The sequence below is a fragment of the Nicotiana attenuata genome, chromosome 7 (genome assembly GCF_001879085.1).
Source record: "Nicotiana attenuata strain UT chromosome 7, NIATTr2, whole genome shotgun sequence".
Taxonomy (NCBI): domain Eukaryota; kingdom Viridiplantae; phylum Streptophyta; class Magnoliopsida; order Solanales; family Solanaceae; genus Nicotiana; species Nicotiana attenuata.
The window spans coordinates 42,984,847-43,056,935 of record NC_031995.1 but is presented as its reverse complement, the minus strand read 5'-3'; the positions used below and the strand labels follow the sequence as shown (position 1 = coordinate 43,056,935).

General features: G+C 39.2%; 2 protein-coding genes across 9 annotated transcripts; one reads left to right on the top strand and one right to left on the bottom strand.

Moving 5' to 3' along the window:
* On the top strand, positions 52,568–55,685 carry LOC109228984 (leucine-rich repeat receptor-like protein kinase PXC1). The gene is made up of 2 exons (XM_019394269.1): positions 52,568–54,152; positions 54,728–55,685. The coding sequence occupies exons 1-2, from the start codon at positions 52,799–52,801 to the stop codon at positions 55,405–55,407; spliced, it is 2,034 nt and encodes a 677-aa protein (XP_019249814.1). The 5' UTR covers positions 52,568–52,798; the 3' UTR covers positions 55,408–55,685.
* Positions 59,761–65,358, bottom strand: LOC109228982 (probable DNA-3-methyladenine glycosylase 2). Of its 8 annotated transcripts, none has more exons than XR_002068487.1 (4): positions 63,939–65,358; positions 63,706–63,799; positions 60,237–60,368; positions 59,761–60,150 (listed from the first exon to the last, which is right to left on the bottom strand). XR_002068487.1 is itself a non-coding variant. In XM_019394263.1 (4 exons), the coding sequence occupies exons 1-3, from the start codon at positions 64,976–64,978 to the stop codon at positions 60,321–60,323; spliced, it is 1,182 nt and encodes a 393-aa protein (XP_019249808.1). In that variant the 5' UTR covers positions 64,979–65,358; the 3' UTR covers positions 60,064–60,150; positions 60,283–60,320. The 8 variants fall into 8 exon arrangements, 6 of the variants coding, with proteins under 6 accessions (XP_019249807.1, XP_019249809.1, XP_019249813.1 ...); XM_019394263.1 differs by having other exon boundaries at positions 60,064–60,150; positions 60,283–60,368; XR_002068488.1 differs by lacking the exon at positions 63,706–63,799 and having other exon boundaries at positions 63,939–65,353.

Genomic DNA, 72,089 nt, shown 5'->3' with positions numbered 1-72,089 from the left:
AATTCATTCCGTATAACTTTTTCTCAATTGTTTATCATGTCTTCCCCTCATGTTAGAAAAGATAACTTTCTTCCTCAATTTTGGAAACTCACCTTTGTGTGTTATGGTGTTAATCAAAATATACACCGCACATCAATAATAATAAGATGAAATTATTTGGTTCCTCGCCCTGAACCACTTGTGAGGGGAGAATGTAATATACTTTCGTATATATCCTATATCAAACTGATATAGATAACTTTGTTCTCATAAGCAATTGTAATTAAGTGGAGGCACTCAATAAATCATTTTGATAAACCAACTGTGATGTAAACCAACTTATCAAGACGAACTATCTTGAATAAAAAAAATTAGAAATTTTGCTCGAAATTAAATTATTGAGCAAGTTACCTCGCAAAATACCATGTTGCGGGTTAATAATAATTGCACATGTAACCATCTCATAGATGCTTCTTATGTGGTATACATGACATGTGAATGTGCCCATATTCACCTTTGATATTTCCAGCATTCAGGGGATTCAATCCCAATTTTAGCTGGTCAATTAATTAATGAGAACAAGCAATATAAGAGAATTCGTAAAGAACTTTCTAGTTCTTTAATATTTACCAATGTGAATTTTCTTTTATTTTTGCACATCATACTTGAATTGACATGGCTAAATCAATTATGCCAACTGATAAATTATCAATAAACTCCAAGTTTATTATGATATGGGTTTTTATATCAATAAACATCCACTTTAGTGTAGTATTCTTTTATTTGTGTAGTACAAACTGGAGAATAAAGCGGGTAGCTTTTCACATACATATTATCACGCTACAAGTTGTAGTAATAGAAGATATTAATTCTTTCCTTTATTTATAGTCTCAATATAATCAACCGCTTTCGCGCATACTTTGAAAACTGAATAAGTTTCTTTGAGACTTACTACAACACAATACCTTATTGGTAATCAATTGTGTTTCTCCAAAATAGTATAATTGGCTCTTGCAGAGTTCTCAATTAATTTTGTACCACATATTCATCAACATCCATATGGTGAATATCTCTTTTAAAGAGAAAGTTATACCATTATGGTTATGGTCAAAATTATATGCAAGATTTGTTTCTTGCATTACCGTTGTCTTTTAATAATCACAATGCCAAAATATTTTGGCGTACAATAGGTATGTGACCAATGACCATTCATGTCATAATAATGATATTATTTTCTTATTTTCCCTCAAACCTCATTCTAGAGGTGAGTGTGGTATATTCATTACCACTAGCACGTTCATATTCTTCCAAGAATGAATATGTATTCATAAATCACATGTTGTCATATTCACATCATGAATGGACTATAATCATCTATATGTGCTTTACAAAATCTCATGTCAAATCAATGATAAATATTACTTTCACAAAGTGGGGGATTATTTTGAGAATCCTTATTATTCTCACTACCACAATGAAGACGATTGTAATTTCGTCTATTACCACGTCCACATCCATTGACACATTCATGGTAATAATTTTGTCTTCTTTCAGACGTATCACATACTGCTATCACATTCTCTTATGGGAATGAGAATGAAGCAAATTCAATGGACGGGTTTCCACTTCTTGTGCTCATAATCATATATGAATTTGATCATGGCAAGATATAGAAATTTTACCACTTTGGGTGCTTATAATTTATTTCATTAGAGTTACAATAAAAATTTATTGTCTTTGCTTGTATTTAAAATCAAATTATAGAATTTCAAGAATTTAAAAGAGAAAAATAAAGTAAAATACCTACCTTAAATCCAGAATTTAATCATGAAGGAAGTTCATGGAATAATTGACAATCATTATGCTCAATCCCAAAGCTTCTACTCAATTGTTTAGAGTCTCGTGCTGATAATGTGTTATAAAACAATAAAGAAGAATATTGCAAAGAAAGAGAGAGAATTCTTATTGATTTGGATGTATTACAATGGAATATGACCCCCTCTATTTATAGCCACCAAGTAAAATCCCTAAAATCTCTCTAAAATGTAGACATTCACCATAAATAACATTCTATTTATAACATATAGTTTATTAAAATTTAGTTATTAATCAAGCAATAGATTAAACTAAATATATTATTCTCTTGTGAAAATTTTAACTATAAAATAAAACTCATAATTCTAATTTGAAAATAAAAGGATAAATAAATAATTTTGTTTTACGTATAATACTAAACAACAACTATTAAAAGTGTTGGTAGATCTTTTAGCGAAATAGTAAAAGGCTTCTCTTTTTTTTTTTACTTTAAATGAATTCAAAAATCATAATTTTCTAATAAATATTAAATTATTTTAATTACATTGAAAAGTAATAAATATTAAAGTATTTATATCAAAATACTTAAACCAAATAATGAAAAGAAATAAAAAATAAAAAAGAAAATAGGAAAACAAATAATGTTGCTAGAAGGAATCAAACCTTGGACCTCAAGGACAAAACAAACTTTATACCTAGCCTTTAACCATTGCACCATCTAGCACTCTAGTCCTCTTTCGGTACATTAAATTCTATTTATCTGCTTTTCCAGCGCCATGTGTATAAAAGGCTTTATATATATAACGCCCTTTTAAAGGGCACTATACCTTAACGGGCAAACGGCCATTAAGGTATAGCGCACTTTAAAAGGGCGTTATATATATTTTGGTCACCATATTTTTTTTCACACATTTCGGTCGTTTGAGTCCAAAAGAACCACATTTTGGTTCCAGACTCCAAAGTTACCCCCCCCCCCCTCCATTAATCGTTATATGGCATTTTAAGGCCATAAAACTTAAATTCCGCCAAATTCTCAGATTTTTGTATGCTATAGCTCATGCCTTTTTTCTTGGGCCCAGGCCACCGGACCCGGATCTCTTAAATTTGGCCGGTCCATAAAAAACGACCTAAGGAACAATAGTCACTGCATCACCATGACCGTTACTCCTTTTTGGAGTTTTAGGGCCATTAAACTGGAATTCCGCGCGATTCTCAAATTTTCATGTGTTATAACCCACACCATCTACATGGGCCTGAGCTACCGGACCCAGATCACTTAAAATTTTGTCATCCCATCAAAAATTAGCTAAGGAACAATAGTCATCACCTTGCCATGATCGTTCCTCATTTTCTGGCGTTTTAGGGCGATAGAAGTATTCTCCCATTTCCTAGATTTACGTGTGTTATAGCTCACGCCGTCTATATGGGCCCGGGCCACCGAATCTGGATTGGCTAAAAAATTCTGACCCATCAAAAATGACCTAAGGAATATTAACTATCGCATCGCCATGACTATTACTCGTTTATGGCGTTTTGGAGCAGTAAACTTGAATTCCGCCCAATTTCTAGATTTTCCTGTGCTATAGCCCACGCCTTCTGCATGGGCCCAGGCTACTGGACTCGGATCGCTTAAAAGTTTTTCGACCATCAGAAACGAATTAAGGAACAATAGTCACCGTCTCGCATATGACCAATACTCGTTATCTCGAATTTTAAGGCCATAAAACTGGAATTCCGCGCGATTCCGAGATATTCGTATGCTATAGCCCACGCCTTCTGCATGGTCCCGGGCCATGGGACCCTGATCGCCTAAAAATTTTCTGACCCATCAAAAACTACCTAAGGAACAATAGTTACCCCCTTCCCTCCACCCTTGTCGCTATGACCATTACTCGTTATCTGGCATTTTAAGGCCATAAAACTTAAATTCCACCAAGTTCTCAAATTTTTGTGTGGTGTAGCCCACACCTTCTGCTTGGGCCCAAGCCACCGGATCCGGATCTATTAATTTGGCCGGTCTATCAAAAGTGACCTAAGGAACAATTGTCTATGCATCACCATGACCATTACCCCTTTTTTGGCAGTTTAGGGCCATTAAACTAGAATTCCGTGCGATTCTCAGATTTTCATGTGCTATAGCTGCGCCATCTGCATGGGCCTGAGCCACCGGATCACCTAAAATTTTGTCGGTCCATCAAAACGAGCTAAGGAACAAAAGTCATCACCTCGACATGACCGTTCTTCATTTTCTGGAGTTTTAGGGCCATAAAAGTAAAATTCTGCCCGATTCCTAGATTTACGTGTGTTATAGCCCACTCCTACTACATGGGCCCGAGCCACCGGACCTGGATTGCCTAACAAATTTCCGTCCCATCAAAAACGACCTAAGGAATAATAATTATCGCTTCGCCATTACTGTTACTCGTTATCTGGCGTTTTGGGGCCATAAAACTTGAATTCTGTCAAATTTCCAAATTTTCCTATGCTATAGCCCACGTCTTCTGCATGGGCCCGGGCCACTAGACTTGGATCGTTTAAAAATTTTTTGACAATCAAAAACGACCTAAGAAATAATAGTCACAAGTCTCGCCATGACCGATAATCGTTATCTAGAATTTTAAGGCTATAAAACTGGAATTCTTCGCGATTGCCAGATTTTCGTGTGCTATAGACCACGCCATTTGCATGGTCCCAGGCCAGCAGACCCATATCGCCTACAATTTTATCGGCACATCAAAAATGACCTAAGGAACAGTAGTCACCGCTTCGCCATGATTGTTACTCGTTTTCTGGCAATTTAGGGTCATAAAACTGGAATTCCGCCCGATTTAGAGATTTTTGTGTGCTATAGCCCACGTCTTTTGCCTGGACCAAGCCGCCAGACCCGGATCGCCGAAAATTTTGCAACCCAACAAAAACGACCTAGGAAACAATAGTCACCACCTTGCTTTGACCGTTACTCGTTATTTCGCATTCTAAGGCCATAACCTGATTTCTAGATTTTCGTGTGCTATGTCCACGCCTTCTGCATGGGCCCGTGCCTCGGACCTAGATCGCCTGAATTTTTTTCGATCCATCAAAAATGACCTAAGGAACAATAGTCATCGTCTTGCCCATGACTGTTAATCCTTTTCTGTGGTTTTAGGAAAACAAAGTAAAATTCCGCCCGATTCATAGATTTCTGTGTGCTATAGCCCACGCCTTCTGCATGGGCCCGGGCCACCGAATTCGGATCGCCTAAAAATTTTCCAACCCATCAAAAACGACTTAAAGAACAATAGTCATCGCCTCGCCATGTCTATTACTCATTATCTGGCGTTTTAGGGCCACAAAACAGGAATTTTGCCCGTTTTCCAGATTTTCGTGTGCTATAGCCCACACCTTCTGCATGGGCCTGGGCCACCGGACCCGTATCGCCTAAATTTTTTTCGACCCATCAAAAATGACCTAAGGAACAGTAGCAACGCCTTGCCATGATTGTTACTCCTTTTTTGGCATATTAGGGATATAAAAGTAGAATTCCGTCCAATTCCCAGATTTTCGTGCGCTCTAACCCATGCAATCTGAATGGGCCCGGGTCACCGGATTCGGATTTCCTAAAAAAAATTTAACCCATCAAAAATGACTTAAGGCACAATAGTCATTGCCTTTTTATGATTGTTACTCGTTATATGGCGCTTAGGCATATAAAACTAGATTTCCGCCCAATTTCCAGATTTTTCGGTGCTATAGTCCACGCCTTCTGCATAGACCCAGTCCACAGGACCTGGATCGCCTAAAAAAATTTCGACCCATCAAAAATGACCTAAAATTTCGCCAGACTCCCATATTGTCGTGTGTTATAGACGGTGACTATTGTTACTCCTTCCTAGTTTTATCGGCCCATTAAAAATGACCTTAGGAACAATAGTCATCGCCTCGCAATTATAGTTACTCATTTTCTTGCATTTTAGGGCCATAAAACTAGAATTCCGCCCTATTCAGAGATTTTCGTGTGCTATAATCCACGCCCTCTGTATGGCCCAAGCCACCAGATCCGGATTGCCTAAAATTTTACCGACCCATCAAAAATGACCTAAGGAACAGTACTCATTGCATCGCCATGACTGTTACTTGTTATCCGGCATTTTTAGGTTCATAAAATAGGAATTTCGCCCGATTTCTAAATTTTCGTGCGCTATTACCCACGCCTTTTGCATGGGCCTGGGCCGCCCGACCCGGGTTGCTGAAATTTTTCCAACCCATCAAAAATGACATAAGGAACAATAGTCACATCTCGCCATGACCTTTACCCATTATCTGGAATTTTAAGGACATCAAACTAGAATTTCGCGCGATTCCCAGATTTTCGTGTTTTATAGTCCACGCCTTTTTCATGGTCCTGGGCCACTAGACCTAGATAGCCTAAAATATTCTCGGCCATCAAAAATGACCCGAGGAACATTAATCACCGCCTCGCCATGATTATTACTCGTTTTATGGAATTTTAGGGCCATAAAACTGGAATTTCGCCCGACTTAGAGATTTTCGTGCGCTATAGCACACGCCTTCTGCTTGAGCCCAGGCCACCGGACCTGGATCTCCAAAATTTTGCCGGCCATCAAAAACGACCCAAGGAGCAATAGTCGCCACCTTGCCATGATCGTTGCTCGCTTTTTGGCGTTTTAGGGCCATAAAACTGGAACTCCGCCCGATTGCAAGATTTTCGTGTGCTGCCTTTTGCATGGGCCTGAGCCACCGGACCCGGATCGCCTAAATTTTTACCAACCCATCAAAAATGATCTAAGGAACAATATTCAGCGCCTTGCCATGACTGTTACTCCTTTTCTGGTGTTTTAAGGACATAAAAGTAGAATTCTGCCCGATTCCCAAATTTTCGTGTGCTATAGCCCACGCCTTCTGCATGGGCCCGGGCCACCGGATCCGGATCACCTAAAAAATTTTCGACCCATAAAAAACGACCTAAGGAACGGTAGTCACTATCTCGCCATGACCGTTACTCGTTATCTGGCATTTTAAGGCCATAAAATTGGAATTCTGTGCGATTCCCATATTTTCGCACACCATCTGCATGGGCTTGGACCACAAGACCTAGATCGCCATAAATTTTTAGGCCCATAAAAAAAATCTAAGGAACAATAGTCACCGTCGCGCCATGACAATTACTCGTTTTATGGCGTTTTAGGGCCATAAAATGAGAATCACCCCCGATTATCAGATTTTCGTGTGCACGCCATCTGCATGGGCCTGTGCCACTGGACCCGGATTGACTAAATATTCTTCCGGCCCATCAAAAATGACCTAGGAACAATGGTCATCGTCTTTCCATGAATGTTCCTCATTTTTTAGTGTTTTTGGGCCATTAAACTGGAATTCCGCCCGATTTTCAGATTTTCATGTGCTGCAGCCCACACTATCTACATGGGCCCAAGCCACCAGAATCGGATTGCCTAAAATTTTGCCGGCCCACCAAAAAATGACCTAAGGAACAATAGTCACTGCCACGCCATGACCGTTATTCGTTATCTGGCATTTTAAGGCCATAAAATTGAAATTCCACCAGATTCCCAGATTTTCGTGTGCTATAGCCCACGCCTTCTATGAGCCCGAGCCATAGGGACCGAATAGCGTAAAAGGTTTTCGGCCCATCAAAAATGAGCTAAGGACAATAGTCACCGCCTCGCCGTGACTGTCACTCGTTTTCTAGCTTTTTAGGGCTATAAACTAGAATTCAGCCCGATTCTCATATATTCGTGAGCTATAGCCCGCACCTTCTGCATAGGCCCGGGCCAAGGGACCCGGATCGCCTAAAATTTTTCTGACCCATCAAAAACTACCTAAGGAACAATAGTCACCACCTCGCTATGACCATTACTCATTATCTAGCATTTTAAGGCCATAAAACTGAAATTCCACCCAATTATTAGATTTTTGTGTGGTATAGCCCATGTCTTCTGCTTGAGCCCAGGCCACCTGACCCGGATCTCTTAAATTTGGATGGTCCATCAAAAACGACCTAAGGAACAACAGTCACTGCATCACCATGACTGTTACTCTTTTTTTGGCATTTTAGGGAAATAAAACTGGAATTCTGCGCGATTCTCAGATTTTTGTGTGCTATATCCCACACCATCTGCATGGGCCATAAAACTGGAATTTCACCCGATTCAGAGATTTTCATGTGCTATAGCCCACGCCTTCTACATAGCCCTGGCCACCAGACTTGGTTTGCTTAAAATTTTAGCGACCCATCAAAAATGAGTTAAGGAACAATAGTCACTGCCTCGCCAAGACTCTTACTCGTTACTGGGCCACCGGACCCGGATCATAAGATTGGAATTCCGCTCTAAAACTGGAACTCCGCCCGGACCACCGGGTTCTGATCGCCTACAATTTTGTCGGCCCATCAAATATGACCTAAGGAATAATAGTCATTGCCTCGCTATGAATGTTACTCGTTATTCTGCGTTTTAGGGCCATAAAACATGAATTATGCCTGATTCCCATATTTTCGAGTGCTATAGCCCACGCCTTCTGCATGGGCCAGAGCAACAAGGCCCGGATCTACCAAAATATTGCCGGCCCATAAAAAATAACCTAAGGAACAATAGTGACATCCTCGCCATGACCGTTACTCATTTTTTGTCGTTTTAGGGTCATAAAACTGGAATTCTAACCGATTCTCAAATTTTCATATGTTAGCCTACGCCTTCCGCATGGGCCCGGGCCACAGGACCCGGATCGCCTAATATTTATGGCCCATCAAAAATGACTTAAGGACCAATAGTCACGGCCTCACCTTGACCGTTACACATTTTTTGGCGTTTTAGGGCCACAAAACTGGAATTTCGCCTGATTCCTAGATTTTCGTGTGTAATAGACCACGCCTTCGGCATGGCCCAAGCAACCGAACCTGAATTTCCTAGATTTTGCCGGCCTATCAAAAATTATCTAAGAATAATACACATCGCCTCGCCATGAAGGTTACTCATTTTCTGCGTTTTAGGGCAATAAAGTTGGAATTCAGCCGGATTCCCAGATATTCATATGCTTTAGCCCACGCCTTCTTCATGGGCCCGGGCCAAGGGATCCGGATCACCTAAGAGAAATTTGACCCATCAAAAAATGACCTAAGGAACAATAGTCACCGCCTCGCTATTACCGTTACTCGTTATCTGGCATTTTAAGGGCATAAAAATAAAACTCTGCCCGATTCTTAGATTTTAGGATGCTATAGCCCACGCTTCTACTTGGGCCCAGGCCACCGGACTCTGATCTCCTGAATTTTGCCGGCCTATCAAAAAAGACCTGAGTAATAATAGTCACCGCCTCGCCATGATCGTTGCTCGTTATCTGGAATTTTAAGGCCATAAAACTGGAATTTTGCACGATTCCCATATTTTCGTGAGTCATAGCTCACGCCTTCTACATGGACCCGGGCCACCCGAACCCAGAACGCCTAAAATATTGTCGGGCTATCAAAAATAACCTAAGGAACAGTAGTCACTATCTCGCCATGAACGTTACGCGTTATCTGGAATTTTAAGGCCAAACAACAAGAACTCCGCTTGATTTAGAGATTTTCATGTGCTATAGCCCACGCCTTCTGCATGGCATGGGCCACCAGACCCGGATCGCCTAAACATTTTTTCGGCCCATAAAAAATGACCTAAGGAACAGTAGTCACCGCATCACCATGTCCGTTACTCATTAACTGGCATTTTAAGGCCATAAAATTAAAATTCCACTTGATTCCTAAATTTTCATGTGCTGTAGCCCACGCCTTCTGCATGGGCACCGACCACTGGGTATGGATCGCCTAAAATTTTGTGTCCCCATCAAAAATGACCTAAGGCACAATATTCACCGCCTCGCTATGACTGTTACTCATTTTTTGGCGTTTTAGGGCCATAAAACAGGAATTCCTCCCGATTCCTAGATTTTCGTATGCTATAGCCCACGCATTCTACATGGGCCAAAACCACCAGACCCGGATCTACTAAAATTTTGGCTGCACATAAAAAATTATCTAAGGAACAATAATGACGGCCTCGCCACAACCTTTACTAGTTTTTTAGCATTTTAGGGTCATAAAGCTAGAATTCCGCTCAATTCCCAAAATTTTGTGTGTTATAGCCCACACCTTCTGCATAGGCCCGGGACACTTGACTCGGATCACCTAATATTTTTCTAGCCTATCAAAAATGGCTTAAGGAATAATAGTCACGGCCTCGCCTTGACTGTTACTCATTTTTTGGCGTTTTAGGGCCACAAAACTGGAATTTCGCCCCAAACTCAGATTTTTGTGTGCAATAGCCTACGCCTTCAGCATGGGGCCGGGCCACCGGACCCGAATTTCCTAGATTTTTGTCGGCCCATCAAAAATGATCTAAGGAGCAATACTCATCGCCATGCAATGACTGTTACTCATTTTGTGCGTTTTAGGGCAATAAAACTGGAATTCAGCCCGATTCCTAAATATTCGTGTGCTATAGCCCATGCCTTATGCATGGGCCCGGACCAAAGGGACCTGCATCGCCTAAAATTTTCCTGACCCATCAAAAACGACCTAAGAAACAATTGTCAGCGCCTCGCTATGACCGTTACTCGTTATCTGGCATTTTAAGGCCTTAAAATTAAAATTCCGCTCGATTCTCACATTTTTGTGCGCTATAGCCCATGCCTTCTTCTTGGGCCCAGGCTACCGGATCTCCTAAAGTTTGTCGGCCCATCAAAAATGACCTATGGAACAATAGTCACCGTCTCGCCATGATCGTTGCTCGCTTTTCTCTAAAGGTTCTTTCTTGATCTAGCTAAAGGATGGGGCAGCATGGAATGCATTGTAGGTCCATAAAACTAGAATTCTGCGCGATCCCCCGATTTTAGTACGCTAAACCCACGTCTTCTGTATGGGTCCGAGCCACCAGACACGGATAGGCTAATACTTTTTTTAAGCCATAAAAAATGACCCAAGGAACAATAGTCACAGTCTCGCCATGACTGCTATTTTTGTTATCTGGCATTTTAAGGCCATAAAACTAGAATTCCGCTTGATTCCTAAATTTTCGTGTGCTACCCACGCCATATGCATGGTCCTGAGCCACTGGACTCGGATCGCCTAAAATTTTGTCGGCCCACCAAAAACGAGCTAAGGAATAATATTCATCGCCTCGGCATGACCGTTTCTCTTTTTTGGCATTTTAGGACCATAAAACTGGAACGTCACCCGATTCCCAAACTTTTGTGCGCTATAGCCCAAGCCATCTGCATGGGCCCTGCTACCGAACCCGGATCTCCTACATTTGTCGGCCCATAAAAAATGACCTAAGCAACAATATTCATTGCCATGCCATAAATTTTACTCCTTTTTTGGCATTTTAGGGCCATAAAAGTAGAATTCCGCTCGATCCCCAGATTTTTGTGTGCTATAGCCCATGCCTTCTTCATGGGCCCTGAACACCGAATTCGGATCGCCTAAAATATTTTTGACCCACCAAAAATGACCTAAGGAACAATATTCACCGTCTCGCCATGCTGTTACTTATTATCGAAATTTTAAGTCCATAAAACTGAAATTCCACGCGATTCCCAAATATTCGTGTGATATAGCTCACGCCTTCTGCATGGTCACGGGCCACCAAACCCAAATCGCCTAAAATTTTATCGGCCCATCAAAAATGACCTAAGGAACAATAGTCACCATCTCGCAATGATTGTTACTCGTTTTCTGACATTTTAGGGCCATAAAACTGGAATTCCGCCTGATTCAGAGATTTTCGTGTGCTATAGCTCACGCCTTCTGCATGGCCCGGGCCACCAGATCTGGATTGATCCGGATCTCCTAAAATTTTTCCAACCCAACAAAAATGACCTAAGGAACAATAGTCATCGCCTCGCCATGACTATTACTCGTTATCTGGCATTTTAGTGCCATAAAACTAGAATTCCGCCTTATTTATGTATTTTCGTGAGCTATAGGCCACGCATTTTGCATGGGCCCGAGCCACCGGACACGGATCGCCTAAATTTTTTCCGACCCATCAAAGACGACCTAAGGAACAATAGTCACCATCTCGCCATGACCGCTATATGTTATTTGGAATTTTAAGGCCATCAAACTTAAATTTCCTGTGATACCCAGATTTTCATATGCTATAGCCCATGCCTTTTGAATGGTCCCGAGCCACCTGACCTAGATCGCCTAAAATTTCCTCGGCCCATCAAAAACGATCTAAGAAATTGTAGTCACCACCTCGCCATTATTATTACTAATTTTCTGGCATGTAGGGCCATAAAACTGAAATTTTGCCCGACTCGGAGATTTTCGTGTGCTTTAGACCACGCCTACTGTGTGGCCTAAACCACCAGACCCGAATTGCCTAAAAATTTACCAACCCATCAAAAATGACCTAAGAAAAAGCAGTCAACGCCTCTCCATGATCGTTACTCGTTATCTGGCATTCTAAGGCCATAAAACTGGAAATCCACTTGATTCCTAGCCAACTCATTCTGCATGGTCCCAGACCACTGGGTCCGGATCACCTAAATTTTTGTCGGCCCATCAAAAATGACATAAGGAACAATATTTACCGACTCTCTATGACTATTACTCGTTTTTTGGCGTTTTAGGGCCATAAAACAGGAATTCTGCCCGATTCCCAAATTTTTTGGGTGCTATAGCCCACGCCTTCTATATGGGCCAGAGCTACCGGACCGGATCTGCTAAAATTTTGTCGGCTCATCAAATATGACCTAAGGAACAATAGTGACGGTCTCGCCATGACCCTTAGGGTCATAACAGTGGATTCCGCCCGATTCTCAAATTTTCATGTGCGATAGCCCAGCCTTCCGAATAGGCCCAAGCCACCGGACCCGGATTGCCTAAAAATTTTCTGAGCCATCAAAAAGACCTAAGGAAACAATAGTCACCGTTTCGCCATGACCATTACTCATTATCTAGAATTTTAAGGCCCTAAAACATGAATTCCGCGTGATTCCTAAATTTTCTTGTGCTATAGCCCACGCCTTCTGCATGGTCCTAGGCCACCAGTCCCAGATCGCCTAAAATTTTATATGCCCATCATAAACGACCTAAGGAATAATAGTTAACGCCTCGCAATGATTGTTACTCATTTTCTGGCATTTTAGAGCCATAAAAATGGAATCCCGCCCAGTTCAGAGATTTTTCTATGCTATAGCCCACGCCATCTGCATGGCCAGGGCCACCAGATCCGCATCGCCTAAAATTTTGCCGACCCATCAAAATCAACCTAAGGAACAATAGTCATCGCCTCGCCATGACTGTTACTCATTATCTGGCGTTTTATGGTCATAAAACTAGAATTCTGCCTAATTCCCAGATTTTTGGGTGCTATAATCCACTCCTTCTGCATTGGCCCGGACAACCGGGTCATGATCGCCTAAAATTTTGTCAGCCCATAAAAAATGACCTAAGAAACAATAGTCACCGCCTCACCAGGACCTTTACTAGTTTTTCTGCTTTCTAGGGCCATAAAACAGGAAGTACGCACGATTCCCATATTTTTGAGTGATATAGCTCACACCTTATGCATGGGCCAGAGCCACAAGACCCGGATCTACTAAAATTTTGCCGTCCCATAAAAAAAGACCTAAGGATTAATAGTGAAAACCTCGCCATGACCGTTACTCTTTTTTTGGTGTTTTAGGGTCATAATATAATTGGAATTCCGCCTGATTCCCAGATTTTCTTTTGTTATACCCCACGCCTTCCGCATGGGCCCAGGCCACCGGATACGGATCGCTTAATATTTTTCTGGCCCATCAAAAACGAATTAAGGAATAATATTCACGGCATCGCCTTGACCATTAATCGTTTTTGGAGTTTTAGGGCCACAAAACTAGAATTTTGCCTGATACCCACATTTTTGTGTGTAATAGCCTATGCCTTCGGCATGGGCCCGGGCCACCAACCCGGATCTCCTAGATTTTTTCGGCCATCAAAAACGATATAAGGTATAATAGTCATTGCATCGCCATGACTGTTACTCGTTTTCTGTGTTTTAGGGTAATAACATTGGAATTCAGCCTGATTCCTAGATATTCATGTGCTATAGCCCACGCTTTCTGCATGGGCCCGGGCCAAGGGACCCAGATCGCCTAAAACTTATCCAACCTTTCAAAAATGACCTAAGGAACAATACTCACCGCCTCCCGTTGACCGTTACTCGCTTTTTGGCATTTTAGGGCCATAAAACAAGAATTCCTCTCGATTCTCAGATTTTCGTGCGTTACAGCCCACGCCTTTTGCATGGACCCTAGCCACCGGACCCCGATCACCTAAAATTTTACCGGCGCATCAAAAATGACCTAAGGATTAGTAGTCACCGCCTCACCATGATTGTTACTCGTTTTCTGGCATTTTAGGGCCATAAAACTAGAATTCCACCCGATTTAGAGGTTTTCATGTGTTATCGCCCACACCTTCTTCATGACCCAGGCCACCAGACCTGTATCGCCTGAAATTTTTCTGACCCATCAAAAATGACCGAAGGAACAATAGTTACCGCATCGCCATGACTATTACTCGTTATCAGGCATTTTGAGGCCAAAAAACTATAATTTCGTGTAATTCAAAGATTTTCGTGTGATATAACCCACGCCATCTGCATGGGCCTGGGCCAACGGAGCCGAATCGCATATAATTTTGTCGGCCCATCAAAAACGAGCTAAGGAACAATAGTCATCGCCTCGCAATGATCGTTCCTTATTTTTTGGCATTTTAGGCCATAAAACTGGAATTCCGTCCGATTTTTAGATTTTTGTGCGCTATAGCCCACACCATCTGCATGTGCCTGGGCCTCCAGACCCGGATCTCCTACATTTTGCCGGCCAATCAAAAATGACCTAAGGAACATTACTCATCGCCTTGCCTTGACTGCCACTCCTTTTCTGGCGTTTTAGGGACATAAAAGTAGAATTCTGTCTGATTCCCAGATTTTCTTGTGCTATAGCCCACGCCTTCGTCATGGGTGTGAGCACGTGATTTTTGCCCTATATAAATTACTCCCATAAATTCAAGAAAAATAAATTTTCCCCATTGTTTGCAATTTCGTAGATTTTTGTAGCATTTTTTGTTAATTGCTTGCATTTGCCTGCGCATGTTAATTTTGTTTAATTCATAAAAAATACAAAAATATGTTGCATTTGCATTTAGGACTTAGTTCTACATTTTAGGATTAATTAGCAAATTAGTTGTTTTATGAAAAGGGGAAAATCACAAAAATAACTTATTTTGCACCTTTTAATTTTAGTTTTTGATTTTTGATAGTTGCTCCTTGAATTTGATTTTTAATTATTTGTGATAATTATTATTTAGAATTAATTATTATTTTGATAGGCTAATTTGGTTTTATGATTTAATTTAGAATTTTATTTTTAATTTTGAAAAAAGGAATTAAAAAGAGAAATAAGAAGAAAAAGGAAAAGAATGAGAAAGAGGTCTGATTTTGGGCTCTTACAATTAATTCCACAAGCCCAAATTATTTGTCCCCAAAATTCACACCAGTACCCGTCAATTCCGGCCCAGCTCCACCCCAAATACCCGGTCCAAGCCCCAGCCCTTGAGACCCCTGAAACGACGTAGTATGGGGAAAATACTACGTCGTTTTGAGTTCGTTAGTGATAAGTCAATCCTGGCCATCCATTTTATCTCATCTAACGGCTCTAATCACTTCCCCCTCTTTTAATAAAAGTGTCCGAACCCCCCCCCCCCCCCCAATTAACCTAGTACCATGGTCGTTTCATTCCCCACTTCAATTCATCTCCCTCATCTCAAAGAACCCTAATCCGCCGCCCTGAATTCTCCATTCGCCGACCAGCGGCGCCATCTCAGACCAGCCTCAAAATCACAACATAGAACCCCCTCAACCTCCCCTTCCTCAATCCCTGATTGGTTTCCCTCGAATCTTCACCAGACCCGTCGAATTTGGGTTTGAAGATACGAACCCTAAAATCCCAAAAAATCCAAATCGAGATTCTGTGGAAGATTTAGGTCTAATGTGACTTTATTCATGTGTTCTTCATAAGAACACACGATTAATGTCAGATTTGGCCGAAAATCCGAGGATTTGAAGACTCAGGCTCCCTTCTTCATTTTTCGCTTTATTAGGTATTTTCTTTTCTTTCTTCGGTGTAATCTTTTCTTCATTTTTTCTTTTTCTGTTTTTCTGCTTCTTCTCTTCTTCTTGATTCTTTTTATTTTTTCCAGAGTCGTTTGTTTATGCATGAGTAGTCCTGAATTTCTTTCTTAATTAGTGTATCTAGTCCGTTAATCAATTTAGTTTAGATTTCTCAGTTAGGTTAATTCTAGTTAGTAAGTCAATTAGTATAGATCTTAATTGTTGAAACCATTTCAGCATGTGTGTTATTTTGTGCTTACAATTTGATAATTAGATAAGTGTTGGTTTGGGCTTTGGGCTATCTCTGAGTCACTAGGCAAAGAGCAGCCCGTCTAAATGGTTTGGGTCATTGGGTCAATTGTGACCCATTGTTGGTCTGGAATATTCTGAGGGTAATAAACAGGGGTGTGAAGGGTATTCTAGGTAATTGGTATAGAGAATATTTCAGTAACTAACCTAGGAAGCTTCTAGGAAGCTGGGGAGGGGGACTATTTTGAAGTTCTAAAAATTAAATTAAGGGCACCTAGGCTAAAATGAAAATATCAAAAGGTGTAAAGTGCAAAACTAGTGCCATTTCTGCAGCCCTAAATGCCTTGCCTATAAAGTCACCTTAACTTGATATTCAAGGAGAGATTTTGAAAGGGATAAAAAACTGAAAAACTGGGACGGCTGAGTTTCTTTGGAAAATTCCGAGTTCTATTGCTGAAAATTACTAAATTCTGTCTTGGGTTTGGATTTCTGAGTCTTCTGTTAACTAGAACCTTTTGAAGAATTTCTTAATTATATTGCTGGGGGTTGAAAACTGGTTTGGATCTGGTCCGAAATGGGGTTTTGGATCTGCTGGTTATCACTGTTCGTTTAAGCTAGGATTTGCTGGATTTTTGGCACTGTTCCATTTTTGGGCTTAAGTTGTGCTGCTACTGCTGGTTTATTGATCTTTTTTGCTTTCCTTTTATTCCCAAGTACATTTTTTCTGAACTCTGCCCAATGTGAGGTCTAATTTGAAGATGGAAATGAAAACAAAGTTGAAAGAATGGCAATAGTTTTATTTGCAGTATTTCTACATGATGTTTGCCTTTGTTATCTGATTCATCCTGTATTCTAAGTTAGTTTCTATTCTGAATAGTCGAATTCTTTTAGTTGTATTTGGTTTGGGGACTGTTGGAACGTCATGTAAAGGACTCAGTCAAGTTTAATATGTCTCAAATGGCTTTAGCCTTGATGAAGTAAGTAATAGTGCATTGATAATAATCTCATGTGTGAACTGCTCTTAAAGATGCTAAGGGCAAAAAATAATGTTGTTTGATGTGCTGTCGAAGGGCATGTGAATGGTTTAAATTTAGAAATGGTGCGGAAATTAGGATGCTTAGTCAGTCGACTTAAGTGTGAATATTTACAAAATGAAGCATGATTATCTAGTTAGTGTTTCAGTGGTTGTCAATTTATGTTGTTTCAATGATTATCATGTGAATGTGTTTGAACTTAACAATGGTTTGGAATACTTGTCAGTTTAATTCTAATCAGTATTTCAATAGCAGTAATTGTTAGTTTAATTTTGTGGCTACTCAATGTCAAGTTTACGGATCTGCTGATATTTAAATCCCCTTGTCGTCACTTCTAAAATCTGATTGCCTTCTGTTATTGTATGGGTTCGATACGTGAATCCCTTGGTCTCCAGCTGGTGCGTGCTTCATAAAAGATTGGTTTCTCTGCTTGGGCTCGAATGGTTTGTTGTGGAGCCTACAAACTTGCAGCCTGGTGACTTTATTGGGCCATTGGGCCTCACGTCAGGCCAAGCCCAAGTTTTAAAATGGAAATAGAGTAGACTTCACTTAGTCTTAGCCTTTAGATTCACAATTTGAATTCAGTTGTGGTTTAAAAGTAACTATGATTCCTTTAGCCTTATTTAATTAGTAGATCCTTGTAGTTGAATCGAGGCGTGCCATGCCAAATAAAATCTTTAAATCCATGACCCTCATTTAATTGATTTTTAAATCCTTAGAATTCGAGGCGTGCCATTTAGCGAATTTTCCATGGCCCTCGCAAAGTTGAAAATGCGTAGTTGCTTTAGGCGCGTAATTTAAAATTACCTTCCTAAACTCGGGTGTGCATTTCATGTGACCCAAATCCAAATCTTAACAACGTTAAATAAAATGTGTCTCGGACTGCGGGTGCATTTCATGTGGCGTGGTCCAAAGACGTGTTTTAGATAACGTTGAAATCTTCCTTAAAATTATTAAAAGCGGTTTTAAAGTTAAAATGCACATAGGTTTAAAAGTGTTTTAAAATCAGATAATTAGGCCAATAATAACAGTTGAGCGACCGTGCTAGAACCACGAAACTCGGGAATGCCTAACACCTTCTCCCGGGTTAACAGAATTCTTTACCCGGATTTCTGTGTTCGCGGACTGTAAAACAGAGTCAATCTTTCCTCGATTCAGGATTTGAACCGGTGACTTGGGACGCCATAAAATTATCCCAAGTGGCGACTCTGAATCTTTCAATAAATAATCCCGTCTCGATTGTCACTTTAAGTTGGAAACAAACTCCCTTATACCCCTTTCCGGGGGTGTAGGAAAAAGGAGGTGTGACAGCTCTGGCGACTCTGCTGGGGAAAAGAACCCAGAATCTCTGGTTCAGGGTTCAGAATTCAAGCTTGGAATAATTGTTGTAATTGGCTTTGTTTATTATCTGATTTTTACGTGTTTGGGCCTAATGTGCTAAATGCTGCTTTTTACCGCTTTGATATTATCTGAATTTTATATAAACTATTACGAAACCCTTCTCTTCTCATCTTCGGGGATGTGCACGCTGGCGTGACTCCCTATTCTGTTAGTGTCATACCTTGAAATAAGAAAGAGGCTCAGACAAGTTACTAAGCCAGATGGCCTTTTGGTTCCCGGTACGTAGCACCCTCCTCGGCTCGAGTTGTCCGCTCGGGTACACAAGTCTAGAGTAATATACCCAGGTTTTGAACCTAGAATAACTCAGCCTCATGCCGGATCCCTAGTAGGAACGTTTGTTTGCATCATGTGCATTTGACTTTGGAGACTCAACACAGGGGTTGGGTCTGTCTAGGACAGGTGTACCCGAAATGAAAAGATCATCCTGATGCATCCTACTTGCTACTTGTGCATTCATTTGCTTCGGATTTGCATGTTGACCTGCTTATCGAATAATAGGGGAAAATTTGAGAAGAGGAAAGTCAATGTGAGGGCTGAGAGAGATAATCGCCTGTTTTTGAAAAACCAATGTCCAAAATATACTGAAACTCTGCCGAAATTTTGAAAAAAAAAAAAGAAGAAATTTTTGTTTTTTTAAGGAAAAAGATAATCGGTTTTTGTTTTATCGAAATTGCCCGAACTACGCCAGTTTGATTCTCACCGGATGTGGGATACGTAGGCAACCCCCATCGGGTCCAACTTCCCTTTTTGCAAAAATAGCACAAAAAGAACCAAAAAAATTTCATTGCTTTGTTGTAAATAAGTAAGGTGATGTCAAAAATAGCCGAATCTCCCCAAAAGGACGCCGGAAGGCTGTTTTTGCAAGAACAGCCACCTTTGATCTCTTTTTCGAATTTTTGGCCGGTTAGCAAGCACACCCTTAAAATCTTCTCCCCGGAAGTGCTGAAAGGCCGTATTTGCAAAGCCGGTTTTATTTTTGAAATGAAAATTTGACAAAAAAATGTTAACTTTTCTTGAGTCAAATGAGTCATGATCTTGCTTAATCACCCTAATAAATGTGCAGAATGAGCACGAGTCAAAATTTGCCAATAACAGTCATGAACAAGATCCCTTTGGAGCTGTGTATGTGGTGGGAAGATCTGGGTAAATCAGGGCAAGATAAGGTCAATCTATATTTGGGAGGTCTCACCGGGTTGTTGAAGATCAGGCCTAGAGGAGACATCATAAAGGCGTTGGTTACGTTCTGTGACCCGGCCCATAACGTGTTTCATTTCTCAGATTTTGAACTCACCCCAACTTTGGAAGTAGTAGCCGGATATATTGGGAGCACTGAGGTTCCTCTGAGACACAAGTATCTGATTGCTCCAAGGGTCGTCGCTGTGCACAGGTTCCTAGATTCCTTAAATATAAGTAGGGGGTCCACAACCCAGATTTGGTAGCTGGTTTTTCCACTCCGCAGTTTATATATCAGCGATACGGACACATAGGGGGGTTTAACAATCCAGAAAACAAAATTTGCAGCAAAGGGAGTCGCCTCAAATGGGAAGAGCACAGGTGTTTTGCTTTTATGGTGGTATTCTTGGGTCTTCTGGTGTTTCCTAGGAAAGATGGAAATATCGATATACGGATAGCTGGGGTCGTCAGCACTTTGCTTACTCAGGCCAAAAGTACCCTCGCACCCATGATAGTGTCTGAAATCTTCCACGCTCTTACAGCCTGCAAAGCCAGAGGAGACTTTTTTGAGGGATGCAACTTGTTGCTATAGATGTGGATGATTGAACATCTATGTCATCGTCCTCAATACATAAGCTACGGGTCGACAGAGAAGAGCTGCATTTTAGGGCCATAAAACTGGATTTCCACCTGATTCCCAGATTTTTATGTGCTATAGTCCATGCCTTCTACATGGACCCGAATACCTGACCCGTATTACCTAAAATCTTGTAGGCCTATCAAAAATTACCGAAGTAATAATAGTCGCCGCCTCACCATGATCGTTACTCGTTTTTTCGTATTTTAGGACCATAAAGCTAGAATTTCGCCCGATTTTTAGATTTTCGTGCGTTATAGCCCTCGCCTTCTACATGGCCGAGGCCACAGGAACTGGATCTACTAAAATTTTGTCGGCCCTAAAAAACAAACTCGTTATAGCCCACGTCTCACCATAGCCGTTCCTCATTTTTTGGCATTTTAGGCCCATAAAACTAGAATTCCGCCAGATTCCCAAATTTTTGTTTACTATCGCCCTTGCTTCTGCATGGGCTCGAGCCACAGGACCCTGATCTCCTAAATTTTTCGTCCCATCAAAAATGACCTAAGTAATAATATCCATCGCCTCACCATGACTGTTACTCATTTTCCGATATATTAGGGCCAAAAACCTGGAATTCCGCCCGATTCTCAAATTTTCGTGTGCTATAGCCCATGCCTTCTGCATAAGCCCGGGCCATCGGACCCGGATCGCCTAAAATATTTTCCACCCATCAAAAATGATCTAAGAAACAATAGTTACCGCCTCGCCATGGCTATTCCTCGTTATCTGGCATTTTAAGGCCATAAAACTGGAATTCCGTGCGATTCCCAAGTTTTCGGGTGCTATAGCCCACGCCTTCTACATTGGCCCAGGCCACCAGACTCAGAGCACCTAAAATTTTATCAGCCCATAAAAAATGACCTAAGGAACAGTAGCCACCATCTCTCCATGATTGCTACTCGTTTTCTGGCATTTTAGAGCCATGAAATTGGAATTCCGCGTGACTCCCAAATTTTCGTGCTATAGCCCAGTCCTTCTACATGGCCCAGGCCACCAAACCCGGATTGCCTTAAATTTTTCCGTCCTATCAAAAATGACCTAAAGAACAATAGTCACCGCCTCACCATAATCGATACTCATTATCTGGCATTTTAAGGCCGTAAAACTAGAATTCCGCCCGATTCATAGATTTGCCGGCCCATCAAAAATGATCTAAGAACAATATTCACCGTCTCGCTTTGATCGTTACTCATTTTTTATAATTTTAGGGCCATAAATATGGAATTACTCTCTATTACCATATTTTCGTGTGATATAGCCCACACCTTCTACATGGGCCAAAGCCACCTGACCCAGATCTACTAAAATTTTGCCGGCCAATCAAAAATGACCTAAGGAACAATAGTCACGGCTTCGCCATGAACAATAAAACTAGAATTTCGCCCGACTCCCAGGTTTTCTTATGTTACCTTCCGCATGGGCCAAGGCCACCACACTAGGATCGCCTAATATTTTTTTGTCCTATCAAAAACAACCTAAGTTATAATAGTCACGACCTCGCCATGGCCGTTACTCATTTTTTGGTGTTTTAGGAACATAAAGCTTGAATTCCGCCCAATTCTCAGATTTTCGTGTGCTCCTTCCGCATGGGCTTAGGCCACCAGACCCGGATCGCCTAAAACTTTTTCGGCCGATCAAAAATGATCTAAGGAACAATAGTCACGAATCGCCATGACTGTTACTCATTTTTTGGCGTTTTAGGGTCATAAAACTAGAATTTCGCCCGATTTCCAGATTTACGGGTGCTATAGCCGCCATCTGCATGGGCCCGGTCATCAGACCCGGATCGCCTAAAATTTCTTTGGCCCATCAAAATCAACCGAAGGAACAGTAGTCATCGTCTCTCCATGACCGTTCCTCATTTTTGACGTTTTAGGGCCTTAAACTGTAATTGTGCCCGATTCGTAGAATTTCGTGTGCTATAACACACGCCTTCTGCATGGACCTAGACATCCGGACCCGGATCGCCTAAATTTTTACGGCCCATAAATAATAACCTAAGGAACAATAGTCACCGCCTTACCATGATTTTTACTCGTTTTCTGGCATTTTAGGGCCTCGCCATGATTGCTACAGCCCACGCCTTCTGCATGGGCCCGGGCCGCCTAACCCGGATCGCCCAAAATTTTGTCGAACCATCAATAACAACCTAAGGAACAATAGTCACCGCCTCCCCATGATCGTTATTCATTATATGGCATTTTAATGCCATAAAGTTAGAATTCCGCCTGATTCCAAGATTTTTGTGTATTATAGCCCACGCCTTCTATATGGGCCCGAGCCACCGGACCCGTATGGCCTAAAACTTTGTCAGCCCATCAAAAATGACGTAAGGAACAATACCACCGCCTTGCCATGACTGTTACTTGTTTTTTGGCATTTCAGGGCCATAAACATGAATTTCGCCCGATTTCTAGATTTTCGTGTGTTATAGCCCACGCCGTCGACATAGGCTTGGGCCACCCTACCCTAATCTACTAAAATTTTGTCAGCCCATCAAAAATGACCTAAGGAACAATAGTCACGGTCTCGTCATGACCGTTACTCATTTTTTAGTGTTTTAGGGCCATAAAACTGGATTTTTCGCCTGATTCTCATATTTTTGTGTATTGTAGCGCACGCCTTCCACATGGGCTCAGGACACTGGACCCGGATCGCCTAAAAAATTTTCGGCCCATATATAACGACCTAAGGAACAATAATCACCGACATCGCCATGGTTGTTACTCATTATTTGGTGTTTTAGGTCCATAAAACTGGAATTCCGCTTGATTTCCAGATTTTCGCCTATTAGAGCCCACGCCTTCTGCATGGCCGGGGCCACCAGACCCAGATCGCCTAAAAACATTTTTTCCCATCAAAAATAACTTAAGGAATAATATTCACCGTCTCGCCATGAGCGTTACTCGTTATCTGTCATTTTAAGGTCATAAAATTGGAATTCCACTTGATTCTTAGATTTTCTTGTGTTATATCCCACGCCTTCTACATGGGCCCGAGCCACAGGACCCGGATCGCCTGATAGATTTTCGGCCCATAAAAAATGAGCTAAGGAACAATAGTCATCGCCTCGTCATGACCGTTCCTCATTTTTTGGCGTTTTAGGGCCAACAACTAGAATTCCGCTCAATTCCTAGATTTTCGTGTGCTTACAGCCCACACCATCTGCATGCCCTAAGCCACAGGACCCGAATCTCCAAAAAAAATTTGGCCCATCAAAAATGACCTAATGAACAATAGTCATTGCCTCGTCATGACTGTTACTCTTTTTCTAGCATTTTAGGGAGATAAAACTGGAATTTCGCCCGACTCCTAGATTTTCGTGTGTTATATCCAACGCCTTCTACATGGGACAGGGCCACCGAATCGGACTCGCCAAAAATTATTCTAACCTATCAAAAATGACGTAAGGAACAATATTCACCGCCTCGCAATGACTGTTACTCGTTATGTGGCATTTTAAGGCCATAAAACAAGAATTCCACTCGATTCCCAGATTTTCGTATACTATAGCCCACGCCTTCTGCATTGGCCCGGGCCAATATACCCGAATCACCTAAATTTTTGCTCGTCCATCAAATATGACCGAACAAACAATAGTCACCACCTCGCCATGATTGTTGCTCATTTTCTAGCGTTTTAAGGCCATAAAAATGGAATTCTGCCCGATTCCTAGGTTTTCGTGTGCTATAGCCCACGCCTTCTGCATGGGCCTAGGCCACCAGACACGGATCGCCTAAATTTTGCCGGCCTATCAATAATGACCTAAGGATCAACAGTCACCGCCTCGCCATGATTGTTACTCGTTTTCTAGCATTTTAGGGCAATAAAACTAGAATTTCACCGATTCCAAAATTTTAGGGTGTTATAGCCCTCGCCTTCTACATGTGCTCGAGCCATCGGACCCGGATAGCCTAAAAAATTTTCGACCCATCAAAAATACCTAAGGAACTATAGTCACTGCCTCGCCATGACTCTTATTCGTTATCTAGCATTTTAAGGCCATAAAACTGGAATTCCGCCTGATTCCCAGGTATTCGTTTGCTATAGCGCACGCCTTCTACATGGACCCGGCCACCGGACCCGTATTGCCTAAAAAAAATTCGGCCTATCAAAATCGACATAACTAACAATAGTCACTGCATCGCCATAGGTGTTACATATATTTTTCTGGCGTTTTAGGGACATAAAACAGAAATTCGGCCACATTCCCAAATTTTCGTGCCCACGCCTTCTACATGGATCCGGGCCACCGGACCCGGGTCACCTAAATTTTGTAGGCCCATCAATAACGACCTAAGGAACAATAGTCATAGCCTCGCCATGATTGCTACTTGTTTTCTAGAATTTTAGGGCCATAAAACTGCCCACGGCTTCAGTATGGGCCCGGCTTACTGGACCCAAATCGCCTAAAATTTTGCCGACCCATCAAAAACGACCTAAGAAACAATAGTCACCGCCTCGCCATGACTGTTATTCGTTATCTGGCATTTTAAGGCCAAAAAACTGGAATTCTGCCTGATTCCTAGATTTTCGTGTGTTATAGCCCACGCCTTCTACATGGGCCCGGGCCAACGGAACCGTATTGCCTAAAATTATTCACCGCCTCGCCATGTCTGTTACTTATTGTTTTGCATTTAGGGCCATAAAACTTGAATTCCACCTAATTCTTTGATTTTCGTGTGCTTATAGCCCACGCCTTCTTTATGGGTCGGGGCCACTGAACCAGGATCTACCAAAATTTTGTTGGCCCCTCAAAAATGACCTAAGGAAGTCACGACTCTCCATGACCGTTACTCGTTTTGTTGAAGTTTTAGGGCCATAAAATTGGAATTCAGCCCGATTCCCTTATTTTCATGTGCTCCTTCTACATGGTCCGAGCCACCGGACCCGGATCGCCTAAAATTTTGCCAACCCATCAAAAACGACCTAACGAACAATAGTCACCGCCTCGCCATGACTGTTACTCTTTATTGGCATTTTAAGGCCATAAAACTTGAATTTCGCGTGATTTCCAAATTTTCAAGTGCTATAGCCCACGCCATCTGCATGGGCCCGGGCTATTGGACCCGGATTGCCTAAAATATCTTCGGCCCATAAAAAAATTCTAAGGAATAAAAGTCATCGTCTCTATGACCATTCGTTTTTTTGCGTTTTAAGGCCATAAAACTAGAATTCCGCACAATTCCCGGATTTTTGTGTGCTATAACCCACCCCATTTGCATGGGACCGGGCCACCAATAGCCCGCGCCATATTCATGGGCCCGGGCCACCTAAGGAACAATAGTCATTACCTCGCCATCACCATTCCATATTTTTTGGCGTTATAGGGACATAAAACTGGAATTTCAGATTTACTACAGCCCACGCCATCTGCATGGGCCCGGGCCACCGGACCCGAATTGCCTAAAAAAATTTCATCCTATCAAAAATGGCCTAAGGAACAATAGTCATCACCTTGCCATGAATGTTCCTCGCATTTTAGCGTATTAGGGCCATAAAACTGGAATTTCGCCCGATTTCCAGATTTTTGTGTCCTTATAGCCCACACCATCTGCATGGGCCTAAGCCACAGGACCCGGATCATATAAAAAAAATTTTGGCCCTTCAAAAACGACTTAAGGAACAATATTCATCACCTCGCCATGACCTTTACGCGTTTTTGGCATTTATGGGCCATAAAACTGGAATTCCGCTCGATTCTCAGATTTTCGTATGCATAGGCCCACGCCATCTGCATGGGTCCAAGCCACCAGACCCATATCGCCTATAATATTTTCGGCCAATAATAAATGACCTAAGGAAAAATAGTCACTGCCTCCCCATGGTTGTTACTCATTGTCTAGCGTTTTAAGGCCATAAAACTTGAATTTCACCCGATTTTTAGATTTTTGTGTGCAATAGCCCACGCCTTCTGCATGGCCCGGGCCACCGAACCCGGATCGCTAAAATTTTGGCGACCCATCAAAAACTACCTAAATAGTCACCCCCTCGCCATGACCGTTACTCGTTATTTTGCATTTTAAGGCCATAAAACTGGATTTCCACCCGGTTCCTAGATTTTCATGTGCTATAGCCTACACCTTCTGCATGGACCCAGGCCACCGGACTCGAATAGCCTAAAATTTTATCGGCCCATCACAAATGTCCTAAGGAACAATAGTCACCGTCCCTTGATGACCATTATTCATGTTTTGACATTTTAGGGTCGTAAAACTAGAATTACGCCCGATTCTCATATTTTTGTATGCTATGGCCCACGCCTTCTGCAAGGGACCAGGCCAACGAACCTAGATCTACTAAAATTTTGCCGGCCCATAAAAAATGAACTAAAAAACAATAGTCACGACCTCTCCATGACCGTTACTCAATTTTTATCGTTTTAGGGCCATAAACTAGAATTTCGCCCGATTCTCAGATTTTCGTGTGCTATAGCCCAAGCCTTCAACATGGGCCTGGGCTACCAGACCCGGATTGCCTAATATTTTTCTAGACCATCAAGAACGATCTAATAAATAGTAGTCACGGCCTCGCCATGACCGTTACTCATTTTTGGTGTTTTAGGGCCATAAAATCGGAATTTCGCCCACTTCCCAAGTTTTACTATAGCCAACGCCATCTGCATGTGCCCGGGCCACCGGATCCGGATTGCCTAAAAAATTTTCGGACCATCAAAAATGAAGTAAAGAACAATAGTCATCACCTTTCCATGAACGTTCCTCGTGTTTTAGCGTTTTAGGGTCATAAAACTAGAATTTCGCCTGATTCCTAGATTTTTGTGTGCTTACAGCCCACACCATCTGCATGGGCCTAAGCCATAGGACCTGGATCATATAAAAGTTTTTTGGCCCATAAAAAATGACCTAAGGAACAATAGTCATCACCTCGTCATGACTGTTACTCGTTTTCTAGCATTTTATGACCATAAAACTGGAATTCCGCCCGACTCCCAGATTTTCGTGTGTTATATCCAACGCCTTCTAAATGGGACACGGCCACCAAATCGCACTTGCCAAAAATTATTTCCACCCATCAAAAATGACGTAAGGAACAATCGTCACCGTCTCGTAATGACCGTTACTCGTTATCTGGCATTTTAAGGCCATAAAACTAGAATTCCGCTCAATTCCTAGATTTTTGTGTGCTATAGCCCACGCCTTCTGTATTGGCCCGGGCCAATAGACCCGGATCGCCTAAATTTTTTCCCGTCCATCAAATACGACCTAACGAACAATAGTCACCGCCTCGCCATGATTGTTGCTCATTTTCTGGCATTTTAGGGTCATAAAACTGGAATTCTGCCTGATTCTCAGGATTTTTTGTGCTATAGCCCACGCCTTCTGCATGGGCCCGGGCCACCAGACACGAATCGCCTAAATTTTGTCAGCCCATCAATAACAACCTAAGAAACAACAGTCACCGCCTCGCCATGATTGTTACTCGTTTTCTAGCATTTTAGGGCAGTAAAACTAGAATTCCACCCGATTCCAAAATTTTAGGGTGTTATAGCCCACGCCTTCTACATAGGCTCGAGCCACCGAACCCGGATTGCCTAAAAAATTTTCGATCCATCAAAAATGACCTAAGAAACAATAGTCACCGCCTCGCCATGACTCTTATTCGTTATCTGGCATTTTAAGGCCATAAAACTGGAATTCCGCCTGATTCCCAAGTATTCGTGTGCTATAGCGCACGCTTTCTAGATGGGCCACCGGACCCGTATTGCCTAAAAAAAATTTGGCATATCAAAAATGACCTAAGAAAAAATAGTCACCGGATCGCCATAGGTGTTACATATATTTTCTGGCGTTTTAGGGCCATAAAACTGAAATTCGGCCACATTCCCAAATTTTCATGTTCTATAGCCCACGCCTTCTACATGGGTCCGGGGCAACGAACCCCGATCGCCTAAATTTTGTAGGCCCATCAATAACGACCTATGGAACAATAGTCACAGCCTCGCCATGATTGTTACTCGTTTTCAAGAATTTTAGGGCCATAAAACTAGAATTCCACACGATTCTCACATTTTCGTGCGCTATAGCCTACACCTTCTGCATGTCCGGCCTCACCGGACCCGGATCGCCTAAAATTTTGCCGACCCATCAAAAATTACCTAAGGAACAATTGTCACCGCCTCGCCATGACTCTTCATTTTTTTGGCATTTTAGAGACATAAAACTGGAATTCCGCCACATTTTCAGATTTTTGTGCGTTATAGCCCACATAATCTGCATGGGCCCGGGCCACCGGACCCGAATCGCATATAATTTTATCGGCTATCAAAAATGACCTAAGAAACAATAGTCACCGCCTCTATAACCGTTAATCATTATTTGGCGTCTTAGGGCCATAAAATTAGAATTCCGCCCGATCCTCAGATTTTCGTGTCCTATATAACCCACGCCTTTTGCGGATCTACTAAAATTTTGTCGGCCCATCAAAACTGACCTAAGGAACAATAGTCACGGAATCTCCATGATCGTTACTCAATTTTTGGCATTTTAGGACCATAAAACTAGAATTTCACCCGATTCCTAGATTTTCTTGTCCTATAGCCCACGCCTTCCGCATGGGCTCGGATAACCGGACCCGAATCGTCTAATATTTTTCTAGTCCATCAAAAGCGACCTATGAAAAAATAGTCACATCCTCACCATGACCGTTACTCCTTTTTTGGCATTTTAGGGCCATAAAACTGAAATTCCGCCCGATTCTCAGATTTTCGTGTGTTATAACTCACGCCATCTACATGGGTCCGGACCACCAGACTCGGATCGCCTAAAATTTTCTTGCCCCATCAAAAATAACCTAAGGAACAATATCCATCGCATCGCTATGATCGTTCCTTATTTTTTGGTGTTGTAGGACAATAAAACTTAAATTCCGCCTAATTCCCAGATTTTGCTATAGCCCACGCCACCTGCATGGGCCCGAGCCATCAAATCCGGATTGCCTAAAAATTTTCTGTCCCAAAAAAAACGACCTAAGGAATAATAGTCATCACCTCGCCATGAACGTTCCTCGTCTTTTGGCGTTTTAGGATCATCAAACTGGAACTCCACCCGATTCCCAGATTTTCGTTTGTTTACAGCCAACGCCATCAACATGGGCCCGGGCCATTGGACCTGTTTCGCCTAAAATTTTGTCGGCCTGTCAAAAACGACCTAAGGAAGAATTGTCATCGCCTCGCCATGACCGTTCCTTATTTTTTGGCGTTTTGGGGCCATAAAGCTGGAATTTCTTTCGATTCTTGAATTTTGCTATTGCCCACGCCATCTGCATGGGCCTGGGCCACCGGACCCGGATCGCCTAAAATTTTGTCGGCCCATCAATATCGACTTATGGAACAATAGTCATCGCCTCGCCATGATTGTTCCTTGCTTTTTGGCGTTATAGGGCCATAAAACTGAAATTCTGTCCTATTCTCAGATTTTGCTATAGCCCATGCCATCTGCATAGGGCCTCGGCTATCGGACCCGGATCGCCTAAAATTTCTCCAGCCCATCAAAAATAACCACAGGAACAATAGTCATCGTCTCCCATGACCGTTCCTCATTTTTTGGTGTTTTAGGGCCATAAAATTGAAATTTCGCCCGATTCCTAGATTTTTGTGTGCTATAGCCCACGCCATCTGCATGGGCCCGAGCCCCCAGACCCGGATCGCCTAAAATTTTGTCGGCACATAAAAAATGACCTAAGGAACAATAGTCATCCTCGCCATGATTGTTTCTCGTTTTTTGGTTTGGGATATAAAACTGGAATTCCGCCAAAATTCCCATATTTTCGTGTGCTATAGCCCATGTCATCTGCGTGGGCCTGGGTCACCGGACTCGGATCGCCTAAAATTTTGTTGGCCCATAAAAACGACCTAAGGAATAATAGTTATCGCTTCGCCATGACCGTTCCTCATTTTTTGTTGTTTTAGGGCCATAAAACTGGAATTTCGCCCGATTCCCAGGTTTTTGTGCGCTATAGCCCACGCCATTTGCATGTGCCCCAGTCACCGGACCCGGATCGCCTAAAATTTATCCCGATCATCCGAATTTCTGATGGTCCCATAAAATTGTAGGCCATTCGAGGCCGGTTGCCCGAATTCATGCAGATGGCATGGACTATATAGCACACGAAAATCTAGAAATCATTTTGAATTCCTGTTTTATTGCCCTAAAACGCCAAAATGAGGAACGGTCATGGAAAAGTAATTACTATTGTTCATTAGGTAATTTTTGATGGACGCACAAAAATTTGGCAATTTAGAGCCCGCACCCGAATTCATGAAGATGGTGTAGACATTAGCTCACGAAAAATTTAAAATCGTCTTGAATTCCTATTTTATGGTCTTAATATGTCAAAAAAGAGGAACAGTCACGGTGAAGCAATGACTATTGTTCATTAGATCATTTTTGACGAGCTTACAAAAATTTTGGCGAATCAGAGCTCGTCGCTAGAATTCATGAAGATGTTCATTAGGTCCTAAGCGCCAAAAAAATGAGAACAGTCATGGCGAAGCAATGACTATTGTTCATTAGGTCGTTTGTGATAGGCCAACAAAATTTTAGGCTATTCGGAACCCGTTACCTGAATTTATGAAGATGGCGTGGATATCAGCATATGAAAAATTGAAAATCATCCTGAATTCTTGTTGTGTGGCCCTAAAACGCCAAAAAATGATGAATAGACATGGATAAGCGATGATTATTATTCATCAGATCGTTTCTGATGGGCCCACAAATTTTTAGACGATTCGGAGCCCGTTGCTCGAATTAATGAAGATGGCGTGGACATAAGCACAGGAAAAACCAAAAATCATCCTGAAGTTCTGTTTTATGGCCCTAAAACGTTGAAAAACGAAGAACAATCATAACAAAATAATGACTATTGTTCATTAGGTCGTTTCTGATAAGCAATTATTGCAATCATTTCGTTTGGTGCATAAATAAGTTTGAACTATTTGGCTCATGATTGATCATTATCATATTCCATTCTGTTAAAATGTCACTTAATTGTCGTCTTAAATAAAGTTGTAGGGTTTAAAGTTTCTAAAGTTAAAAGTTGTGGAAATTGTTATGGCGATTAGACTCATCACCTGATGTATCATTTTGCCCTTGTTCCTTCTTTAACAATAAAAAAAAAAAGAATATAGTGATTTTCTTCAAGTCAACTCTCCAAAAAGATATCATTTGTCATAGATCAAATGATTCAATATATACACATATCTTCTTATTTCCTGAAATAATTGATGGTAAATAAACCAAAATCCGACATAAAATTCGTGAAACTTCTTTGTCATCTTCCCTCAAGTCCAATTTCTTTAGAAAAACTCTCTCCGAGGAAAGATATACATGTCAAATGAATTCACATTAAATAATTATCAATGCGATTGGAAAATATTTGCAAAAAATAAAAAATAAAAATACTCACCTCCCTCTTTTGAGATAGCTACATTTTTTAATTGTTTTTTTTTTTTTTTTTTGGTTTCTTAAGTCGATATTGACCTGCATATAAATCAGATAATCGAGCATGGTGCCTTCAATTAGTAATATTTTTGTTTAACTGTTTTCTTATTTCCTTTTCTTTCTCAAAAATGATAAAGCTTTATTTTATAGGAAAACCTAGTGATTCCAACATATCTAAAGACCCTGTTTGTTTAACCAGAAAACTGAATATTTGGTTAAAGCTAGAATTTAATAGAGAAATCGGGTTACTGATAATCAAGAAATAAGAGATTTTGTGAACAACAATAAAGCAATGAATAAGAGTATATTTCAGTATAATCGGAATGATATTTCGTGTCTTACAAATGTTGTGACTTTCTCCTTTTATAGTCAATTCTAAGAGAAAGTGTAATATCTTTGTCTTAATGAGGCAATTACGAGCAGTAAATGACATTAAAAGAAACGTTATTCAATCATTCTTATTAAATACAAATTCTCTAACGTATTTGGCATTTAATGTTGAATTTGGACTCTTTTACGCTATCAGATTCATATCTTCAATTCCTTCTGATCTTCGAGCTTTAAATGGCTCGAACAGGTACGAGTCTCGTTTCATCTGGATAGTAGCTCGTATCTTCTCTTCCGCATCTATTGTTGCTCGTGTCTTCTAACTGTTTGTCATGCTTTGACTATTTGACCGGTCCACGTGTCATGACATGTCATCTTCAATATTTAAATTCAGTTTTTTCCCAATACAGATAGTCCCCCCACTTTCCATTTATTTATCAATTAAATATTTGGGAAGTGGATCTTCATTAAAAAGGGGATTTTTGCCATAATTAATGCTATGACAGTACTAACGCTTCAGTTGTCTTTTCTATTTAATGCATCGCACACGTGTCTCCTTCTCATTAGCTCTATAATTCTGCAGCCTTTTCTCAAGGCTTCTTCTAGTAAAGCCGAGAAGGACAAGGAGCGCCTCGAGTGTTCCTTTTCAGAGCAATTATGAAAGTCAAGTGAAGAAATCAGAGAACTTAAACCACTCTTGAACAAGAAAGAAGAATATGCAGGAGAGTTAGTACAAAACTTGACTCAAGCTCAAGCTGATTTGAAGATCTCTTCTGATAAGGTTCATGCATTGGAGAGTTCTCATGCCTCCCTTGAAGCCACCCTTGATTCCACTTTAGCTGAAAATCAAGTGTTAAAGAATGATCTTGCTATGTGGGAAAGGGATTATGAGCTTCTTGAGGAGAATTTTAATATAGAAGTGAGTTGGGCTTTTCTAAACTCTCGTCGTGATGCATTAACTGAGGCCAGACAAGAAAACTTTGATTTAGAATCGGAATTGGCCAAGGTTTTGAAAACCATTGAGATGACCCAACAACCACTTGACTTTCCTTCTCCGGCAGATGAAGCTCCCGTGACTGAAGAACCTTTAAATGAAGAAGCTGCTGCTGTGACAATTGAAGTTGAAAATGTTGCTATTCCAGCTCCCGAGGGTGAAACTTCTATGAATCGGTTTGAGGAAGCTGACGCTTCCGTGGCTCTTGCTCCCCTCGAAGAATCTACCATTTCAATCCCAGCTGAAACCGCTTCTGTTGCTGTTTCTTCAGAAGTTACCGTTCCTGAAAGTGAAGCTGATATCACAACTTCTGATGCTCCAGCTCCTCAGTGACCAGTTTATGTTTTAAAACTTTATTTTTATTTGCTTTGTTGATTGGTGGAAAAAGTCCCCAGTTATTATAATGGGGCACTTGTTGACTAAGTTTTTACTTAGTCTTTTTAACTATATAAAGAAGTTTATTAGTACTTCAAAATGTTCTATTCTTACCTTTTTCTTATCTATTTAGGACTTATAGAATAGTTTAGCATTGTTTAAACTTTGAAAATGCTTTATGATCCTTCTCATGACTTGTTAACATGAGGCTTATAAAAGAGGGCCCTTTTATATATATCGACACTTAATGAAGAAGACGTCTCAACTTCATAATGGTGTTACAATACGATGAAAGAAATAGGAACACACACGTTTCGCTTGGAACCACTTTGACAAGTTTTTATTCACGAACTTTGACAAGCTTTTGAATATTACATGTATTAAAATACATCTATAACTTTCTCGTAACTGTTTTTCTTGTAACAGATTTTTGCAAAATAAATATAATTCTAACAAGGTTTTTTCTTACAACCCGTTTCAGTATATCGTCATGACCCTATCTTCATGTACTAGGAAGGGTTTGAGAGGTGAATCCATTGTTCCCATGAGTTCGAGCACTATGATGAATGTTTTATATCCTCATTTGTTTTGATGGGAAAGAACACAATGATAAATGTTGAGGTTCCGTAGCTCCTGCTCGACACTTGTCTCTTTGTTTTTCAACTTTCATCTACATATCTGTTTTCCCGCACGTATATGTGTACAATATGTAGTCCCCCAAGTGTTTGAGCGGTGAAGTATGAAGCCTCGAGCACTTGGTAATCTTCTTCACCTGGTCCTTTTCCTGAAAAGGAAATATATACGGGACTCGAGGGTGCGATTATAGATGAAGACTGCTTAACCCGTGTATACTTCTATCAGAATAATTGTAACCCTGGGCTAGGAATTTTAGTTTATTCCCTTTTGCCTTACAGGCCGTGACTCATCATTTAGTACGGGTTAGCGTTTTGCGTATCATCTAAAATCGTTAGTAAAATTTTAACAATTCAAAAAATAAATAATTTAACGTGGTGATACCTGACCGTGGGTTTTTCCTTAGAAGTAGTATCTCTTCAAATGAATTGCATTCCAATATGAGGGAAGCACCTTCCCGTCCATTGTTTCTAATTCGTATGCTCCTTTTCCTGCAATGTCCCGAACTCTGTAGGGTCCCTCCCAGGTTGGACTTAGTTTACCCGCGTTGGCTGCCTTTGTAGATTGAAAAACCCTTTTAAGCACGAAGTCCCCAGTTTTGAAATATCGCAATCGTGCTTTCCTGTTGTAATATCGTTCGATCACTTGCTTTTGTGCTGCCATCCTTATTAATGCGGCTTCTCTTCTTCCTTCGAGCAAATCAAGGTTTACCCGCATTTCTTCACCATTTGATTCTTCCGTTGCCTGAGCATATCGTGTGCTCGGTTCTCCTATTTCAACTGGGATTAAGGCTTCTGCACCATAAACCATTGAAAATGGTGTTTCTCCCGTGCTTGTTTTTGTCGTTGTACGATAAGCCCATAATACTCCAGGTAATACCTCAGGCCAATTACCTTTTGAATCTTGTAACCTTTTCTTCAAGTTGTTAATAATGACCTTGTTCGTTGATTCTTCTTGCCCATTGCCTACTGGGTGATAAGGTGTAGATGTGATTCTTTTAATTTGCCAGCTCTCAAAAAACTCAGTGACTTGAGCTCCGATAAATTGAGGGCCATTGTCGCAAACAATCTCCTTTGGCACACCAAATCGACATATGATATTACGCCAAATGAAGTCTTTGACCTCCTTTTCTCGTACCTGTTTAAATGCTCCCGCTTCTACCCGTTTAGTGAAATAATCAGTAAGTACAAGTAGAAACTTCACCTGACCTTTTGCTTGCGGTAATGGACCTACGATATCCATCCCCCATTTCATAAAGGGCCACGGAGCTATGACAGGATGCAGTAACTCAGCTGGTCTATGCATATTATTCCCGTACCTTTGACATTTATAACATTTAGACACGAAACTATTTGCTTCCTCTTCCATCTTAGGCCAATAATACCCAGCTCGAATCAATGTTTTTACCAACGACCTTCCTCCCGCATGATTTCCACAATGTCCTTCATGTATTTCTCTCATTACATATTCTGTTTGGGAAGGTCCAAGACACCTTGCTAATGGTCCACCGAACATCTTTCGATAAAGGTTTCCTTGATATAAACAGTAACGAGCAGCCTTTTTACGAAGCGCGTGTGCCTTCCTTTTGTCATCAGGTACGGTTCCATACTGCAGAAAAGCAACAATCTCGTTTCTCCAATCCCAGGTCAAATTATTAAAATTTACCTCATTCTTATCAGGCTCGAGAATAGAATGGAATAAATGTACAACTGAAGCATTTGCATCTTTTTCCACGTCTGCTGCAGATGCGAGATTGGCTAAAGCATCTGCCTCTAAATTCTCATCTCTTGGTATCTGCACAACTTTCCACGTCTGAAACTGCTTTATTAATTCACCTACTTTTCCTAAGTATTCTTGCATTCGTGATTCCCTGGCCGCATAAGTCCCCAGCATCTGGTTAACAACAAGTTGTGAATCACTCTTGATTATAATCTGGGTTATGCCAAGTTCCCGAGCCAATTCCAAACCTGCACTGACAGCTTCATATTCTGCTTCATTGTTAGTTATCGAATGACACTTTATAGCTTGTCTAATAGTTTCACCCGTGGGTGGTACGAGAACTATTCCTAAACCTGCGCCTTTTACGTTAGATGAACCGTCAGTGAATAAAACCCAAGTCCCCGGGTTTGCACCGTTAAAAACTTGTAATTCTTTTTCAGCTTCTAATTGCATCCCCTGACTGAAATCAGCTACGAAATCAGCTAATACCTGAGATTTTATAGCAGTTCTAGGTTGATAAGTGATGTCGTACTCACTTAATTCTATAGCCCATTTCGCTAATCTACCTNTCGAGATTTCAGGCATTTTGAATTTTTTAGGGATTGGAAGGGGAGCAGCACTTGGTTTCCAAGGTTGTTGCGAATACTTATCCACATCCACTCCTTTGATCACAGGAGGAACACCAGGGATTTGCTCGATGCGCTCATTTTGTTCCTTAAGCTGTTTTTGCAAAGTTAGTACTAAATTTTGCAAATGAGAATTACTTGAATTACCTGGTTCTCCTTCCTGTGGCTCACTGGGGGTTCCTTCAATTCCAGAATTGATAAGGCCAGAACGAGGATTCTCCAGTGTGTTGTTATTAGGCGTAGGTGTGGGCGGTGCAACAGGTAATCGACTAACAAGAGTTTGAAGAGCTTTGTTAACCCGTGCATCAATTACTTTCTGTAAAGCGTCATCCGCTCCTTCAAAATATTCAGATTGCTCTTGTCCAACAGCCCGGGATTCAGGAGTAGGAGTGCTTTCACGAGATTGACGTGGTGAATTTTGAGGGGGAGGAACCACGTTAATGTTTTGTAAATCACCTTGATTTTGATGGACTTGATGTTCATGGTTTCCCAAGGTATTCTCACTGTTATTGTTGTTGTTGTTGTTGTTCGACATGATGATAATAACAGATAAAATGTAACTTAAAGAGAATAGATTATCAGATTCCCGGTAACGGAACCAATTTGTTTAACCAGAAAACTGAATATTTGGTTAAAGCTAGAATTTAATAGAGAAATCGGGTTACTGATAATCAAGAAATAAGAGATTTTGTGAACAACAATAAAGGAATGAATAAGAGTATATTTCAGTATAATCTGAATGATATTTCGTGTCTTACAAATGTTGTGACTTTCTCCTTTTATAGTCAATTCTAAGAGAAAGTGTAATATCTTTGTCTTAATGAGGCAATTACGAGCAGTAAATGACATTAAAAGAAACGTTATTCAATCATTATTATTAAATACAAATTCTCTAACGTATTTGGCATTTAATGTTGAATTTGGACTCTTTTACGCTATCAGATTCATATCTTCAATTCCTTCTGATCTTCGAGCTTTAAATGGCTCGAACAGGTACGAGTCTCGTTTCATCTGGATAGTAGCTCGTATCTTCTCTTCCGCATATATTGTTGCTCGTGTCTTCTAACTGTTTGTCATGCTTTGACTATTTGACCGGTCCACGTGTCATGACATGTCATCTTCAATATTTAAATTCAGTTTTTTCTCAATACACTGTTATCTTGAGTTCCAACAGGAATATTTGATTACTTCGGGTTATGAAAACTATTGCAAACTGAATATATCATGTATAAAATAAAAAAATTACTCATTCTGTTCACAAAAAAAATGATATTATCTTTTTATAAGTAAATAATTTAACTTGAACTTCTTATGTACCTCGAATGATGAGCTTTTATCGGGGGCGATGGGGCCAATTTATAGAACAAATCATGGGGCACATGAACCGTGGTCTCTCCGTCAAACTAGGTATTTTATTTATGTTGTTTCTAGAATTGGTCTAATATTATTCGTTGGCATCCATGCTCCAAAAAAGACTGAATGGTGCACTTGATTGAATACTGGGTTATTTATCCATAGGAATAGGGATTATTCCTAATTCATATTTTTTTTCTACTTTTTTAGTGGTGCGAGTAAGTTCAAAAAATTTTAGATCCGCCTCTGAATTATATAACCATAGAAAATGTTATGATTGTTGGACTTTAAGCATTGGGCTTTAAAGACTTTAAGCATTGGGCTTTAAAAGTCTAGAGTGTGAATTGGAAATGGTGGGAAATAAAATGGAGGAAAATAAAAAATTTGAATAAAGTGAGCTTTTGTCTTGAACTTTGTCCCTCATTGGTGAGGGACAACTACATTTTTGTGTATATATATAGGATCACTTCTTAGAGCTCTTAAAAGGAGTTGAAGAGAATGAACCCTCGCCGTCGTCGTCGCTCGCTCGGCTTCGGATTCGGCTTCGGCTTTGTCAAACGATCGATAAGATTATTTTTTGGACAAAATTTATTTAATTAATTATTTAATAATTAATTAAAAGCCAGTCAGTTAATTAACGAAATTAACTGAAATCTGAAATCCAAAAACGCTTAACGTTAATTTTTCCCTTCTGAACAGACACTTTTCCTGAACAGACATCACACCTCTTCCGATAATTGCCTATAAATTCTGAGGCATGGCTGCATTTTCGACACACTGAAAAATTACAGAACTTCCTTCCTTTCTAAAAATCCTGCATTTTATTTCGCAGAATCTCTTCTAAATTCGTAAGTGTGATTTTTCTCCGTTCTTTGAGTTCGTTGGTATCCTGCAGTTTGTTTTGCCACTGTTGCAGGAAGGTTTATTCTGTTTCATCCTGGGAGGATTTAATCCATTACCTTAGCAACGTGTGAGGGGGTTAAAATTCTTTAAGGACGCACAAGCAAATTGTGGACTCGGAATATCTTTTATACTTTATTGTTTTCCCAGTTTTTTCTTCTAACAGTCTTTCTGATTTTGTGTTTTAACACAGTAGCGATTGCAAGCTTAAGGAATTTTAACTAACGTTTCTATGTTGAAATATATATTAAACTGTTATCTATATTTTGTATACTGGTTTGGAGACTAAAGCCTTCGTGCTTTCTATTCCAATAATTGTTCTGTCCGGTTTAAAGTATATCAAAACTTTACCGGAATAATAAACACACGGGTTTGAAGTATATAAAAACTTCACCATTGTTACGTGTTGTATGTTTGGTTTGGTATTCAGTTTGAAGATATCAAAACTTCACTGATTTAACAAAGTTCTGTTTTGTTTCCAACTCTACAGAAAAATGACGAATGAAAACCAAACTAATGGAAATGTTGCGGGAACAGGTGCTACTGTTACGAGTGTTGCTGCCTCGTCAAGCCGTTCAACTCCTGCTCATGCTATGGCACGAGCAGAAAAACCCGAAAAGTTTTTCGGTATTGACTTCAAACGTTGGCAAATGAAGATGCTCTTCTATCTTACTACGTTGAGTTTGCAGCGATTTATCAAGGAGGATCCTCCGGTCCTGGCTGAAGGCACTCCGGATGACGAACGATTTGTTGTAACTGAAGCATGGAAACATTCTGATTTCTTATGCAAAAACTACATTTTGAGTTGTTTGGAAGATAGCTTGTACAATGTCTATAGTGTCATGGAAACTTCAAAAGCGTTATGGAATGCGCTTGAGAAAAAGTACAAGACTGAGGATGCCGGACTTAAGAAGTTCGTGGCTGCAAGGTTTTTGGATTTCGAGATGATTGACACTAGGTCGGTCATAACTCAAGTCCAAGAATTACAAGTCATTGTGCATGACCTCCTTGCTGAAGGTATGACCCGAATCAATAATTTTATTAATAAGATTTATCTTGTTATTAATTATGAATTTATTATTGAAGGTATGGTCATAAATGAGGCCTTTCAAGTCGCCGCTTTCATTGAGAAGTTACCTCCGTTGTGGAAGGACTTTAAGAACTATCTAAAATACAAGCGGAAGGAGATGACACTTGAAGACTTGATTGTTCGTTTGAGGATAGAAGAAGACAACAAAAATGCTGAAAAGAAGTCACGTGGAAACTCGACAATAATAAGGGCTAACATTGTTGAGGAGGCGCCACAAAATAAGAAGAGAAAGAAGGCTTCTGGACCAAAGAATTACCCAAGCAAGAAAAAGTTCAAGGGTAATTGCCACAACTGTGGAAAATCTAGGCATAAGGCCGTGGATTGTCGTGCACCAAAGAATGATAAGAAGAAGAAGAAGAATCAAGTTAACATGGTTGAAAATGCTGAAGAAATGGAGGACTTGTGTGCCATGTTGTCTGAATGCAATTTGGTAGGAAATCCTAAAGAATGGTGGATAGATTCTGGAGCCATCCGCCATGTTTGTGCTAACAAGGAGTTATTTTCTTCTTATGCCCCCGCAGGACCCGACGAGACAATTTTCATGAAAAATTCGTCTACAGCCAAAATTGAAGGAGTTGGCAAGATTGCGTTGAAGATGACGTCGGGAAAAATAGTGACTCTAAACCAAGTTCTCCATGTTCCAGAAATTCGCAAGAATCTTGTGTCTACCTCACTTCTTGTCAAGAATGGATTCAAATGTATTTTTGTTTCTAATAGTGTTGTACTAAGTAAGAATGATATGTATGTAGGAAAAGGTTACCTGAATGAGGGCCTTTTTAAGCTAAATGTAATAGCAGTTCCTATCAATAAAGTTAATGCTTCTTCTTACTTACTTGAGTCAAACACTTTATGGCATTCACGCTTAGGTCACGTCAACTTCAAAACATTGCGAAAAATGATAAATTTAGAAGTATTGCCAAAATTTGATTGCATTAATTCCAAATGTCAAATATGTGTGGAATCAAAGTATGCTAAGCATCCTTATAAGTCCGTTGAAAGGAATTCAAGTCCTTTAGACTTAATTCACACAGATATTTGCGACATGAAGTCAACACCATCTCGCGGTGGGAAAAAGTATTTTATTACTTTTATTGACGATAGCACGAGATATTGCTATGTTTATTTACTTAATAGTAAAGATGAGGCAATTGATGCTTTCAAGCAATACAAGAGTGAAGTTGAAACACAACTAAACAAAAAGATCAAAATGATAAGAAGTGATAGGGGTGGCGAATATGAATCTCCTTTTGAAGAAGTATGTTTGGAAAATGGCATTATTCACCAAACAACTGCCCCTTACTCTCCACAATCTAATGGAATTGCGGAGAGAAAGAATCGAACGTTGAAAGAGATGATGAATGCGTTGTTGATAAGTTCTGGTTTACCACAGAACTTGTGGGGGGAAGCTATACTTACAGCTAACCGAATAATCAACCGTGTACCTCATAGTAAAACACAGTCCATTCCCTATGAAAAATGGAAAGGAAGGAAGCCCAGCTTGAAATACTTCAAAGTGTGGGGGTGTTTAGCTAAGGTACAAGTTCCTAAACCTAAAAGGGTTAAGATAGGTCCAAAAACGGTTGATTGTGTATTTATTGGATATGTAACCAATAGCAAGGCATATCGTTTTCTGGTTCATAAGTCAGAAAATCCTGAGATTCACGTTAATACGATAATAGAATCAGATAATGCTGAATTCTTTGAAACTATTTATCCGTATAAAAAGGAAAGTGAAGTGACCTACCAAAAGTCAAAACGACCTCGGGAGGAAATAACAGATGGTATGCCTAATGAGGAAAATCCGAGAAGAAGTAAACGTCAACGGACATCTACTTCATTCGGTCCAGATTTTCTGACTTTCCTGCTAGAAAATGAGCCTCGTACCTTCAAGGAAGCAATGTCTTCCTCAGAAGCACAATATTGGAAAGAAGCTGTCAATAGTGAAATAGAATCCATATTGAGCAACCATACCTGGGAATTGGTTGATCTTCCTCCAGGTAACAAAACATTGGGTTCTAAATGGATTTTCAAGAAGAAAATGAAAGACGATGGTACTATTGACAAATACAAGGCAAGACTTGTTGTCAAAGGATTTAGACAGCGAGAAGGTCTTGACTATTTTGACACATACTCGCCGGTAACAAGAATTACATCCATTCGGATGCTAATAGCGTTAGCCGCCTTGTATGGTCTTCAAATCCATCAAATGGATGTAAAAACAGCCTTCTTAAATGGTGATCTAGAGGAAGAAATTTACATGAACCAACCTGAAGGGTTTGTGGTTCCGGGAAAAGAAAAGAAGGTGTGTCGACTTGTTAAGTCCCTTTATGGACTAAAACAAGCACCCAAGCAATGGCATGCGAAATTTGACCAAACAATGTTGTCAAATGGATTTAAGATTAATGAATGTGATAAATGTGTTTACATTAAGAACGTTCCAAATCATATAGTCATTGTTTGCTTATATGTTGATGATATGCTAATAATGAGCAAAGACATTGCCGACATTCAAGCTACTAAGCGTATGCTTGCTAGTAAGTTTGATATGAAAGACTTAGGAGTTGCCGATGTAATTCTAGGAATTAAAATCCAGAGGACTCCTCAGGGTCTAGCTTTGTCTCAATCACATTACGTGAAAATGGTACTTGAAAAATTCAAACACTTGGAATTTAGAAGTGCAAGAACTCCAATTGACTTAAATCATCATCTTATAAAGAATAAAGGTGAAAGCACGTCTCAATTGGAGTATGCTCGTGTGTTGGGAAGCTTAATGTACATCATGAACTGTACACGACCTGATATAGCTTGTGCAATAAGTAAACTTAGTCGATTCACAAGTAATCCCAACAAACATCACTGGGTGGCAATGAAACGAGTTCTGGGATATTTGGAATATACCCAAGACTACGCTTTGCACTACAATAAATATCATGCGGTTATCGAAGGATATAGTGATGCAAATTGGATAACCGGCTCAACAGAAATAAAGTCCACAAGTGGATATGTTTTTATTGTTGGTGGAGGAGCAGTATCTTGGATGTCTTCCAAACAGACGTGCATTGCTCGCTCTACAATGGAATCAGAGTTTATAGCTTTGGATAAAGCCGGTGAAGAAGCTGAATGGCTTCGAAATTTCTTAGAAGACATTCCGTTCTGGCCAAAACCTTTGGCTCCTATTTGCATACATTGCGATAGTGAGGCTGTAATAGGACGGGCAGGGAGCGTTATGTATAACGGAAAGTCTCGTCATATACGACGAAGACATAACACCGTTAGACAACTACTTTCTAGTGGAATTATCACTATTGATTATGTAAGATCAAAGGATAATGTGGCGGATCCGCTTACAAAAGGCTTAACTAGAGAGGGAGTTGAGAAATCATCTAAGGGAATGGGACTATGGCCGAGGACAAGTCAACATGGCGGTAACTCTACCTAGAATTTTGGATATTCCGAGATCTAGGTTCAAGGAGCTCAAACAAAGTTGTGATTGACCGGTTCAACATTGTCAAAGTAAAATCTTTGGTCCATTCTCGTGATGAAGACAATGTTCAGTAACAAGGATAGAACTTTACACGTTCTTTAATGATTACCTAAGTTTGATGTGGTATTGATCAAATAGTGTCAATCTAAAGGATTACACGTTTAGGAATCACCTATGTAAGTGTAAAGTGGAAGCCGCTTCAATGAGAACTCTGTAAGGCCAATTCTCTACGCACTTATGAAACCAGACGGTGTTCATGGCTGAAACGAATACAACAATGAGAACCAAAAGACGGTTAAGGGTTGGTTGTGTGACATATGGTTGTCTAGGTATACACTAAAGTTCGACGGTTCAAAGATATCAAATCTACTGATTGACCGAGTATATCCGACATATATTCACTACGGAAAGTTCAAAGGAAAACCTACTTATCCAGATGCAATTAATCCTTACTTGCAAATCACACAGCTTTCATCTATGATCATTCTTGTTACAGCCATCCCATTCATGCGGGGGATTGTTGGACTTTAAGCATTGGGCTTTAAAAGTCTAAGAGTGTGAATTGGAAATAGTGGGAAATAAAATGGAGGGAAATGAAAAATTTGAATAAAGTGAGCTTTTGTCTTGAACTTTGTCCCTCATTGGTGAGGGACAACTACATTTGTGTGTATATATATAGGATCACTTCTTAGAGCTCTTAAAAGGAGTTGAAGAGAATGAACCCTCGCGCCGTCGTCGTCGCTCGCTCGGCTCGGTTTCGGCTTTGGCTTTGGCTTTGGCTTTGGCTTTGGCTTTGGCTTTGGATTTGGATTTGGATTTGTCAAACGATCGATAAGATTATTTTTGGACAAAATTTATTTAATTATTTAATTAATAATTAATTAAAAGCCAGTCAGTTAATTAACGAAATTAACTGAAATCTGAAATCCAAAAACGCTGAACGTTAATTTTTCCCTTCTGAACAGACACTTTTCCTGAACAGACATCACACCTCTTCCGATAATTGCCTATAAATTCTGAGGCATGGCTGCATTTTCGACACACTGAAAAATTACAGAACTTCCTTCCTTTCTGAAAATCCTGTATTCTATTTCGCAGAATCTCTTCTAAATTCGTAAGTGTGATTTTGCTCGTTCTTTGAGTTCGTTGGTATCCTGCAGTTTGTATTGCCACTGTTGCAGGAAGGTTTATTCCGTTTCATCCTGGGAGGATTTGATCCATTACCTTGGCAACGTGTGAGGGGGTTAAAATTCCTTAAGGACGCACAAGCAAATTGTGGACTCGGAATATCTTTTATACTTTATTGTTTTCCCAGTTTTTTCTTCTAACAGTCTTTCTGATTTTGTGTTTTAACACAGTAGCGATTACAATGATATGTAATAAATCATAAGTTTTAAAAAATTTATTACCACATAAATATTATGCCATATTTACCAATGTCAAATTTTCATTTCTTTCTTAATTTCGCATCTAATCATACTAAGTCAAATTGATAGATCAGTTTCACCTTAGCTATCTCTTTGTACTGCCTAATGACAGGGGTGGGGGCAAAATTTTGCTTTTTTCATGACTTAAAGTTACAACTTTTATTCCTGCTTTATTATATATTAAAGTAACAAAACAACAAATTATTGCCAAACTTTACAAAATATAAATTAGTACTATAATTATAAAGAAGAAGAGAGGTAGATTTGTATACCGCTCTTTTATTCAAAAATTAAGTGTCCTAAAAATTAAACTTGTCTTTGTCAATGCGTATAAGAAGATTTGCCCGCCATATACGGTTTAAAGGATAATGAATGTCTGACAAAGATTGAAACTTTTCAAAAGAGAATAGGCACAAATTAACCAAAAAAAAAAAATCATGTCAAAATAATTTGTTGGAATGGAAAGAGGTAATTATAATAGAATAGTCAAACATATTAGAATGTTTCAAAATAAAAAGAGTATCATGTAAATTGAAACGAAAAGAGTTAATTAATTATAATTTTTATTCATATTATTTACACTTGCAACACAGACGTCAATACAATCGCTAACACTCTCCATTTGAGAAGCACACCAAGGTATGTCTAAATATCAAAGCATATTTAAAATTTATTTATTGGAAAAACTACATTGCATAGCCGTTTCAAAATAATAACCGATAAAATGTACACTTTTTATATATTCACACACACACACACAATATATATATATATATATATATATATATATATATATATATATATATATATATATATAGTATATATTTTTTGTACATTTGGTCTAGTGAATTTTTTTTTTTTTACCGACCTGCCAAATGTAGAACTTGCCCTTTTTTGTTATTCACAAAAGCAATGTGCTTCATTGGTTAGTTACTGGTTTTACATCGTGAATATTTTTGCTAAGATAATGGCATGCAATAGTGCTTTCTATTTAAAATAATTGCGATTTAAAACCAACATAAAAGAGGTCATATTGAAGGAAATACTTTTTTAGCCTTGCGATTTGGTTCTAGTTTACTTTTTGGACACTAGTTTCATTTCCAGAAGCCATCCTCAGTTTTCTAATCTAATCACCAAAAAGTTTTGAAAATTAAATATGTCTAATTGTAAATTACAGTAAGCTACAAATAAATGGAGCTTTTAGGAATTCTTGAATGTAATGACATTTTACTATCAAAGGTTATGGTGGAGTAGTAAGTACTTTTTCATCCTTAACTAGAGATTTTGGGTTCGAGCGTTAGGTATGATGTCACTTTTGGTTGAAAATGTTTTATTCCTAATAGGCAACTTTTCCCCGCAAATCCAAATTATTAGAAACCTCAAAACGAATATCGAACATCAAACAAAAAATAAATAAGAATTGCCACATTTTTTTTTCTCAATTGGAGACATATGCTCTTGATGAAAAAGACTAGAAAAAGGAAAGAAAAGAAAAAGAAAGACTATTCACCTCATGTCTACTCTCTTTTTTTTACCTCTTTTACTTTACTCGATTCCATTTGTAATGGGAGTGGAGAAAAGAACATCAATCATTCCCACAAAACCAACTCTCATATGCTCATGCACTATCTTTTGCCTCCTTTAATCATTTCCCCTAACTTTTCTTTCTTCTCCCTTTTTCTCCCCCACTCGAAATAGTACAAATCACAGTGTCAAAATTCAACTCAAATTCTCTTTCCCTCCCTCATGATATATGCAAAATGAAATTTTAGGATAAAAAGTAACGTTATAGGATCTCTACTGTCCGGGGCGGATGTAGTTTTGCGATTACAGTTCAACTGAATTTATAACTTTCGACACGGTATTGCTCCCAAACGCACACGTAAGTATACGTGGTCGATAAGTAATATAGGATTGTAAGTCCAGATATCGTACCCACAGGGACTTGTGATTGACTATCAACTAAATTAAACCAAACAATTAATCTATTCAAGCGAATCCTAACGTATGAATATTTAACTAAAGATAATATAGAGTAGTAAACTAAGAGATTAAAGAAAATAAGTTGGCGAATTATAGAGACGAATTCAATGTGAGTGAATATTCTAGAGCTATGGGTTAGCTAACAATCTCGTTGAGTTTTCCACTTAAATCGTCAAATTAATTTATCTGGTTTATTGTTGACAGGGTTAATATTGCTCGTAGCCTTCTCCCGAAGTACAACTCGCCTATTCAAGCTAACCTAACGCCTATATTCCTATGGAATTAGGATTAACAAGAGCGCATTTATAATTCCCTTATAATAACCAAGCAAGACGATTAGGTATATTCCTATCCCAACCGCAAATCCGCTCCCCCTAAGAGTTAAGATCTTGCTCTACTCAATCTTATATGCAATCTAGAATTCCCTCTCCCGAGTTCAATCCTAGATTCGTAGATAGTATTCAATTGGTGATCAAGCAATCAAATAATTAAGCGCAAGAATGAATAAATAAACCAATATGATAAAATAATAAGAACAATTCAAACTTCAAACTACAACATTCATGTAGCACCCAAAACTCTAGAACTAATAAACTATGAAATTAAAGGAAGAGAAGAGAAGAAAAACTAGTTGGAAGCCTCCTCCAAGCGTGGGTGTGTGTTCCCCCACGTGAATTCTCCTTCAAAAATATGTTATATCTCTCTAAAGTGGCGTCCTCCCTCAAAAATATGTTTAGTCTTGCTTTTATACGTGTTGGGTAGGTCTAGAGCCGAAATAACCTTGTCCCAGGCGAAATTGGAGAAAATTCACGTCACCGGCGCCCTGGCTAGCACCAGGCGCCCTCTACGGCGCTCCAATATTTTTAGCTACTGTTTTTGGCGCTACAGCTAGGGCTGGGCGCCACCTGTGGCGCCCAAATTCGCAAGTTTCCCGATTTCCGTTTTGGCTCTAATTTTGCACGTTTCGCCCCCAATTGCTCCCGAATCATTCCTATACATAAAAACACTTCAAATTAATATAAATCATAACATGTAACATCTCAAATTCATGAAACAAAAGTAAAATATGAGGCGATATACATAGAAATATATATGCTTTAAGCTAAACATCACACGGAGTATGAATTTATATATAAAAACTTACTGTCCAAGTATTAGATTTGAACAGGAGCGGATGCATGTTTGATGAAGCGGTGTCACGCGACATCGCTTCGTCGGAAACTTTACTAAATATATGTATTAATACTATGAGAAAACGGATAAGTAAGAAAAAATAACACCACTTGACCTAAATTGTCTCTTTCTGTGTTGGTTATGTGTTTGGGTTTGCTCTAGGAGGTCAAAGTTTGAACCTCAACTAGCACATTTTTTTTGGCAAATATTTGGGAGAGTCTTTGTGGTTAAAAAGTGATTAAATAGAATTGAACTCAGGACCTTTTCTAACTTAAGACTCAACAAAATCAATAGACTAAGGCTATTTCTTGTCCCCAAATATGATAATTAAAGTTATTATTCATGTTCTTCTATAAAATTTCGACCGTGTTACAAAAATTCATGCGTGCGCCCCTGGATTTGAACCTATAATTTTAACAGCAATAAATTTAGTACTAAAAATCTTAAAAACTAAATATATTAAATTTTAATCCTAGACCTTTTAGTTTAATTAATGATATGTTTTTTTTAATTAAAAAAATCAACTATAAGGATTGTTTAATTCAGAGGCCTTAACTACGACGTACATTTTATTAAAATGTACATTCTTTCCTCTCCGAGTTAAAGTTTAATCATGTTGTACTAGCTGTAACTTAAATTATCATAGAATAGTCAAGAATTCCTTATCACCAAAATTTATTAAACCTGAAATAATGCACTTGGCAAAAGTCAAACTTGTAATCTTTTAACACTGTGTCTTATGGAGTAAATAGGTTATTGAGGGGGAAAAATAGAGATTAAATAGGTTAATAAGTGAGTCAATACTTTACAGTCCAGTCTTAATGAAAATATTCAATCAACTATATCTCATTCTCATATTAAATGGAGTCGATTATTTAAACTAGCTCCATCTGTTCCATTTGAATTTAATTTTTCATGTATTCATTACAGTCTGATTCATATCATTTCAACAATATTTTTAAATCCACCTCATCTATCAAAGTGTCACTTATTATGTTTTTGCGAACCTAAGCATAGTCTAAAAATGAAAGTAGAGAAAAATTAGTACTAGTATTAGTCTCATTGGTCTACTCTCTTACCTTAACTTTTTCGCTTATGCTACATAAACAAACTGACGCTGTACACAAAACTGACGCTGCACTACAAAGATGAGGGTAGTGCATATGCAGACATTACCTCTATCTCATAGAGATAGAGAGGCGGTTTCCGATAGACCTTCGACTTAAGGAACGGTGTAGATAAAGAAACCAAGTAGCAAAGAATAGTAACAACAATGTAACATGATAACGGGAGCGAATGCCACATCATGTAATAATAAAGAACCATAAATAGGAAATTACAAAAACGGTCCTAGTACTATTGGTCAGCCTTGGAGGAACACACTACTATCTGTCAACCTACAACCCTAATCATCGACCTCCACACCTTCCTATCGTGGGACATATCCTCGGTAAGCTGAAGGAATGACATGTCCTGCCTATTTACCTCTCCCCAATACTTCTTAGGCCTCCCCCTTCCCTTCCTCAGACCCGTCATAGACAACCTCTCACACCTCCTGACCGGAGCATCTATGTCTCTCCTCTTCACATGCCCGAACCATCTCAGCCTCGATTCCCACAACTTGTCCTCCACAGATGTCACTCCTACTTTGTCCCTAATAACTTCATTCATAATCTTGTCTTTCATGGTATGCCCACACATCCATCTCAACATCCTCATTTCAGCTACTTTCATCTTCTGGATATGAAACTTCTTGACGGACCAACACTCAGTTCCATACAACATAGTCGGTCTAAACACCACTCTATAGAACTTGCCATTAAGTTCAGGTGGCACATTCTTATCACACAAAACCCCTGAGGTGAGCCTCCATCTCATCCACCCCCTCCAATACGATGAGTAACATCCTCGTCAATCTCCCTGTTGCCTTGAATAATAGACCCAAGATACTTGAAACTCTCTCTTTTAGGGATGACTTAAGTACCAATCTAGTAAAGTGTTGTTATAGAGGACATATATTAAACAACATAAAAGATCGATTCCGAAAACAATATAACTTTTATAGTGAATGGTTATTATTAAGCCTGTCCAACGGGCCGGGTTGACCCGTTTCCGTACCGGCCCAGACCGGTTGAAACCCGGACCGGTAGTTAGGGGGCCGGGTGGGCTGGGTTGGGGGGCTGGTCCGTTCACCAAAAAAGATCCGGTTAACCGGACCGGTCAACAAAACTTACTGTTGAATCGGTTAACCGGATCGGCCCAAACTGGTTTAACAGCTAGAAATCTGATTTTTTTTTTTTAATGTCATATGACCGTTGCCCAACGGGTTGATTGCAAGAATAGTCCTTTTTTGGGTAATGCCTTTTAAAAAATAACACTTTTTGTAATCACTAATTTAGCCCTTTGAAAAACTATAAATACACCCCCATCTTCTTCATTTCTTCACTCGTCTCTCATTTCTCAAATTCTCAATTCAAGTTAAATCATGCCCCGTACTTCTAGAGCGCGCTCATATGTTTGGGAACACTTTGAGGTGGTAGAAGAAAATGAAGAAGTTCACAAAGTAAAGTGCAAGAACTGTGGTCTAGTATTAGATCTTCGTCTATAGTGGGTAGGCACAGGCTGTTTAAGGAGGCATATCAAAAGTTGTCTTGAGCGTCGTCCAGAAATTCGTATTTAAGTTGATTTGAGACAATTTGTGTTATTTTAAAATTATTAGACGTCTTTATGCTTAATGTTTTAATTTGTTAGATTAATTTGAAGTATTATTATGCAATGAAAATTTAGTTTTACTCTTTTTTCGTTAATTTAGTTGTTGTAAAATGTAAACTTTAATTTGTAAGTTTGAAATAAAAAAAGAACTTGCAAATTATAAGTGCAATTTTTTTTCCATCTTCATTGTATTCTATTATCTTAAATTCTTAATGAAATATTCAAAATTTCAAATATAAAGATTTGAAAGCTTTTGCATCCTTTTATTCAAACACCATTTTTATAAGATTGTTTTTTGTTTTATATTTTTACTTTATTTTAATATAAATTACAATAGTTATACAAAATATATATTTAAAAAAAAAAAAAACTAACCCGACCCGGCCTGGCCCCTTGGACTCGTAACCCTTCCGGTTCATTTTTCACCTGGATGGACTCGGACCCGTTAAGCCCGATTTTGAATAACCCGTAACGGCCCGAATTGGAAACCGGCCAGTCACCTTTTTTCCCAACCCGGACTGGCCCGGCCCACCCGTTAAACACCCATAGTTATTATATAGGGATGTTGTTATAGAGATGTCAGATTGTATTTATAGGTAGAACTTCAAGTTTAACAAGTCTTAGGCCTCATTTGTTTTTTATAAGATTAAGACGTCTGAATCTGAATACACATCTGAATATCAAGATGTGTATTAAGATTAAGACATCTGAATCTGAATACACGTCTGAATATATTAAGATGTGTATTAAGATCTGAATAGAAATAATTATGACTGTTTGATTTTTAACATCTGAATATATAAAATTTATCTTTATTTGAAAATTAATAAACATAAAATTCAAATGAAATACTAACTAGTCTTATATTCTATCAATAAAATATATAGTTTTTTAAAATATGATAGTTGTTGGTGGTGATGGCTAACGGGTGAATGCCAACTAGAGGCGGTGGTTGGCAGAGGCGGATCCAGAATTTTAAGTTTATGGGTTCCTGTCGCAATTTCAAATTAATATACAATAATAACTGGGTTCACAAATAGATATTTATTAAATTTTTTTAACAAAAATACAGGGTCTACGCAAAAGTTACTGGGTTTCCGGGAACCCGTATACTACACGCTAGATCCGCCCCTGGTGGTTGGTGGTAGTTTTGGTTGATGATGGTGGTCCATGCTAGTAGCTAGTAATGATTGGTAGTGGTGGCGATTATGATTGAGGATGGTGGAGGTGGGTGGTTATAGTTAATAATGGCGGGTGGTGGTAGTAGTTGTGACTGAGGAGTGGGTGGGGTGGTGGTAGGTTATAATGATGCGTAGTGCCGGCTGTGATTGTTGATGGTGATGGGGTGGTCAGTTGTGGTAGATGAGGTGAATGAGTGTTGATTGTGGGTGGGAATGATGGTGGTGGGAGTGGTGGGGATAGTAGTTGGTGATAGTCGATAACGGTGGCGGCTATAATTGAGGATGATGGTGGCGTGGTGGTGGTGGAGGTGGTGGTGGTGGTGGTGGTGGTGGTTGAGCATGGTGGTGGTGGTGATTGAGTATGGTGGTGATGGCGGCAGTTAATAATGAATATGTGATAGCATCTTAATGAAATTAAGTCTCTATTATAGATCTTAATCATACATACCTATTCAGACCATTATGTGAACAAATGAGGCCTTAGTCTCTTGCTTGCCCCATAGGCCGAACTTAAGTTTAACAAGTGTTTACGCTCGCTTGTTCCATGAGCAATACTTTTAACTTTTGACCTAAAAAAATTGACACGACGATAAAAATTACGACCATCCATTTTTACGGTGCAATTTCTGTTAACTTTTTCGCTTAAGCTAGAGAGGGAAAGACATAAACAAACTGACACTGTACACAAATTCAACTCTTTCGAACTGTTCTTTTTTCTTAAATTTCACACTATGTCACTATCTAATCTACAATGTACACAAATTCAACAACTTTTTTTTGTACTGTTTTGTTCCTTAAATTTCACACAATCTAATCCACAATTCAACTTGTTTGTTTTCTTCCTAACTTTTTTAAAAAACTCAACTCCTCTTTACTCCCCACTTCCCGCTCTTTATGCCTTAAACCCCAAAAATGAACCGTTTTTCCTCCTCCTCCGCCATTCTCCTCCTTACATTTCTCATCTCCACCACCATCACCGCCGCTACCGCCGCCGTCAACGACAACGACACCGCCGCACTGCTCCTCTTCCGTTCTCAAACAGACATCCACGGCACTCTCCTACACAATTGGACTCTTCCAACTAACTCCACCACCGCATGCACCGCCGCATGGCTCGGTATAAAATGCATAAACCACCGTGTCTCCGCCGTGATCCTCCCTTCCTTCAACCTCCGGGGACCCATCACTGCTCTCTCTTCGCTACCCTTCCTCCGCCTTCTTGACCTCCGTAACAACCGCCTTAACGGTACTCTCACACCCATTACCCAATGCATCAACCTTAAGCTCATTTACCTCTCCGGCAACGACTTTTCCGGCGAAATTCCGCCGGAAATTTCCTCCCTCCACCGTCTCCTCCGCCTCGACATTTCCAACAACAATCTCGAAGGTCCAATTCCAACCCAAATATCAAACCTCACCCGTTTACTCACACTCCGTTTACAAAACAATGAACTTTCCGGAACTATTCCAAGAATCTTGAATTCACTTCAAAATCTTAAAGAACTAAACTTTTCGAATAATGAGCTTTTTGGGTCTGTTCCAAAGAGTTTATACAACCGTTTTGGCGAAAATAGTTTTGCTGGAAATGAAGGTTTATGTGGAATTGGCAATTTACCTCAGTGTTCATACATAGGTGAAACAGAATCACCACAAACAGTTCCTTCAAATCCAACTTCTTTACCTTCAATTTCAACTGAAGAACCGGCGAAAAAATCGCGAAAAGGTTTAAGCAAAGGAGGGGTAGTAGCAATAGTAATGGTGAATGTAGTAGCATTGTTAATTGTAGTGTCATTTGTAGTAGCATATTATTGTGGGAAATATTCAAGAGAAAGTTATTCAATGTCAGGAGGAAGTGAATGTGGGAAAAGAAGGAGTAGTTATTCAAGTGAAAAAAGAGTATATGCTAATAATAATGGTGGAGATAGTGATGGAACAACAACTACTGATAAGAGTAAGCTTGTGTTTTTTGATAGGAGGAAACAGTTTGAACTTGAGGAATTGTTAAGAGCATCAGCTGAAATGCTTGGGAAAGGTTGTTTAGGAACTGTTTATAAAGCAATTCTTGATGATGGTTGTACTGTTGCTGTAAAAAGATTGAAAGATGCAAATCCATGTGCAAGAAAGGAGTTTGAGCAATATATGGATGTTATTGGGAAGCTTAAACATCCTAATATGGTGAAACTTAGAGCTTATTATTATGCCAAGGAAGAGAAATTGCTTGTCTATGATTATTTGCCTAATGGGAGTTTGCACTCACTTCTTCATGGTAAATTTAAGATTTGTTTTGTAATTTAAGCAGTTAATTTACACCCCTTCGCCAGAAAATAATACTGTGTAGTTGAGTCAAAATTTTATTTTTATGTATATATCAACGACGGAGCCAGGGGCCGGAAGGTGTTCATTTGGACTCCTTTCGCCGGAAAATTATACTGTATATATTAGGTCAATTGAAGGGGAGTCTTGGCGTAACTGATAAAGTTACTGCCATGTGACCAGGAGGTCATAGGTTCGAGCCGTGGAAACAACCTCTTACAGAAATGTAGGGTAACGTTGCATACAATAGCGGAAGCTTAGTGCACCGGGCTTATACTAGGTCAATTACATTTTATGTATATACAGTAGATATTGAATCTCTTTGACTTCTTCGTATGTTTACTTCTTTATATACTGAACCTCCTTACTGAAATTCCTAAGTTCCGCCACTAGTATATATATTATATGTTGAATCTCCTTAACTATTTTATCTGTTAATTTTTCTATATTTTGACACCCCTTGGTAAAAAATTTGGCTCCGCCACTGAATTTCAAGATTGTCTCTTTTGGGGGGCTTGATTTTCACAGGGAACAGAGGACCAGGTAGAATTCCATTGGATTGGACAACAAGAATTAGTTTAGTACTAGGGGCAGCTAGAGGGCTAGCTCATATACATGAAGAGTATGCAGATTCTAGAATTCCACATGGAAATGTGAAATCATCCAATGTGTTGCTTGACAAAAATGGAGTGGCTTGTATTTCTGATTTTGGGTTGTCATTGCTATTGAATCCTGTTCATGCAATAGCTAGATTGGGAGGATACAAAGCACCTGAACAAGCTGAAATCAAGAGGTTATCTCAAAAGTCTGATGTTTATAGCTTTGGAGTTTTGTTATTAGAAGTGCTTACCGGTAAAGCTCCCTCAGAGTACCCTTCACCGACTAGGCCACGCGTTGAGGAGGAAGAAATGGCTGTCGATTTGCCTAAATGGGTTCGATCAGTAGTCAGGGACGAGTGGACTGCTGAAGTGTTTGATCAAGAATTGTTGAGGTACAAGAACATTGAGGAGGAATTAGTGTCAATGCTACATGTAGCTATGGCTTGTGTTGTGCCACAACCCGAAAAAAGGCCTACAATGGTTGAAGTGGTTAAGTTGATTGAGGAGATCAGAGTTGAACAATCTCCATTAGGTGAAGATTATGATGAATCGCGCAATTCTCTATCGCCTTCCCTTGCCACCACCGAAGATGGACTGCCCGGTTACTAATTTTCGTCTTCTCGGGTGTTTCACAATCCCAGTGTATGTTCAATTTGCAGCATCTTACTGCAAATAGTAATGGACTTATGTTTCTTATGGTATGTTAGTAGTTATATGGTTGCTTTTTGTTATTCCAATTATTTCACTTATGGGAAGTCTGAAGATGGAACAAGCCTAAGAAGTGCAGGAATCAGTCCATTGTGTAGTTTTCCTTAATGTAATGTAATGTTAATTCTTTGTATTTAATTCATTTGCAAGATTGTGTTCCAAGGCAAAGCTTCAATATAGATAGCAAAATGGTAATGATAGGGCTATTTGCAACTTAGTCAAAATATGGCTAGTATATAGTGCGCACCACTTATCAGATTCAGGGCAAAGCTTCAATGCATGATTGTAAATACTCCCTCCGGTAAGGGGTCGTTTGGTTTGAATACAGCCGCTTATGCTGGGATAAGTTTTGCTGAGATTAGTTATGCTGGAATTGGTTATCCTGGTATTTTTTTATCCACTGTTTGGTATATTGTATTAAAAATGACAATTGCGTAATTTCTAAGAAGAAGGTATAAGTTATCGCGGCACTAATTACCCCACGCCCTACAAGGTATAAGTTATCCCGGTATTAATTTTAATTTCGGGATAACTTATACCAGATTTGCTAACCAAACAAAGTATTAAGGTGGTATTAAATTTTTATACCAGCACTATATCTACTTATACCTCATACCAAACGACCCCTAAGTGATTTTTTTGACTCTTTGCGCACATATTAAGGAATTCATCTTTTAGCATTAATTAACAATGAAATTGACCATATTAACCTTAATTTGCTCATTAAAAATATAAGAAATTATTCTTAGGCTCTTTACTCCAAGGACAACTTTAAAAAGAAGAAATTAATTTCTTTTTGATAACTAAAATTATCAAATATTTTGAACCACAAAAAAAAGGATCAAAAAATTACTTAAAATGGACCGGAGGGAGTACCTCTTATTATTTGCATTAACTTCACTGATGTCCATTTTGCAAGTATAATCTCTCTCAAGTCATAAAGAAGAAATGTTACGTTAACAACCAGCATAAAAATAACATTATAATTTAAACAAATAAAATTCTCCGAATATTGAATATGAATTATTTATTTATTTCAATTGTCCAATTTAATAACTCCATTGAGAATTGATTATATAATTTGCAGTGAAAGAGCTTATGGATTATTTAAGGGAGAAAACTCTGTACTTTACAAGAATAGTTGAATTTTCAAAGAATGAACTCAGTTATTGTAATTTTCAACTATTTCAAGGGCTAAACGAAATTATCGAAAAAAAAGATATCTGAGCATGTCATGATTTTTCTCTGTCACGCTAATGCATGCTTCATTATATTATAGGACGAATATTTGCTTTTCGTCTACCCTATGGCCTACTCGAGCATAGGGGTGTTCATGGTTCGATTTGGATCGATTTTTTCCTAAAAAGAAACCAAATCAAGTAAGTCAGTTTTTCAAATATAAGAATCAAACCAAACCAATTAAGTCGGTTTTTCTCGATTCGGTTTATGTCGGTTTTTCGATTTTTTCGGTTTTTGTCGGTTTTTTCTTAAATATAAGACATGCACTACCAAACACATATTCCGGCGACCACATTTTTAACATAACACTATCAAATCAATTGCCCTTTGAGAAATCTATTATTTACCAAAATATATTGATGATAATTGAATCAAATAGTGATGAATAATTTAAGGACTCAATTAAAAATATGTTATTTTTAACATGAAATGGATTCTTACACTTAACAAAAGAAACTAACAATCAAACTAGAATATAAAGGTAAAAAACTGTACTAAAAGTGCAAACGATTAACATTCACCATAAATGTTTTGAAACTTTGTATAAAAATATACATATATATAGGTGTAATAATAAATTTGAAATAGCTACTCCTATAGTCGGTTTGGTTCGGTTATTTTTTTATTAAAACCAAAACCAAACCAAATTTGATCGGTTTTTAAAATTCAAAACCAAAACCAAACCAAACCAAAAAGTATCAATTTTTTTGGTCGGTTAGGTTCAGTTTTTTTCGGTTATTTTTTTATTAAAACCAAAACAAAATCAAATTTGATCGGTTTTTAAAATTCAAAACCAAAACCAAACCAAACCAAAAAGTATCGATTTTTTTGGTCGGTTTGATTTGGTTTTTCGGCTTTGATCGGTTTTTCGGATTTTTATGAACACCCCTAATTAGAGCATCGGTTCAAATGCCAGGTCAATTCGGTTCAACAGTACCCGATTAGGTCATAAAAGTCTGGGGTGTACTGCCAACTTAATGTAGGAAGTCTAACTTCAGTAATTATGATGAGTAACAAAAAAAGGATTTTGGTTCAAGTGAATTATATTTACAGTGTTAATGTATAAAACTTGAACCCAGAAAAGTTATTAAGAAATATTGTGAAGTGAGGGGATTAGGAGAGATTATGGACTGAATTTTGTGACAACTTAGTCGTTTCATGATTTACAGTAGGCGAACAACGGATGAGAGTTTAATTGCGTAGTGGTTTATGGATAATTGAAAAGTGTACATCTTTTGACTAAATGATTATACCAAGGGACTTAAATTTAAATACTTTTAATAACACTATTGTACAAAAAGTGATCAAATTGTAAAATTGAATAATTAATAAAGCATTACCAAGTGTTACACACTTCTATTTATTTTTTACACTTAAGTGTGAATATTATGTAGCACATACACACAAGTTAAACGTAGCATTACGAACTTTTGTAAATATCCACCCACCACAAACTATTTACCCATCCCTACCCATAAAAGTATTTCCTTACCCATTTTTTTTAGCCAAGCCAAATCAAGCCAAGCTAAGTCAAGCCGAACCAGCCGAGTCGAGCCAAACCAAACCAAATCAAGTGAAGCTAGGTTAGGTAATTAATTTTAACTGGATATATATATATCGTAAATAGTTTTCAAATAGATAGTAAAGGGTAATTATTTTAAGCTCAATTGGTATTTTGCATAAATTGCTCAGTTTATTTAATTGTATATTCGTCACTATCATTTCACCTAAAACCAAGTCAAACAGTGGATATCAACGCATCCTAATTCAATCTAACCTTCCTTTGATTTTATAACCGAAAATCAACAACTACTCGAGGAATAAACATATTAACCACGAAGGGTTTGTGGTGGAATAGAGAAGATCATTCTAAACATAAATTTTAATTAGAGATCTCGAATTCGAGCATTTAAAAAAAAGGTAGAAAGTGCTTCCCCTATAATGGGTCTTAAGCGACACGAATTCAGATTAATGAGGCTCCAATATGTATATCGAACATCGAGCGAGAAACCTAAAAAATAAACTCAGTAATATGCTGTGAGAAAGGTCCTTCTTAAGTGATTGAACTCATGTACATCAAGTGATCTCCTTAACCTTTTTGTCATTTGTCATGTGGTAAATTTGTTTTCCCAAAAAGTTTAATTGGAAACGAACCCGCAGGCACTTGCTTTGTCTCTGAGTTAAGGATTAATCACTAGTTATTATTTAGTTCCATCACAATTTACTTTGATACTTCTTCCGTAAGTTTGTCTTAATTTATTTTCCTTTCTCAAGATAAAAGTTTTGCTGTTTCTATATACTGAAAATATGTACTACTATTAAGGCAGCTTTGTTTTGCATATATGGCAAGAGTGATCATAAATTATTTCACTTCAGGCATTTAACCATGATTAAGTAATAAATATGAATATATAAAAGACATGTCTTACATTCGTTGGTTTGATGTGAACACAGTAAAGTTTTACCACTCCATTAACTCATAGTCAAACTTGACAATTTTATTAGAAGGTAAAATATAGCAGCCTTGAAGATGAGAAGAGATTGACACACTCGTTCTTAACAATTATAAAATCTCTGCTTTTTAAATGTGCTGTTATTGTGAATGCTTGAGCTGAGAACACCTATTTAGTTCTCAGACACCACTTTCAGACACCACAAGCCAGAGGGAAAACAACCAGCCAAACGTACAGTGAAGCCTAAAGTGACAAGCACCATACCACAGGTGCTATGCCTGATAATTTTCCTTGATCAAAAAATAAATCTGCTGTTTTTAGTTTCAGCACTCAGTGGATAGTTGGTTCACCCCTTTAGCCCTTCTACACTAATATACCAGACTTGGTTCATGACAGGATTCAGACTCATAATGTGCACCTATCTTATATTCTGAAATGTAACACTTTTGGTTGAACTGAAGCTATTGGATGAATGCCGCCATTTAAAACCCAACATAGGATAAACGAGATGGATCTCAACCGCAAAAACAAGACTAAAAAGGATAGAAACAAAGACACGTGCTGTATCTCTATCATAGTAAAGTTTATTTATATTATACCTCGTTGCTAAAAATCACAATGCAGTTGGAAGCCGTTTATTCTCGTGATTTTACATTTAAATGGGACAAGAGAATTAAGGAAGAGAAGGGGGGGGGGGGGGGGTGTAGAAATAGTGAGCATTGTATTACCTCTATACGAAGAAAGTGCAGTCCCTCACATCAATCAAACAAACGAGGCTCTTCCATATAGCACATCCCTTTACAGCACCTAGCTTAGCTCAATACTAACACTAGCTACAGAATTTTGGTGCACAGCATCTTAGGAAACTGATTCTTTATTTGCATACACATTCCAGCCTCAGCGAATAGTCTGACATCTGAACGATTTCGGTCATTGGCTCCAAATGCAAGCCCTGAAACCAAAGTGTTAAATGATGCAAAGATCAATATCCTGGTATTCCGAATAAAAACCTCAAACATAGACAGGAATGAATACTACCAAGTCAATAAAGCACAAGGTGGAAACTCCAATCAATCAACCACACCTCATTCTCACACCAATTGGGCATGATACATTAATCGACTATATTACTTCAGCTCTAATCCAGCCCCCTTTTCTTTCACAAAGATTCTTAAAGAAAGAAAATTAACGAATCAGTGAATAACATCGGAAAAAGAGGAAAAAACAGCGCAAGAAAAACAATGCTAAGATACCAACAGTAGCGAAAAACTGGGCAAATTAAAAAAGGGGTGCACAAACCAAAAGAAATATTTTAACCTAACAGCGTTCTAATTGATTACACACCTCATTCATGTAGGAGGATAGGAACAGCCAACTATGCAAAAAGGTGTAATAATTGGATTGAGAATCTCAATCTCTCAAGAGGATAACACTCCTCCCATTTCTCACCAAACACTCATCAATTCTGAAATATCCATTTGGAGTGTCATTTATACAACTAAATCTTTCTAAAAAGGTTGAGAGATTAAAGGTTATTACTACGATTGAGTTAATGATATTACTTCGTATAATTGATTTGTTCATCAATAAATAGAGCTTAAAGAGTAAAGGTAGCTAATCTTAGCTTAGGGAATAAGGTTAAAGGTTCTTAGGACTCCAAGAGTGCGTTTGCACCCTTTTGCTTGAGTGAAAATGTAGATAAACTAATTAAAGGTGCATTAAAAGTTTATCTGAGAGATCCGCCTGGAAATTGTAGCTGGCCCAGGGGCAGATCGGACCAGAATGGCCTGGTTACATAAATTAAATAAACAAAGAGAAAAGGGTCATATTTTTCTCTTAAGAATCTACTTTACCTCAGAAATTTGGTAAAAAGGCCTAGAGTAGCTGGGGCAAGTTGGCAACCATTCACTAAGTCGGAGTAATTAGGCAACTACTATCAAGCAACTAGTTAATGGTGTTTAATTAAGCAATTTCCTTAGGTAAGGAATGATTAAAGGACTAAGCCTTGTTGTACATGACCATCATTACAACAACAGATACACAAGTGTAAAGAGCATGCTCTCTCAAAAAATTTACGATTTGTCTCTAACCTCTTCATAAGGCACAGAAAGAATTTAGGATCCTTGCCCCAGGATCTGCACCTCACTGCCAGATGGTTTCACCCTTTAAAATCCTAGACCTCAAGGTCTTCCACCTATCCATTGAAAATCTTTCACGGGTTTTGTCTAACTTGTCGCCTTTTTGTCTTGGAAAACGTGCCATGGCTGATTGAGATATGTGCAGTGTTGTGAAAAGCGCTCGCTTCAGCGCTTAAAGCGAGAAGCGAGACCTCGGGGGCTTCTATGATGTGAAGCGTAGCAGGTTGAATAAAGCGAGCGCTTCTCGCTTCTCGCTTTAAGCACAAAGGGGCTTGTCGCTTCTCCTCGCTTGCTCTTCACAACACTGGATCCGTGTTTATTTTTCCTTGTTCCACGCCCCACATGAATGCTAGGATCCAATGGTGCGACAGTCCTATACCCATTTAGTTTTGTAGCAGTAACATTAGTAGTCATGTCATTAGACTACGAGGGTGTTTGGATTGGCTTATTTTAAGTGCTTATTGGCTTTTAAGCACTTTTCTAGTTTTTTGTGGTGTTTGACAATGATAAAAAGTGCTTAAAAGCACTTACTTTTATGCATGAAAAGTACAAATATAAGTCAAAACCCAAAAGTTGGGTATTACCAACTTATAACCTTTGGCTTTTAGCTAATAAGCTACTTTTTAAAACCAATCCAAACACCCTCTACATTAGTTCCCACATCAACCTATTAATTCAGCAACATAACTGTCTATTAGCTATATATCAATCAACAGTGCTTTAATTCTAAATCGTTTGAGGTCGACTATATCCATCATCTTATATCCATTCATCCTATATCCATTCTGCTCAATTCAGGGACTGCCTAGGTGGCTAGGTCCCAACAAATTGAATATTTCGTTGCCCTATTTTACTTTGGCCGTCGACCTACTAAACCTTTATCTATTTGGATTTAAAACCAACTATACTTTGCAAAACTAACATAGGTAGAGTTCATCGCCAACTCCACCAGCAAATGAAATCAAGAAACTGTCCATTAGCAAATAGTATGTCGTATCTTGAGGGTTAGGGTAAATTGGTGTCATAAACTATTATCTAAAAAACTGTGTGTGGGGGCGTGTGTGTGTGTGTGTGTGTGGGTCGGGGGGGGGGGGCTTTGATTTGGCAAGTGGACCTAAATTTTTTTATGACGGTGGTGCTTCGGCCAGCTTGTGCATACCTCTGACTATTCCATCGGGTACCTGCAACCTCCCACCAACACAGGTGTCGAATAACTCTATCCACCAAGCCTTAGGCAGATGGGAAGAAATCACCTAGTACTTTTTTGCCTCCATTGGGATTTGAACCTGAGACCTCATGGTTCTCCGTCCACTTTATCGAACACTAGACCACACCCTTGCGTTCTTTGGCTAGTGAACCTATTACAGACATGCACGACAAATGTGCGCTAATAGGTTGCATATTAGGTAAACCTAAATTGGGTTCTCTACTTTCCAAATGACCAGAATAAACGTAGAAATTCAATAGCTAGAACTTAGAAGAAAGAATAAGTTTGTTTTGGTTTAGACCAAAACAAATATGGAAAAGACAGCAATGAACATTTTAAATAGCAATATGGTGCAGTTAATGAATTGACAACCTTACTAATGAATAAGTTTACGACAATCAGCAATCATATTTAATACATACAAGTAAAATGTAAGGATACATTTTCAATTTTACGCACCAGTATCCAACATTTCATAAATCTCAATGCATCATAAATTAAGTGCTTATATGAATCAAACACTTTGACATTTTGTATAACGTGGTACCCTACTTTGTTTCAACCACTAAAACAACCATATCTGCTCTCCCCCTTCCTTCATTTGGTGCTACATACTGCAGCCCACTTCATGCTCACTAATGTATATACTCCATCTTTTTTCCCTCTACAGTCACCTGATTTTACATATAAATACATAAATTTTCACAACCAAGCACGAATCAACCTCATTCCTCAAGGCATGTCTCACAAAAGGTAAAAAGTCTACTCTTCTTTCAATCTGTTTCTTTTTTTCCAGATGAATCTTTTTTTCCAATATTTGATACACCTAAGCTCCAATATGACTTCCAAACCAAACTCAACATCCAAAACCTAAAGAATTTAAGATAGTTTGACATATATACAAAATTTCCTAACTACAACCACTGGAGAAAGTTTAAGAAAAGCTTCTTTAGTCATACAACAAGCTGTTTGATTCCAGTTTGAACATTTTGATAATTTCGAAAGCTATTCATGTAAAGCCATCATGCAAGCAAGCATAATAAACATTAACCGATTTTTATGAAGCCATGATTGTGAGCATATATATGGAAGCAACAGTCAGGATTTTCCATCCACAACTAAATATTGTCTATATTATCATTAAAAAGAGATAAGAAATTACTTCAAAATATGTATGCAGGTTGTTGTCTAACGGCGCAGTGAATGTAAAACACAGTGCAAGCCATTTGCAGATTATCTCATGAGCAATTAATAGACTGCAAAAGAATTCAAATTTAAAAGCAACGGGAAGGCAATCGAAGTTCAATCACAATGAAAGGATTAATGACCACGCACCACTCTAGAATTTAATATAGAAACGACTATTATTACTTCAGGCGGAAAATAGTCAAATACCCAAGATTCCCAATGCCATTTATAGGCTCGAGAAGCTGCAACTGATGCTGCTGTGTCTCCTGTCCTGTCTGAATTTGCTGCAACGGCTGCACATTACCAGCATCAATTGCAGCTGCAGCAGTAGTTGGAGTCCCTTTCCCCTCCACAAACCTCCACATATACCACGCCCCAGCTGACCTATATGGTCTCCATTTCTCGCACAAGTGCTCCATCTGCGACGGCCTAGGTAATTCCTCTAATCCGTATAACAACTGCACACCTTTCCTGACCCCCAAATCACTAACAGGCAAAACATCCGGCCTATGCAGTGAAAAAATCATGAACATATGCACTGACCAAGAACCAATACCCTTCACCATCGAAAGCATGGTAAACAATGACTTATCATCCATCTTTACAAGCGCATCATCACACAAAATCCCATTTTTATACTTATTAGCTAAGTCATATAAATAACTAGCCTTTCTCCCCGAGACACCTATCTGCTTGAGCTGTTGAGCGGATAGGGAGAGGACGACGTCAGGGCAAACGGCATCCTCTCCGCCACAAAGGGACACGAAGCGCGTGTAAATTGAGGTGCCTGCTTTATAAGCTAGTTGCTGGTACAGAATGCTCTTGCTTAAGGCTAAAAACGGAGAATGGTGTGATTCAAATTGAGGGACCGGAAGTGTGTCTATTAAGGAACCGAGAAGCGGGTCGGCTGAACGGAGGTGTAAGAGTGCATTGTCGATTTCGCCGTTAGCTGATAAGGGTTTGATGATTTGGGGCAAAACCCTAGATGATGATTTCGGTGCGCTCTTTCGGCGACTCTTGGTGGATGCTGGCGTCGCGGAGGATGTGGTCGTTTGTGGGGTTTTTGAGGAGGGGGTGGAAGAGAGTTTTCGGATTTTCTGGGGTCGAATTGGGATTTTGGAAGGGTTAGAGGGGTTTGGGGGAAGATCAACGGGAGAGTTGGATACAAGGGTGGAATCGGAATCGGGTAGAGATTGGGGTGGAGTTTGGGTTTCGGGTTTTGCTTGTATTTGGGTTTGTTCACCCATGAGCGCTAAATAGGGGCCAAGGGAGATTGGCTGATATTTTTCGGCGGTTGTGGAGGGGGAGGAATTGGAAGTTTCAGGTGGCAATTGACGGCGACGGTCTGGGAACTGAGTGTAATGGTTATCCGAGGAGTAGCCGGAGGATTTGGGTTTTGTTACGTTTATTGAATTGTTTTGTCAGAGAACGTAATTGATATCGCTAAAAGTCAAAGGTGTGGTCTTGTAGTTATTGAGGTAGGAGATAAAAATTATAGAAAATCATCAACAAAGTAACCAAAAAAACAAAAAAAGTCATCATATTCGTTAGCTTTTGGAATTTGATGAGACATTCAAACTCCGTTTGTACCATCCACAGACTCAAATGTAGTCAATCCAGATGATGGTAAGACCCAAGACTATCGCATTGAGTGCTGCTCCTGTTACAATTCAAGCGCTATTAACGTAAATGTCTTGAGAAATTAAACGGGCAAAGAGATAAATATAGGAGATGAAATTACGAATTCATTAGTGCATTGCGATTTCATTATCGTAACAAGCTCAGCTCGACGCAATGTTATAGTTGTTCGACCAAAAAGTATAACACCTTTTTGTTAAACCAATTCGATAATAAGATGGTTGTTTAACCAAAAATAGTGAAATTTGGTCAAAGTTTATTTTAAGAAGTACTCGGGTTACTCATAATTAAGAAATTATATATTTACTTAGTGATAAGAAAGGAAATTAGAATATGAGATAGCAAAAATAGCCAATAATAAGCAAAAGAAAGTAATTGTATTTGAATAATAATCAGAACGTGTCTGTACAAATGATATCTCTTTCCCTTATATAGGAATCTATAAGTACAACGCCTTTCCCTTTTTATGACCGAATCATTATGAGCATTAATGATATTAATGAGACGTTATAATTGGTAATCGTAACTGTTCATGAAGATTCTGCAACGTTTGATATCATTCACGCTCATTAATTGATGATTCATGAATCTTTCCTTTTTACTGTCTTGATTCATTCCGCCGGTACCTCTTCATGTAACCATTTAAACTTGAGCGACCACATCTTCTCCTCTCGTGGGTGATTTGCTCGTATCTATTACGACTCGTGCCTCTTCTCCAGCTGTCGCTTTCTTACTGATCCACGTGTCTTGTCATGTCAGCCACTCATATAAATTCACGTGTAATATTTATTTTTACCAATACAGATAGTCCCCCCACTTGCCGAATATTCTGCAATTGAATATTTGGGAAGTGGTAGGCATTTATGGCAGTAATTTTTGCCGCCGTTTCCCATGTATCATTACGTCTTCTCCAGAACCAACGCATTGTATGTCACTTTCATTTAATGCATGTGCCATGTGGCCTTCGTTAATTGGGTCTGCGACTCTTCGGCGATTTCTAGGGCTTTTTTGCGGCTGCATCAGTCATGAAGTGACTGTTTCATCATGACGTTTCCATCATGACCCCCTTTACATGACGGTTGCTTCTTCATATAAATACCTCATTTCCCTTTGTTTTTACAAAAAATTTCTACAGTATTCTTTGTTCTCTATAGTTCTCGTTCTTCATCACGTTTTACTTTCTCATACAACTATGTCTTCTTCAAATCCTGATCCTCGTAAAGTTGTTATAGTGGATGAACTTCCCCCTTGGTCTGCTCCTACCAGAAGTAGAAGAGGTGGCAGGTTACGTAGTTTAGGATCTGTTTCTATTCGTGGTTCTTCTTCTCAACCCAGTACCACTACCCCATCGTCTTCTAGAACTAGGGCTTCTTCTTCACATAGATCTTCTGTTAGAAGTAGGGATTCTATTGAACCACTTTGTGAACCCACTGTTGATGAGATCATTCCCGCTGAAGTTTCCTTCTTTACTGATAGAGACTCGATTAGAAATCAAGTCACTTCCATGACTTCTCATGATCGTGCTGATGTTTACCCTTCCTAATTACTGAGGGTTTGATTTCCCTTGTGCGGAGAGATTGTTATTGGAAATTTAATTTCCCAATTTTAGTTCCTAATGCAAATCAAAGGATCACCTCGTTCAAGCTGGTTATTCATTTGTGTATAAATATCCCTTTACATTGGGTTTTAGACCACCTATTAACCCAGTCGTCATAGAGTTTTGTCCTTTCTTCAATATTTGTTTAGGACAGATTGGTCCTATTGTATGGAGGGCTGTGGCGTGCCTTAGATACTTGTCAAACTTGGCTTCTTTACCCTTCACCTTTTATCATCTGATTCATCTTTATTCCCCCAAGTTATTTCGTTCTGGGGTGTTTACTCTCGTGGCCAGGAGTAAGAGGGTTTTTGTGAGCCCTGAAGATGACAAGGATCGTGGTTGGTATGCTCGATTCGTTGCTGCTCCCACAAGTGGGTTAGTGAGAGAAGAGAACATGCCTTTCCCAGAAAAGTGGAACTTTTCACGTAAGTTTCTTTTCATATTTTCTATTCCTCTTCTTTTTTTGTGAAGAACCTGCAATCTCACAGCTGTTTTATTTTTCATTTTTCAGCAACCACGGAAGCTGTTGAGGAAGTCCCAGATTTCCGTGGTTGGATAGAAAAATTGTTAACCGTTGCTCCTATGGAAGAAAGGTCCTGGAAATACCTTTCTAACAGGTTTGGATGGAAAGTGAAGACTCATGGTATCCTTCTCTTCCACTTTCTACCTTGCTTTCATACTTACTTTGGCACTTATTAACCCTTTTCTTTATTAGGGTTTCCCATTCGGGGCGTGAGTGCCGCATCAATTACTGCTTCGAGACTCTCTCTGTCGATGGCTCAAGAGATAATCTTGAGTTCTTCGTCAAAAAGAAAAGCTGATAGAGCACACATTTTCGAGGGTGAAGAGGAGCGGGATGAGAGCTCGTTGGTTCGTAAGTCTCGAGCTAGGAGACGTATTATTTCAGATGACTAAGCTACTCCTCCTCCCAGTTCTGTTCCCATGCACGAGCCTGAAGGTTCTACCTTAGTAAGTTCTGATGATGAGATGCCTTCCGCACCCGAAGGTTCTACTGAACAGCTCTTTTCTCGTGGGTTTGATGAAGACTTCGGCTTTGTTTCTAAGGAAATGCCTCTTGCTTCTTTTCCCGTGTTTGTTCCAGTTGATCCTCAATTCCCCGCATCTGTTGCTACTGCCACTTCTCCACCCGTGGCTATTTTGACTCCCTCGACTATTCCTACTGTTACAACTTTTCATGCTAAAGTTAGTTCCTCTAGTAGGGTAATGAAAAAAGTTACCATCGAGGTTCTTGAGGATGGTAATCTTCTGAAGAAATCTGGCCAAGCTGATGTATGGCTGAAACCATTGATTAGCCCAGTTGAGAAGTCAAAATTGGAAAGCCACAGTTCTTTAACGTGGATGAATGATATTGTACATTCATCTTTAAAGGTATAAGCCTTAGCTTTTTATTTTGCACGTGATTTCCTTTTCATTGGTATCACATTTTTCTTTTCTTTATGTAGATCAACCTCACTGGCACGGAGATGATGAAGAGGATCATCCATACAGAGCAGTTAATGAATGATTATCACATCGAGGCAGACAACTGGAAAGAGTAGTCCAATGGCCTTCAACTTGAAAAAGAAATCTTAGAGAAAGAAAAGTGTACCTTGGAGCAACATGTGAAGTAATGGCAACAGAGTTGGCAGTTGAGAAGGCCTCATCCAATCAGGCGAGCAAAGATAAAAACCTTCTCGAGTCTTCATTTGCTGAGCAACTTTCTAAGTCCATTGAAGAAATTAGGGGTCTGAAGGAACTACTGAACTAGAAAGAAGTTTACGCCGGGGAGCTTGTTCAAACGCTCACCCAAACTCAAGAAGATCTCCGAGTGTCTTCTAACAGAGTTCACTTTTTAGAGAGTTCACTTGTCCCCTTACAGGCTTCTTATGATGCTGCCTTGAATGAGAAGAAAGAGCTAAGAAGTGAGATTGAGCAGTGGAAAAGAGATTATGAAGCCCTTGAAGATAAGGCCGATGTTGAAATTAGTTGGGCTTTCTTGAACACACGCCTTGACACTTTAATGGAGGCAAGCCGAGAAGGCTTTGACTTAGCTGCAAAGATTGCAAAGATTAAAGAAACTATTGAGAAAACCCAACAGAGTCGGAGCTTTTCATCACCTGCGGTTGGCATTCCCGAGGGTGATGAAGTTACTCCTGGTGAAGCTGCTGTTCAACCTTCTTCCGCTCAAGTTGTTCCTCCTGCTATTGATGATGTCATTCTTCATCCTACTAGTTCAGATTCTGCCCCCCACAGTGAAAGTTTGAAAAGTTTGAAGTGTTGTTTCGTTTTTTTCTTTTTTGGTGGAATGTTTGGAAGTTTACCCCTGGTCCTATTCGGGGGTTTAGTAATGTTTGAAATTTTTTATCCCTGGCTTGTTTTGGGGTTTAGAAACAAATGGTTAGGTTGTAACTAAGTTTATACTTTGTTTTAACCAAGTTTATAATATTACTTTCCAAGTTTTGTCTAACTCTTATAATACCTTTATTTTGAGTTTCTGTTCTACTCTCTTATCGTTTTATCCTTGCCTTATTTCGGGTTTTGAAGACAAATGTTTGCCTTGTATTTATAAATTTGGGCTTTATTTTCCGCCTATTTTAATGTTTGGATTTTTGTTTTAGCCTTTGTTATTTAACTTTGCATTAAAAATTCTTCAATGCTTCGTGACTCTTTTGAATAAGCACGAAATATAAAAGAGGGCCCTTTTATAAACGACACCTAATGAAGAAGACGTCTCAACTTCATATTGGTGTCAGCATATGAAAGAAGAAGTAGGAACATACATATTTCTTAGAATAACTTGAGGAAGTTTTGTATTTTTGAACTTTCAAACAATATACTTTACATGTATTCGACTAACATCTGCAACTCTTTCATAATTGTTTTCTTTATAACAGATTTTACAATATTCAAGAGTATATCTTGCAACCCACGACTAAATATTGCCTTTAACCTAGATACTCATAAGATTTTATAATTTACATCTGCGAGTATATATTTCATCATAGGTTTTTGAATCAGGCTTGAATTTTTGGCTCTTGATTTGTTCGCTCTTAACTTTCGATTTGTTGGGTAGATTGCCTCAGGCTTGACACGAATTCTGGCTTTTCTAGTCTTCTTCTCCTTCCATATATATATAGTTCCCCTAGTGTTAGACCTTTGAAGTATGAAATCTCGAGCACTTGATTATTCCTTCCATGTGGTCCATTTCCTGAAAAGGAAAAACATACGGGACTCGGAGGTATAATTTTAGATGATGACTGCTTAACCCTTTTTATTTCCATCAGAAAGGTTGTAACACAGACCGGGATGATTTTGCATCCCGCATGTCTTTTAGGTCTAAGATCATCATTTGGTGTGGGCTAGCTTTGTGCCTATCATCTAAAATAGTTAGGACAACTAAAAAAGAATAAATTTAAACCTTGGATAAACGATACCTGACCGAGGGTTTTCCCTTTCAAAAGTAATACTTCTTCAAATGAACAACATTCCAATTTGATGGGAGTACTTTGCCGTCCATTGTTTCTAACTCATATGCACCCTTTCCTGCAATACCTCGAATCTTGTAAGGTCCTTCCCAATTTGGGATCAATTTTCCAGCATTGGTCGCTTTCGTTGATTGTAATATCGCTCAATAATTTGCTTCTGCGCTGCCATCCTTATCAAGGCTGTTTCTCTCCTTTCTTCAAGCAAATCGAGATTTAATCGCATCTCTTCCTCATTTGACTCTTCGGTTGCTTGGGTGTATCTCATACTTGGTTCACCTATTTCAACTGGAATTCAGGCTTCAGCACCATACACAAGTGAGAATGGTGTCTCTCCCGTACCTGTTTTTGTTGTTGTTCGATAGGCCCATAAGACTCCTGGTAACACTTCTGGCCATTTTCCTTTTGACTCCTCTAGTCTTTTCTTTAGGTTATTAATAATAACCTTGTTCGTTGATTCAGCTTGTCCATTAGCCACAGGATGATAAGGTGTTGAAGTTATCCTTTTAATTTGAGAACTCTGAAAGAATTCTGTGATCTTCGCACCTATGAACTGCAGGCCGTTATCACACGCGATTTCTTTTGGAACCCCAAATCGACATATGATGTTTCGCCAAATGAAGTCCCTGACTTCTTTTTCCCGTACCTGTTTGAAGGCACCTGCTTCTACCCACTTGGTAAAATAATTAGTTAGTACTAGTAAAAATCGTACCTTTCCTTTGGCTTGTGGTAGTGGACCCACGATATCCATCCCCCACTTCATGAAAGGCCACGGTGCAATAACCGGATATAATAGCTCCGCTGGGCGATGCATGTTATTACCATATCGTTGGCATTTGTCACATTTGGCCACGTAGCTTTCTACATCTTCTTCCATTTTAGGCCAATGATACCTTGCTCTAATTAGAGTTCTTACCAAGGATCTTCCTCCCGCGTAATTTCCACAGTGTCCCTCATATACTTCTCTCATCACATACTCTATTTGAGAAGGTCCAAGACATCTTGCTAAAGGTCCATCGGCATCTTTCGATATAAGTTGCCTTGATCCAAACAATAACAGGTAGCTTTTTGTCGAAGTGCCTGAGCCTTTTTCTTATCTTCTGGTAGGATCCCGTACTGCAAAAAATTGACGATCTCGTTTCTCCAATCCCAAGTTAAGTTATTGAAATTTACCTCTTTTTTATCTTGATCGAGTGCCGAATGAAACAAATGTATCACGGAAGTATTTTCTTCATTTGTCACTTCTGCAGCGGATGCAAGATTAGCCAGCGCGTCTGCTTCGACATTTTCTTCCCTGGGTATTTGCACGATTTTCCAAGATTGAAATCGTCTGATAAAATCTCGTGCCTTTTCAAAATATTGATGCATCCTCGCCTCTCTTGCTATATAAGTCCCCTACATTTGATTAACTATAAGCTGCGAGTCGCTTTTGATTACAACATGCTCTATTCTGAGCTCTCGTGCCAATTCTAGACCTGCAATTACAGCTTCATATTCTGCTTCATTATTAGTAATGGGATGGCACTTTATGGCTTGCCTTATAGTTTCTCCCGAAGATGGGATTAGAACAATGCCTAAACCCGCTCCTTTAACATTTGAGGAGCCATCAGTAAATAGGGTCCAAGTACCTGGATTAGGCCC

What these genes read in the sequence shown, in the direction of transcription:
- LOC109228984 (XM_019394269.1), top strand. Translation starts at nt 52,799, where the DNA reads ATGAACCGTTTTTCCTCCTCCTCCGCCATTCTCCTCCTTACATTTCTC. An exon ending in TTTGCACTCACTTCTTCATG is followed by an intron (nt 54,153 to 54,727) that starts GTAAATTTAAGA and finishes TGATTTTCACAG; the next exon opens with GGAACAGAGGACCAGGTAGA.
- LOC109228982 (XM_019394262.1), bottom strand. Translation starts at nt 64,978, where the DNA reads ATGGGTGAACAAACCCAAATACAAGCAAAACCCGAAACCCAAACTCCA. An exon ending in AATGGCATTGGGAATCTTGG is followed by an intron (nt 63,800 to 63,938) that starts GTATTTGACTAT and finishes ATTCTTTTGCAG; the next exon opens with TCTATTAATTGCTCATGAGA. An exon ending in ACCTGCATACATATTTTGAA is followed by an intron (nt 60,151 to 63,705) that starts GTAATTTCTTAT and finishes CTTTGGTTTCAG; the next exon opens with GGCTTGCATTTGGAGCCAAT.